The 72,089-nt window shown below is 48.3% G+C and overlaps 2 protein-coding genes and 1 pseudogene across 2 annotated transcripts; all 3 read left to right on the top strand.

Annotated features, from left to right (window-relative positions):
• Positions 1-50,796: 50,796 nt before the first annotated feature.
• On the top strand, positions 50,797-52,857 carry LOC136472882 (UDP-glucuronate 4-epimerase 6-like). Its single transcript, XM_066470589.1, has one exon. The coding sequence runs from the start codon at positions 50,892-50,894 to the stop codon at positions 52,338-52,340; it is 1,449 nt and encodes a 482-aa protein (XP_066326686.1). The 5' UTR covers positions 50,797-50,891; the 3' UTR covers positions 52,341-52,857.
• A 3,029-nt stretch (positions 52,858-55,886) lies between these two features.
• LOC136472881 (uncharacterized) lies at positions 55,887-60,018 on the top strand. The gene is made up of 3 exons (XM_066470588.1): positions 55,887-56,836; positions 58,206-59,283; positions 59,467-60,018. The coding sequence occupies exons 1-3, from the start codon at positions 56,753-56,755 to the stop codon at positions 59,922-59,924; spliced, it is 1,620 nt and encodes a 539-aa protein (XP_066326685.1). The 5' UTR covers positions 55,887-56,752; the 3' UTR covers positions 59,925-60,018.
• A 187-nt stretch (positions 60,019-60,205) lies between these two features.
• Positions 60,206-61,214, top strand: LOC136469548 (protein Barley B recombinant-like; annotated as a pseudogene).
• Positions 61,215-72,089: the final 10,875 nt, after the last annotated feature.

Below are 72,089 nucleotides of genomic sequence, written 5' to 3'. Positions count from 1 at the left end.
TGAACAGCGAGCCAGTTACAAGAAAGATCATCAGGCTATTTTAAGATGCTTATAATGCCCAAAATACATGTGGAGAGTATTTGGGGGTTGATTTCCCCGAATATCAAGAAGATGCAAATATTGTCAATTCTGCTCCAAAACAACAAAGACAAGGATGGCAGCAACAACAACGGTCTAATTACCAAGGTAAGTACCCAGGCAATTACTACAATCCTAAACAACCATCCTTGAGAGATTTGATTTTAGAACAGGCTAAGATTAATGAGAATATTGCTAAGAAGCTTGCTTCTAATGATTAGGTTTTAGAAAATATAAATATTAAGATGGAAAGTTTTTCTTCTGCTATAATAGACCAACTTAGCTATAATAAAAAGATAGAATCATAATTAGCCCAGTTGGTTGCAGCTCTGCCTTTTGCCACTAACCTTTAAAAGGTCAATGCCTTAACCAAAAGAGGTGGAAAGTCTACTCGTAATCCACCATATCCAACAAGGATAGGTAAGACACCGGTAGCAGTACAAGAAGAGAAGAAGAATGATGAAGTTGAAGAAGTTGAGCCACAAGAACAGGAAATGCAACAAGATTTTTAAGACACCACCCTCCTACCGTTTCCACACAGAAATTGAAAGACCAAAATGGATGAGTAGTTTGGTAAGTTTGTAGAGGTAATTCAAAAGTTATATATCAATATCCCTCTGCTAGATGCCATACATGTACCTACCTATGCGAAGTACCTCAGAGACATTCTGAACAACAAGAGACCACCGCCCACCACTGAGGTAATCAAGTTAATAGAGGAGTGTAGTGTGGCCATCCTAAACACATCACTAGTAAAGAAGAAGGATCTAGGATGCCCCACTATTGATTGTTCGATCGGAAACCAGAATTTTGAAAATGCAATATGCGATCTTGGGGCAAGCGTTAGTGTCATGCCCAAGAAGATTTTTGACAAGCTCAATTATTCAACACTCACGCCAACATCAATATGCCTACAACTAGCGGACCAATTAGTTCGCTGTCCTGCAGGAATCACCGAGAATATTCTAGTAAAATAAAAAACTTTATTGTTCTAGTGGATTTTGTAGTACTTGATATGCAAGAAGACATGAAGACACCTCTTATTCTTGGGAGATCCTTCCTGAGCACTGAAACGACCCCGATTTCCGTGAAGGGAAATCCACAGCGTCGAAGTGTAATAAGACTGTTGTAGATCATATTACCCAAATTCTAGTCGAATATCACATCCATACAACGATAATATCAGAGTACAAATAGTGCAGAATTACATAAATTATTACATCGCCGCATTGGCGGAATCAAAAGTAGCATTCATTCAGAACAGCTTGAAGATAAGATCGCCAAACTCAAGCATAGGCACGAATCCCTCAACTGTCAAACTCCTTGGAGCTATACTCCTTAGCAGAACCTGTGTGCCAAAATTTATCAGTATGATTTATACTGACCACTCCCAACCCTATGAGCATTGCTTTGTGGAAATTAGATGCAAATTGGATATAGTCAAAAGGAACCTATAAGGCTGGGGTTTCCTATGCATTTAGCATATCAAGTATATATATATATAAGTATAGTCAAGTTTTAACACCATTCCCACACACATTCCACCCCATTCCCTTTTCCAAGCCAGGTTTCGATCCTGGGATCGATATACCACCATCACCACACCGTCACCATACCATAACCATACCATCGCTCAGTCGATAGGCCAACTCCCTCTCGGCACTGTCTCAAGGCCCGTAGCCCCTAGCTACGACCGACACTCTCTCACAGGGGAAGAAGAGAAGGACTCATCTCTCTATCTAGTTTAAGCGAAACCTAGGAAAGGTCCATAGCTGACAAGTCGGCACATGTATCGATCGATCAACCATACACTCTGCAGAGGTTTTACATAACCACAAGATCCGCCTTCCTCGCTGACCGTCGTCAACTAGGCTGATTCCGGCCGCTTGCTAGCCTAGGATAATGCCACTCTACCATTCAGCCCTGGTTCACCCCAAGTCTAGTTTGGGGTGGCTGAAACTGTGAGTCATGAGTCGGGTCCACAAGGTCTCCATGAAGTCTCGGAAGGGTGTGGGGGATCCTCCGCGCCCCGTACCTCCTTACACTATCCGCTATCAACCTAGCAGTAGTGGCAATATCCTACCAAGTAGTCCAGCCGTCCCGCACCATATAGGGTGAATGGTACGTAGGGCTTCCCAATGAATCTGAGTACTAGTAAGTCCTTAGGGATGACCAAGCTAGAATGTCTTCATCAGGGTTTCCATTTACCGTGCCACCACAGCACCTCCACCCCGGGCTCCTCCCATCACAGGTTCACACCTAGGTCCACCTCATATACCATTTACCCACCACAGGTATCCTTTTTTAGGGGTGCCCAGGCAGCACCCCATGGCAAGACTTGCCCTAGGCTCGTCGTATACTCCAACTTGGTCGACACAACCCTCACCCTCCACACACCTGAGTCACACACGTAGCACTCTCCCCGTAGTCCAGATAACACCAGTTTCCACCACGCATTAATGTAGTATAAGCATAGTAGAAGTATAAGCATTGAAATATAGCAATAAGCGTGTGTCTAGCCTAATAGCAGGGTATGCAAGGGTAAGGTTGCGTCAAGGTAAAGGCCATCAAGTAAGCATACTACCATGCAAGTCCTAACATGGTATGATTATAACAGTAAAGTAAAGCAATAGTAGTTCTATATTTGCCATGCGTACTAGGTGCTACGAGATTTGGGTGGGATGTGGCACCTTCAGTGTAGTCGTCTCCGTTCTCCTCACGGTACTCACGGTCCTCGTCCGTCAGGTTCTCCTCCGAGTCTACAACGTTTGCATTATAGTCGCGTTAGCGACGTCTATAGAATAGCATAAAGAAGCAATGAAAATTCAAAAGAGCCAAATACACTCAAACATGGGTTCATTGCGTAAAGCTCAATTTTAGATGAATTTTGGTCCTAGTTTTGTATTTTCCGAGGTCGTATGAATTAGTTATGAATTTTCGAAGTTTAATTCATCTCTGAAAATGGAAAAAGGTTGAATTACTCCTGGGCTGACATGTGTCATGCTATGACTGGTCCACGTGGCATGCTGACGTTAGCATGACATCATAAGAGCTAAAACTGCGGCTGACAGGTGGTTCCCGCTGACGTCATCGCGACATCAGCATGATGTCATCAACGTCATCAATTCCGACAGGTGGGGCTAGGGCTCCTAGGTCGCTGACATGTGGGTTTGATCAAAGCCAACATTGACCGGTCATTGGTCAATACAGTCCAGGCCCATACTAGGCTGGTTGGGCCTGGATACGGGCTAGGCTTTGGCCCGCCACGTGGCGCGCGCTGGTGCGGCCATGTCGTATTTCTAGGCCACTAACGGGCCGTGGTCCACGGGTGCAGGTGAGGCGCGGTTCATGGTGAACCCGCCTACGTTGGTCCATAGACCGCAGGGCCGGTCTATGAAGGACTTGGTCCACTAACTCCTTCCCAAGGTTTGTGCACAACGTGGTCGTGGTCAGCGCTGCTCGGCGGAGCCGCTCGGGACGTGGTCGGCGAGGTCGTGGTCGGAGCTGCTTGGCGAAGCTGCTCGGGACATGGTCGACGAGGTTGTGGTCAGAGCTACTCGGCGAAGCTGCTCGGGACATGGTCGACGCGATCATGGTCGGCGCGATCATGGTCGGCACGGTTGTGGTCGGCGCGGTCGTGGTCGGCACGATCATCGAGGGGAAATTCCCCTGCTCTTCCCCAACGGGGCTCCCACTGGCGGTGAGGTCACTGGCGAGCCTTTCGGGCGGTACTAGTGTGCGATTAAGGTAGGCAAAGGCGTCGCCAAGCCTTGGCGAGTGCGGTGGTTGGGTCAAGGCGACGGCTAGGGCTTCCTAGGGCTCTGGCCACAGTGATCGACGGCGTGGGTTTGTCGACGTGCATGGACAGGGCTATAGTGGTAGCGAGAACCTAGTTAGAGGAGCGTGTGAGCTCCACAGTGCTTCTACGGCCATGGTGGGCGTGTTGGAGGAGCTCCTGGTGCTCCTAGTGGTACCGACCACGGTGGTGGGGGCAAAACAGAGGCGGTGACGCTCCGACGAGGTGCGGTGCGGCAACGCAGGGCTCTGGTGGGCTCCTTCCTCGGCTAAGGTGAGCGCAGTGTGTCTCTCGCCATGGCGGAACCAATCGAGGTGTCAACATTGCCTTTACCACGACATAGAAGACGCGGTGGTCTTGCCATGGTTGTGCTCTTGGCCATGGTGAGCGTGTCCGTGCATGTGCGCTCCTGCTCCAATGTATAACATCATGGCTAGGGTCCTCCTTTTGGCTGATGGCAGCGCGCATGGCGCGTCCTGGGTCTTGGCAAGCGTGGCCATGGTGGTCTCCCTAGCTAACCAGTTGGGCTAGGCCGGAGCTCAAAGCTTCAGCAAGGTTTCGATCATGGCGATGCATGTTCCATTTGGCTAGGGAGGTGGTCTCAGCAAGATGGCTCACCGCAGGGTTCATGGTGGTAGGATGGTGGTGTAGTGGCAAGGCGAGGCCGTGATGAGGCGATGCAGTGCCGTGCCGAGCAGCTATGTCGCTATAGCTGATCGGGGCGGTGCTCCTGGCTCCAGCGAGGTCCTCCCCACAGCGGCTTCCTTCTCCTCCTTGCTTCTCCCTTCTCCCTCTCTCTCGGTTTGACATTGTGTGGTGATGTGCCACCAACGGCGGCGGTGAACGGGCTGAGGGTTAGGGCTCATGGATGTTGGCTTTTATAGCCGAGCTCCAAGGGCTCTAATGGCGGACGGCGATCGGGCGGGGTGATACGTGCAACGCATCTGATGGCCCTCGTGCGGTAGCGTAGGCGTGGCGCAAGGGGAACAAGGTCATGCGATTTGCGTGACCCTGGGCCCGTGCCTGCCACACTGGTCGGCTTCCAGTCGCGCGGGGAGAATGCGTGGGCGAGGGGAAGAAGATGCTACTGTGCTGACAAGTGGGGTCGGGTCGTCAGGCGCTTGGTGTGATGTGGCTGCGCGCGGCACGTGATGGCTGACGAGCAGGGTCGGCTTGTCAGCGGTTGTGCGCGTGGAAGGGCAGGCGAGGCTCGGCTGGGCTGGCTAGCTTGGGCCGAGCTACTAGCTACGAGGCCCTCTCTCTTCATCTCTCTTTTTCCTTTTCTTTTGTTCTCTGTTTGTTGGCTCAAGGCATTTGCTCATCAAAGGATTAATTAGCAAGCTTAATAGTTGTTTGGTGATTTTTAATTGGCATAACATAAGGCAAAAGAGGAATCCAACTCACAAGTGGTATTAATATGCATGCAAGGTTCATTTATTTAGGGAACTTATTCACATGTTTATGCCAAGAGTTATGCCATGCTTATGTGTTGACTTAGGTTGGGGTTAGACCTAATGCATCTCTTAGGTTGGATTTCTATACTTGACACTCATCAACATTGCATGGGGTTACAACAAAAATTTTGTAGTTGTGATTTTTAGTGTGTGGATTTTTGGGTTGTTACAGTCCTACCCCCTTAAAAGAATCTCGTCCCCGAGATTAAAGTGTAATGTACTCTTCAAAGAGGTAAGGGTATTGTAGCCGGAGGTCAGACTCTTTCTCCCATGTTGCCTCTCTCTCTGTGTGGTTGCTCCATTGGATCTTGCATATAGGAATAGTCTTGCTTCGGGTCTCTTTGGTATCTCTGCCCAGAATACTGATAGGATGTTCTTTATACTCAAGTGTATCTTGAATGTCAAGTGTACCAGTCGGGATTACTTCATAGGGCACTCTCAAACACTTGCGTAGTTGTGAGACATGGAATACGGGATGTACACCCATCAATTCCTTGGGTAGCTCAAGTTTGTAGGTGAGCTTTCCAATCCTTTTGCAAATCTTGTATGGGCCAACAAATCTAGGGGCAAGCTTTCCTTTCACATGGAATCTGACAGTTCCATGTAGCAGGGATACCTTGAGATAGATGAAGTCTCCCACATTGAACTCAAGTTCTCTTCTTCTTTTGTCAGCATAGCTCTTGTATCGACTCTGGGCAATTCTCAAATTCTCCTTCACTTGAGCAACTCCTTCTTCAACATCTTGAATCTTAGCGGAGTCAAAGAACGATCTTTCTCCTGGTTGGGACCACATCAAAGGTGTCTTACAAAGTCTGCCATATAGAGCTTCAAATGGTGACATCTTGATACTGGCTTGGTAGCTGTTGTTGTAAGAGAACTCAGCATAGGGTAGGCATTTCTCCCAATCAGAGCCATAACTCAGTACACTGGCGTGAAGCATATCTTCTAAGATCTGATTTACTTGTTCTGTCTGTCCATCTATCTGTGGGTGATAAGCGGCACTAAAATCAAGTTTGGTTCTAATGGACTTGTGTAGAGCTTCCCAGAATCGGGACACAAACTGAGGACCACGATCAGATACAATACTAGAGGGAGCTCCATGCAGTCTGAGAATATGCTCAACATATAGATCTGCTAATCTTTCGGCATTGGTCTTGGTCTTAACTGGTACAAAGTGAGCAATCTTGGTCAAGCGATCAACAATCACCCAGATGGAATCGTTGCCTTTCTGTGAACAGGGCAATCCAACTATGAAATCCATGGATATGCTCTCCCATTTCCACTCGGGAATGTCAAGAGGCTTTAGCAATCCTGCAGGCCTTTGATGTTCAACCTTGACTCTATTGCAGGTGTCACAACGTGCCACATGTCCTGCAATGTCTGTCTTCATGCCCTTCCACCAGAAGTGTTTCTTCAAGTCTTGGTACATCTTTGAACCTCCAGGGTGAATACAGTACTTGGAATCGTGAGCTTCTGACAGAATTTCCTCTTGTAGTGCTGGGTTGGATGGAACACAGATTATATTCTTCAACTAGATGGTTCCTTGTTCATCTTCTTGGTGGTTGGTCTTGTAGCCTAGTTTCATCAGACCACGGAGATATTTGATCTCTTCACAACTTTTCTGAGCTTGACAGATACGATCTGTGGGATCATACTGTATGCGGAGCTCATTCAACAAGCCATGCGGTAGTATCTCAAGTTGGAAATCGGCAATCTCTTCCTTGAGCTCAGGTGGTACAGATTCAGTGATCAAAGTGTGACAGTAACTCTTGCGACTGAGAGCATATGCGACTACGTTAGCTTTTCCTAGATGATAGTGAATTTCTAGGTCATAATCTTTGATCAACTCTAGCCATCGGCGTTGCCTCATATTTAAATCTTCTTAAGTGAAAAAGTACTTCAAGCTCTTGTGATCGGTGTAGATATCACACTTGTTGCCTATCAAGTAGTGTCTCTAGATCTTCAAGGCATGCACAACTACTGCTAACTCAAGATCATGAGTTGGGTAACGGTTCTCGTGTTCTTTCAACTATCGAGAAGCATATGCTATCACTCTTCCACCTTGCATCAGTACACAACCAAGTCCTTGACGGGATGCATCACAATAGACTACGAAATCTTTACTGATATCAGGCAATGCTAGCACAGGAGTTGTGGTAAGCTTCTGTTTCAATTCCTGGAAGCCTTGTTCGCACTTGGGCATCCATTCAAACTCCTTAGTCTTCTTCAGAAGGTTGGTCATTGGATGGGCTATCTTGGAGAAGTTTTCGATGAATCAGCGATAATACCCAGCCAATCCCAAGAAACTTTTGATTTCTATCACATTACGGGGTTGATCCCACTCTTTCACAACTTCAATCTTGGCCGGGTCAACTATGACACCTTCAGCTGATAATACATGGCCCAAGAAGGCAACTTCCTGTAGCCAAAATTCACATTTGCTAAACTTTGCGTAGAGCTGATGTTGGGCTAGTTTCTCAAGCACCATTCTTAGATGATGTTCATGTTCTTCAGCGGTGGATGAATAGACAAGGATGTCATCAATGAATACCACCACTAACTTATCTAGTTCATCCATGAAAACCTTATTCATCATGTTCATGAAGTATGCGGGAGCATTCGTGAGTCCAAAGGATACCACCATGAACTCAAACTGCCCATACCTAGTCACGAAAGCTGTCTTCGGGATGTCACTCTCTCGAATCTTCATCTGATGATAGCTAGATCTGAGATCAATCTTGGAGAAATACTTGGCACCTCGAAGCTGATCAAGCAGATCATTGATTCTCGGCAGAGGGTACTTGTTCTTGATGGTAACTGCGTTCAAGTTCCGGTAATCAATGCACATTCTCATTGAGCCATCCTTCTTCTTTACAAATAGAACCGAGGATCCCTAGGGTGAGGCACTGGGTCTGATATATCCCTTCGAGATGAGCTCATCAAGCTATTTCTTGAGCTCGGCCAGTTCATCAACTGACATGCGATAGGGTCTCTTGGCAATGGGTCCTATTCTCGGCAACAGATCAATGATGAACTCTACATCACGGTCTGGTGGCATACCCGATAATTCTTCAAGGAATACATCGGGATAGTCTCTGACCACAGGCACATCATGAACTGTCTTCTCCTCTTTCTGTGATTCTGAACTGGCTTTAAGGGCACATAGGATAGAGGTGGACTTTCCAGACTGGGGTTCACATCTAATGACTTGGCCTGATGGGCGGGTCACTTGGACATATCTAGGTGAATATGATATGATACCTCGGTGAAGGGTTAACCAATCCATACCTAAGATGACATCTAGGTTGGTGGAAGGTAACAGGGTTAGGTTGGCTTTAAAGATAAGACCCTTAATGGTAAGACTCACTCCCTTACAGATGTGGGTGCACTTTAGGTCTCCTAAAGGTGAGCTAGTGATGATAGGCTTTTCACGTGGGGTTATAGGCAGGTCATGTTCTCGTGCAAATTTGGATGATATGTAAGAACAAGTTGCTCTAGAGTCAAATAGAACTGATGCAGTATTGCCATTAACTAAAAGCATACCGTACACCATGTTAGGGGTAGTCTATGCTTCCTCGGCGTCCAGGTGGTTGAGACGTCCACGGGTAGCAGATCCCTTGAACTGAGACTTCTAAGCAGCTGAGTTCTAAGGGCATTCAGCGGCTTTGTGACCTGGTTGGCCACAAGCAAAGCAGGTGAAAGGCGTACCGCCTATAGGGGTTGGCGCGGGTGCCTTCCAGCTTCCAGTGCTTGGTGCGGAGCGGTTCTGTGCTGGGCGTTCATTCGCTGAGCGGGGACGGTTGAAATGGTCCTGAGCATAATGGTCCTGGGTGTAACGATCCTAAGCAGGGCGGGAGTATTTGGCGGTGTAGCCTCCACTACCCCTACTCAATCTAGGGTTGTCATCCCTGTTGTGGCGAGAGCGTTCCCTAGAGGGTGCATCTCTGCGGAACCTCTTGCGACCACGGCCACGGAGAGACTCCTTAGGCTTACGCTTCCTCTCCCTATACTCTTCTCTAGCTTTAGCATGATCCTTCTCAATCTAGATGCAGCGATCCACCAGAGCACGCAATGTGTTACTCTCAATACCGCCAAACTTCAGCTTGATGTGCGGGTTAAGTCCCTTGTGGTAATAGTATAGCTTCTCCTTCTTAGAGTTCACAACATAGGAAGGTGCATAGCACAGAAGATTGGTGAAACGAGTAGTGTACTCAGTCACCCTATCCTTTCCCATCTTGATGTTGCAGAACTCCTCAGCTTTGGCCTCCATGATACCCTTGGGAATGTGATACTCAGTGAATGCTTCGGCGAACTCATCCCACGAGATGTTGGTAGGGTCCTCATGGGAATCACTAAAACTATCCCACCAGGCGCGTGCTGCACCTGTGAGCTGGTGTGCGGCTGCTCCAACACACTCATCGTTGGTGAAAGTAGTGAGGTCAAGCTTCTTCTCCATCTCCTTGAGCCAGTCATCGGCTACAAGCGGGTCAGGGTCGGTGCCATCATAGGTAGGTGGCCTTAGCTTCAAGAATCCTTCCAGCTTCCTTTGGAAGTCGTTCTACTGACCTCCCTGGCGACGGTTTGCTCCTTCAACAAGGGCTACAAGAAGCTGGGTCTGTTGTGCCATCACTTCTGCCAGGTTTGGTGGTGGTGGTGGAGGAAGGTTATCCTTAGGCGGTGGGGTATTCTCCAGGTCGAAGGGTATCCCTCCACGTCCATGGCCATGGCCACAGCCACGGTTGTTGCCACCACATCCCCCATTTGGTTCGACTAGTTCGGGGGTGGGCGCACGTCCACGGTTCATTAGGCGATTAGATTGGCGGTTCAGCATCTGCAACACGGATCATAGAGAATTTAGTGTGTGTGCCATAAGTGCTTATAATTCAATATGATTACATGATTTTGACGATTTAAAGAAAAACATTTATACTATCCAACACTCATTACAAAGAAGCAATAAGATTCATAAGATGCAATAAGATCCAAAACATTCATTACATGGGTTTTATTACATAGCATCATCTCCAGTAGCTACACTTAAAGACGTGCGAGAATCATACTACGCATAATGTCTCATAATACATCTCATAAGGGGTACGTCATGGGGTACAACTTACAGAATGTACTGACATGACTCATGACCACGCAGGGTCATCTACTCTAACTCATACACCGCAGCTAGGATATGACTGTTCTCAATCTCGATCTCCTCATCAGACTTGTGAAGTCGGGACACGTACTTCAAGGCCTCGGCGAGCTCCTCAGTAGGCTTGGCTCCAGGTAGAGTAGGGCAGGCGTCTAGGTTAAGGTGAGTCGGGGCTAACTTGAACTCCTCTACCCTAGGCTTCATCCTGTTATGAATCTCCTTGGACAGTTGATCCCACATACCCTTCAACTCCCTGAGGCGCTTCCTGTCAGACTTCTGCCAAGCCTGCCATGTCCTCTTACACTTTTCCTATAGGTAGTCGGTCTGCCTGAGTGCCTCGATCAGGTGACCCTGGTTGCGAACGGCCTTCTTCCTGAACTCCTCTAGCTCCTGGGTCATGGTCTTGTTCCGAGATTGGATCTTTAGCATATCAATCCCCTTGGATCTCTCTCTATCTCCTCTGCGGTTGAACTCGGCCTTCTTGTCGTCCAAATCTCTCTGCAACTCCAAGACCTTGTTGTCGAGGTAGCAGTTCTTGTTGCCTAGGTCGGCTGCTTTGTCCTGTAAGTCAGCGACCTTGGCTCTGTGGACTTCTTCATGACTGTTGAGCTCATCCTGTAGCTTGGCAACTGTCTCCAGTAGACTAGCTCGCTCCTGTGCTCCCTATGAGTCTCGCTCCTGGTACTCCCACTGAAGGGCCTAGTCCTGACGTCTCCTCTGCTCCAGCTAGGTCACGTACCTGTCCTGCTCTAGTAGGTGGATAGCTAAGACACGAAGGCATCTATCCTCCTCGGCAAGGATAACCCTACCGGCTGTGAAACTCTGCTCACTGGGGGTAAGGCTAAGGTCGAGGGCCTGGGGATGTAGATGGAACTCTGTTGTCTTCAGGTGCTCGTAGTGGTCCCTCATCACTCTGCGAAGTGCCTTGTGTGAGATAACTCGCAGTCCCTCCTCGACTGTGTCCTCTATAGTCAACTCGGTGAAAGCTGGGACATAAGGTATGGTAGTGCTAGCTGGGAACTCAACTGAGGCGACAATTGGTCCTTCGATTCCTCCTTCCTGAGCTGGCTTCCCGGTGTAGGTGACCTTGACAAGCTCGTCAGGGACACCTAACATGATGAGAACTCGGCAGAGGGTCTGTGCAAAACCCCCAAGCTCACGTAGGTTGAAGGTAAGCTTGGCGTGGTCTAGGGGTAGCGGTCCTAGAGGCGGCCAGTCAACGTTCGTTGCCATCTGCATGTTTTTAAGGAACGGGTGTTAGTAGGTCAATAATAGGTAAGCCTTGCATAAAAGTAAATGCAGGGTTGGTATATAACCGAAAGAAGGGTTGTTCATGTCCTATTCTATCGTCCATTTCTAAGGGTTTCGTCCTAAGGTCAAGTATGGCTCTGATACCAACTGAAACGACCCCGATTTCCGCGAAGGGAAATCCACAACGTCGAAGTGTAATAAGACCGTTGTAGATCATATTACCCAAATTCTAGTCGAATATCACATCCATACAACGATAATATCAGAGTACAAATAGTGCGGAATTACATAAATTATTACATCGCCGCATTGGCGGAATCAAAAGTAGCATTCATTCAGAACAGCTTGAAGATAAGATCGCCAAACTCGAGCATAGGCACGAATCCCTCAACCGTCAAACTCCTCGGAGCTATACTCCTCAACAGAACATGTGTGCCAAAATTTATCAGTACGATTTGTACTGGCCACTCCCAACCCTATGAGCATTGCTTTGTGGAAATTGGATGCAAATTGGATATAGTCAAAAGGAACCTATAAGGCTAGGGTTTCCTATGCATTTAGCATATCAAGTATATATATATATAAGTATAGTCAAGTTTTAACACCATTCCCACACACATTCCACCCCATTCCCTTTTCCGAGCCAGGTTTCGATCTTGGGATCGATATACCACCATCACCACACCGTCACCATACCATCGCTCAGTCGACAGGCCAACTCCCTCTCGGCACTGTCTCAAGGCCCGTAGCCCCTGGCTACGACCGACACTCTCTCACAGGGGAAGAAGAGAAGGACTCATCTCTCTATCTAGTTTAAGCGAAACCCAGGAAAGGTCCATAGCCAACAAGTCGGCACATGTATCGATCGATCAACCATACACTCTGCAGAGGTTTTACATAACCACAAGATCCGCCTTCCTCACTGACCATCGTCAACTAGGCTGATTCTGGCCGCTTGCTAGCCTAGGATAATGCCACTCTACCATTTAGCCCTGGTTCACCCCAAGTCTAGTCTGGGGTGGCTGAAACTGTGAGTCATGAGACAGGTCCACAAGGTCTCCATGAAGTCTCAGAAGGGTGTGGGGTATCCTCCGCGCCCCGTACCTCCTTACACTGTCCGCTATCAACCTAGCAGTAGTGGCAATATCCTACCAAGTAGTCTAGCCGTCCCGCACCATATAGGGCGAGTGGTACGTAGGGCTTCCCGGTGAATCTGAGTACTAGTAAGTCCTTAGGGATGACCAAGCTAGAATGTCTTCATCAGGGTTTCCATTTACCGTGCAACCACAGCACCTCCACCCCGGGCTCCTCCCATCATAGGTTCACACCCAGGTCCACCTCATATACCATTTACCCACCACAGGTATCCTTTTTTAGGGGTGCCCAGGTAGCACCCCATGGCAAGACTTGCCCCAGGCTTGTCGTATACTCCAACTTGGTCGACACAACCCTCACCCTCCACACACCCGAGTCACACACGCAGCACTCTCCCTGTAGTCCAGATAACACCAGTTTCCACCACGCATTAATGTAGTATAAGCATAGTAGAAGTATAAGGATTGAAATATAGCAGTAAGCGTGTGTCTAGCCTAATATTAGGGTATGCAGGGGTAAGGTTGCGTCAAGGTAAAGGCCTTCAAGTAAGCATACTACCATGCAAGTCCTAACATGGTATGATTATAACAGTAAAGTAAAGCAATAGCAGTTCTATATTTGCCATGCGTACTAGGTGCTATGAGATTTGGGTGGGATGTGGCACCTTTAGTGTAGTTGTCTCCGTTCTCCTCACGGTACTCATGGTCCTTGTCCGTTAGGTTCTCCTCCGAGTCTGCAACGTTTGCATTATAGTCGCGTTAGCGACGTCTATAGAATAGCACAAAGAAGCAATGAAAATTCAAAAGAGCCAAATACACTCAAACATGGGTTCATTGCGTAAAGCTCGATTTTAGATGAATTTTGGTCCTGGTTTTGCATTTTTCCGAGGTCGTATGAATTTCTAAAGTTTAATTCATCTCTGAAAATGGAAAAAGGCTGAATTACTCCTGGGCTGACACGTGTCATGCTGTGACTGGTCCATGTGGCATGCTGACGTCAGCATGATGTCATCAGAGCTAAAATTGCGACTGACAGGTGGTTCCTGCTGATGTCATCGCGACATCAGCATGACGTCATCAACGTCATCAATTCCGATAGGTGGGGCCAGGGCTCTTGGGTCGCTGACATGTGGGTTCGATCAAATCCAACGTTGACCGGTCATTGGTCAATATAGTCCAGGCCCATACTAGGCCAGTTGGGCCTAGATATGGGCTGGGCTTTGGCCCACCACGTGGCGCGCGCTGGTGCGGCCACGTCGTCTTTCTGGGCCACTAACATGCCATGGTCCTTGGGTGCAGGTGAGGCGCGGTTCATGGTGAACCCACCTGCATTGGTCCATAGACCACAAGGCCGGTCTATGAAGGACTTGGTCCACTAACTCCTTCCTAGGGTTTGTGCACGACGTGGTCGTGGTCGGCGCTACTCGGCGGAGCCGCTCGGGACGTGGTCGGCGAGGTTGTGGTCGGAGCTGCTCGGCGGAGCTACTCGGGACATGGTCGATGAGGTCGTGGTCGGAGCTGCTCGGCGGAGCTGCTCGGGACGTGGTCAACGCGATCGTGGTCGGCGTGGTCGTGGTCGGCGCGGTCGTAGTCGGCACGGTCCTAGTCAGCGCGATCGTGGTCGGCGCGATCGTCGAGGGGAAATTCCCCTGCTCTTCCCCGACAGGGCTCCCGCCGGCGGTGAGGTCACCGGCAAGCCTTTCGGGCGGTACTGGTGCGCGATTAAGGTAGGCAAAGGCATCACCAAGCCTTGGCGAGTGCGGTGGTGGGGTCAAGGTGACGGCTAGGGCTTCCTAGGGCTCTGGCCATGGTGATCGACGGTGTGGGTTCGTCGGCGTGCATGGATAGGGCTGTAGTGGTAGCGAGAACCTAGTTGGAGGAGCGTGTGAGCTCCACGGTGCTTCTACGGCCATGGTGGGTGTGTTGGAGGAGCTCCTAGTGCTCCCAGTGGTTCCGACAACGGTGGTGGGGGCAAAACAGAGGCGGTGACGCTCCGACGAGGAGCGGTGTGGCAACACAAGGCTCCGGTGGGCTCCTTCCTCAGCTAAGGTGAGCACAGTGTGTCTCTCGCCATGGCAGAACCAATTGAGGTGTCAATGTCGCCTTTACCGCAACGTAGAAGACGCGGTGGTCTCGCCATGGTTGTGCTCTTGGCCATGGTGAGCGTGTCCGTGCATGTGCGCTCCTGCTTCGATGTACAACGTCATGGCTGGTGTCCTCCTTTTGGCTGATGGCAGCGCGCATGATGTGTCCTGGGTCTCGGCAAGCATGGCCATGGCGGTCTCCCTAGCTAACTAGTTGGGCTAGGCCGGAGCTCGAAGCTTTAGCAAGGTTTCGATCAAGGCGGTGCATGTTCCATTTGGCTAGGGAGGTGGTCTCAGCAAGACGGCTCACCGCAGGGTTCGTGGTGGTAGGATGGCAGTGCAGTGGTGAGGCGAGGCCGTGATAAGGCGATGCAGTGCCGTGCCGAGCAGCTACGTCGCTGTAGCTGATCAGGGCGGTGCTCCTGGCTCCAGCGAGGTCCTCCCCGCAGCGGCTTCCTTCTCCTCCTTGCTTCTCCCTTCTCCCTCTCTCTCGACTTGATGCTGTGTGGTGCTGTGCCACCAACAGCGACGGCGAACGGGCTGAGGGTTAGGGCTCACGGACGTTGGCTTTTATAGCTGAGCTCCAAGGGCTCCAATGGCGGACGGCGATCGGGCGGTGGTGATACGTGCAACGCATCCGATGGCCTGCGTGCGGTAGCATAGGTGCGGCACAAGGGGAACAAGGTCATGCGATTTGCGTGACTCTGGGCCCGCGCCTGCCACACTGGTCGGCTTACGGTCGCGCGGGGAGAATGCGTGGGCGAGGGGAAGAAGATGCTACTGTGCTGACAAGTGGGGTCGGGTCGTCAGGCACTTGGCGCGATGTGGCTGCGCACAGCACGTGATGGCTGACGAGTGGGGTCGGCTTGTCAGCGGCTGCGCGCGTGGAAGGGCAGGCGAGGCTCGGCTGGGCTGGCTAGCTTGGGCCGAGCTGCTGGCTGCGAGGCCCTCTCTCTTCATCTCTCTTTTTCCTTTTCTTTTGTTCTCTATTTGTTTGCTCAAGGCATTTGCTCATCAAAGGATTAATTAGCAAGCTTAATAGTTGTTTGGTGATTTTTAATTGGCATAACATAAGGCAAAAGAGGAATCCAACTCACAAGTGGTATTAATATGCATGCAAGGTTCATTTATTTAGGGAACTTATTCACATGTTTATGCCAAGAGTTATGCCATGCTTATGTGTTGACTTAGGTTGGGGTTAGACCTAATGCATCTCTTAGGTTGGGTTTCTATACATGACACTCATCAACATTGCATGGGGTTACAACAAAAATTTTGTAGTTGTGATTTTTGGTGTGTGGATTTTTGGGTTGTTACAAGCACTACAAATGCACACATTGATGTCGAGGCCGGAGAAATCCGATTCCACATCAATGGGAAGGAAGAATGATTCGCCTTCAAGCCAAGACCAGAACAATACTCTAAATTGGAATGGCAAGACAAGCAGGTGCAACCATCAAGGTCGCCATCTCCGAGACCAATTGATGCACCCGATGAATAAACATGATCGGAGAAGTCCGGTTCAGTGGACTTAAAATTTTGAACCCTCGCCGGGAGGTAAATCAATAGTTATCCATGTTTACATTTTACATTACATTCTTACTTTGGCATATTTATTTTTCAATAATTGCATTAGAAAATAAAAATAAAATTTTCATCATTGCATCGTAAATTTTTTTCAAGCCCCTTGGTAAATGATTTTTACGATGTGTAAAAACCCGCAAGGATATTTACCATGGAGGCATAAAAATTTAAAATTACCATTCATTCATCTACTTATATTTCATAGTATCATAAAATATTTTTTTGCATTGCATATATATATACATGTGTATACAGTAGAGATACAGGAAACCAGGACCCACAGGAGACACCTGGGACCCACTCAACCACCACCAAGCACCATGCACCGTTCAGGTCGTTTCTCCACAAAGAGCACTAGCGGCCACCAAATTTTGCTTAACCACGAAGCAAAGGAGCATCTGGTAGAGGATGAGGCCAAGTGGGCCACATGTGGGGTCGGCCAGCCCCACCACTAGGCTGACCAGCCTGCTGCTACGCCTCCTATAAATGGCCATCCTTCCTGGCTGCTCTCGGCCTTAACCATAGCTGCAAACAAGCCTCTGAGTCCAAAAATTCAATTCCCAAGTTCGTAGTTTAAAAATCCACTTAGTAGAAGTGTTGCTGAGATTAGGAAGAGTAAGAAAGATTAAGAATAGAAGTGCTGCCAAAATTAGAAAAAACTAAAGAGATTGAGGGTAGAAGTTCGGTCAAAATTCTGATTAGAAAATTCATTAAGCAATCAAGAATGACTAACCCTTGGACGACTGACTTCTGGATAGCTAACCACTAACATTTTATTTCATAATCCGTTCCATGAGTTTTGTTGTCTATCTGACTTTGTGCAGGATGTTGAACAAGGTCAAGGACAAGCTCATGCGCTTGGGATCGGGCCCTTCTACGAGAAGCTCTTCTTCCAGAGCGAGCATCGACATGCAAATCGACGTACCACCCCCTGCAGTCAGAGCGCCGCCTTAGTCGTCAACAGCTAAAAGGAACATCCTATTGGAGGAGGAGCACCTCAAGTTGTGGAACAAGCATGAGAAGGATGCCTTCAAGGAGTTGAAGACCAGAAGGTTCATACATACATCCGCATATGATCTCGCTCTTCTCCAGGCAACAAGTATGGACATTGAATTTGATTTCATTTTTAGAACTGTTGGTTGGGAAAGTGTTTGGAATATTAATGAGCAAGGGTCTAAACTTTTAACATCAGAATTTCTATGCACTCTGTAACTCACTGATACTGAAGTTAAATTTAGACACTTTGGGAAAGAATTTTCTATCCCCTAGAAGGAGTTTAGTTTGCTTCTAGGATTTAATTCACAATGCATAGTTGATGTAGACTCTGCTCTGCAAGATTTTGATAAGATGAAATTCTAGAGAGAAATTTTTGGAAAACCTCAGATGTACCGTCCTCATACTAATGATATCCATCACCCTACACTGCGGTTGATGCATAAGTGAATAGGATTTTCTCTGTTTCCTAGACCTAACTTTCGCACCGTGAGGGTTGATGATCTTAAGTTACTTTATGCTATGGTGAAGAGAAGGAAAGTTTCACCCATTAAATTCATGATGAACCAATGGAAGGATGTTTTTTATCTCACGGGTGATGTTGAGTGCACCTCTTTGGTCACTCGCATTGCCAAAAATTTGGGTCTGTTAAGTAATGCTTCAATTTCTTACATTGATACGAACCGCTAGTACCTTGATTATGATTACTTTTGCCATGCCCATATGCTAAAAAAGAGGAAAATGGGCAGCTCTTCATAATGTATCTCGGGTATACAAATGAGATTTTGTTACCTAACCAGGATCTTGGTTTGTATGCTATGAATTCTTTCAACTTTGATCTACAGGTTAAGGAGGTAGCACCCCACAGAAGTGCTTCTACAAGGTTGACTCATAATTTGTAGCCTCGATATCGTGGCGATGACCTTATTCCAGAAGGACCAGTGTACACCGGCTATGCAGGCTGGGATCAACTAGGATTTTCTCGTATGTACTAGCCTGAGCAAGCTAGTTGGCATCAACCATCTCCGCATCACTTTGAAGGCTCCTGGCAACAAGGATCAAGTGAGCAATGGCACCACGGAAACTTCGATAATTACCAGCAACAACACTATGAAGAAGTTTCAAGTAGCCACCAGGGAGGACGTATGTCTTTCTCTACCCGTGGCTACCATGATCAGTAGATGGATCATTCCCGCCTCGACACCAGGCTGACCACCATTGAAGAGACGCAACAAGACATACGCAACACCTTGGATCAGTATGCTTAATGGCAGGCAGAAATGGGAGGTGCCATTACCAACATTCAACAAAACCAGTAGCAACAGAACAAGAACTCGAACTACTTGTTCCAGAATCTCAACATCTGCCCGCCGTACTGAACGTTTGCAGCAACACCCAGCTTGGGGAGGAGGATCCCCCATTTATCTAAGGTAAGTTTTCTTTTTCTAGTACTTCATTTCTTTTCTTTATTTTCAAGTTTGTTTTATATTTGCTATATATAATTAAAAAAAAGATGCATAACTAAAAACAAAATAAAAAGTTATCTTTTATATATAAATATGAGTAATGTGTGATCTAAAAAATAAAAACAAAATAAAAAGTGTGTATAAAGTTTGCTTTAAGTTTCTATTTTTAAGAGTTGAATAAATAAAAAGAACTTTGAAGATGATCTCTCATAATGGAAATGATGAATAGTTGCTCTATTGTAATTCCTTTCAATAACCTAGTTTTTTGCCATGAATTCTCCCGGATTTTGGATAAGAATGTTTTGACATGAGAATTTACTCTAAACTTGAAACTCATGGGTAGCATATGTTTGATCTAAGTCTAGGTAATTGACGGATATGATATGAGAAGGTCTGAGCTGCTATTTATCTTGTTCCAAGTGACACTAGAATTCTAGAGATTTCTTTTGAAAAACATAAAAATGCTACATGATGAGTTCCTGTATGACAAAGCTTGAATTCCTACAAGAGCTAAACATAATATTTAGGCTAGGAAAACTTCCACTCATATATGCTACTTGTTTTGCATTGAGTTTAGTCAAGCTTTGTTGACCCTTATGAGAGATTTGTCATGCTCTTAAAATCAAGATCACGTACATACCACCACATATGCAATACTCCTACACTGGAGGTAGGCGCAAAAACATGACTTCCATTTAGATCCACCCAAAAATGTTTTACTCCTACACTGAGAGAAAACACAAAAATATGTTTGATGGTTTTTTCTTCCACCAAATAAATGCTCCAAGTTCTTGTTACTATCTCTCAAAAGTTTTATTGCAGAAAAAAGGTATGGGCTATGCAAAAGTTATTATTAAAAAAGAGAAAAAAAATAGACAAGTGTTCGAGTTATTTAAAACAATAGGTACTTAGATGCCCTCTGGGAAAAAAGATGAATAAGATAGCTAATGTTCTCTTGCAAGTATTTCCAAGTTTCAAAAGAGAGATACATTTTCAAGGAGCATAGTAGAATTATGTTAGCCACCATATATGTATCCACCATCCATATCCACACACATGCACATCTTGATTTGATTGTATGCCCAGGGTGCCCACAGGGCAGCCCCTCCTCGCTACGTCGGTTCCCCACCGCCTTAGGGTTTGCATCTCCACTGTTCTTTCAAGTCGGTTTGATCCAATGGTCCAAAATTGGCGCTACCCCCTATATATATCAGCCCCTACCACCCCTAGCATAACCTTGATCATTAAGTCAAGAGGGATTTGAAATTAGGGTTTCTAGAGAGAATAGAATAGATCTCCAATTCTTCAAGTTCTAGTATAGGCTAGCTAGCAAGATTCAAGTAGAGTTGGGCTATTGCTCAGGATTCTGGATTCGCCGTCTGGAGGCTGATAAAGCCATTGTATCTCTCTATTTTGACTTTGTGCTATTTCAATACTATGTTTCTATTTATTATGCTCCTAGTTTGCTCTAGTAGTATGCTTGATATAGTCATGATTGATAATGAATTTATGGATAAGATCGCAAAGCGCTTAGCTCAATACTCGAGTGAGTTATGTGGTCGACATTATGTAAGTGTGGTGCTTAAATATTATTTACCTGCGGATGCACTCTATACTTCAGGCCATGTGGTAGATCACGAGTGTGACACTTGTGTTGAGTCCTTTGTAGTCCACTCCCCATTTGTAGAACAAGTAGAACCCGGTTGCGAAGGGAGTCAAGCTCTGTTCTTGGTCTTCCTTAGTAATGTTCCTTATGCATAGATACAAAGTTAGTTATGCTATAGATAAAAGTATATCTACTAGAGTGTACAAAATACTTAGTAATTAAGAAATGACTTAGGAATCTTTTCTCTTAATTAATCTCCTACCTAGCCATACTATATTTATGAGTATCTATTTTCATCTCTGGATTATTATCAATGTCTTACACTTATCATTTATTTATCATTTGGCTTACCCCTATTATAGCATGAGAGTTGAGTTAATGGTTTTATCATAAGTATACATATTTGTCAATATCTCTATCCACCCCATCGCTCCTCCCTGTGGAAAAATATAAAAACGATACCTGGTATACTCCCGGGTGAAATGCTATAATGGTATATTATCTGTGCGCTGGCGGATTACTTCAACATATATAATCTTTCCTAAATATACAAGTGTCATTAATAATTACCAATAATGCATTTCTGGTATCGTTGCTCGGGATGACAACCTAGTAAAGAGTGATGCTAAGAAATGCCAACACTCAATGTTTGGATCAGGTTTGGGTTCTATCCTTAGGATTTTGGCCTTGTCCATATATTCTTTACTAGCTATGGCATATGATTTCTCCTCCAGCCATTGTTGCTACTCTTCTTGGTCTTCCTTGTGGTCTTCATGACTCCTATGCTTTGGTTGTCTTAGTGGATTTTTAGGATCATCATGAGACTCAGGAAAAAGAGCATAAAAGGAATCATTGGGGTCATGGATGGGTTTAGAGATGGGTTCAGATGAGACAACTAATGTGGGCATAGAAGGGGAGAGGTAAGGAATGGCTTCTAGATGACTTGGCTCTCCTTCTATGGCATCTCTTGACATGCCATCCTTGAATTCATCCTAATGTCCTACATGGGAATAAAGACGCTTTCCAAGAGATCCCTTCTTGAGAGGATTTGAATTATATTCTCTCGAAGGCCTCTTATGTAGCAGAAAGTTTAAGCTTTTCCTAAAATCAGCATAAAAAAGATCATCCTTAATTTCATCAGGGCTTTCCAAAGGTTGAATTTCTTCTTCCTTTCGAGGATTTTGGGGTATTGATGGTTTGGAATTAATAGCTAAATTTTGGGATTGGAGTAGTTGTGATTTGGCTATCAAAGCTTTCTCTTCTTGATCAGGAGATGATTTCTTCTCTTCCTCGGGAAGTTCATCATAAATGCTAGTGTAGGGAATCTTTCCAATAATTTTATCAAGGATAGTCCTTGCCTTACTAGCAGACAAATGAAGAAAAGCTCCTCTAGAGGCTGCATCAAGGGATTTCATAGAATCCTTGCTAAGACCCATATAAAAATATTGAAGAAGTAAAGGGTCTTGAATGGCAAGGTCAGGGCCAGTGGTGATGAGGTCATTAAAATGAGCCCATGACGTGCCAAGAGATTCTCATTCTTTTTGTATAAAAGATAGACCCTCAAATCAAAGGTTGACAACTCCAGAGATGGGAAAGAAAGGTAGGCAAAATTTAGAGCATAATATTTCTCAATCTCCTTTCATACTTCCTATGGTTCGACTATACCATCGTTTAGCTTTTCCCGTCAAAGAGAACGAAAACAACTTTCACCTTAAGGTCTCGTTAGACATGCCAGCGATATGCAAGCATGCACAGGTCTATTCAAACTCCTATAGGTGTGAGTATGGGTTTTCATCGCCTTCTCCCAAGAAGGATTGTTCCCGAATTAATTTTATGAAACCTGGGCGCAGCTTATAGACAGATGTTAAGATAGGCTTTGAAGATTTTAGTGGCTCTAGGCGTGCACTCATAGGTGCAGCGTATTGATGTTTAGGAGTAGAATCCATAGTGAAAAAGAATAAAAGAAAAAAAGATAAAAGATACAAGGTTAAGCTAGGTTTGGAGTTAACTCTGTAACCATTTCCCCGGCAATAACACCAGAAAGCTTATTGGTATTTATTAACGCACACAGATAAATCCATATGTGCATGGATACTACTATAGCTTTCACCCAGAAGTATTCCAAGTATCATATCCATAGGGAAACATGTGAGATTAACTACGTCTAACTTAACCCAGAGTAGCAACAAGACTTAAGATAACAGGAGTATAAAGGAGATCACTAAGGTCTTCTAGTTCTAACTTCAGTAAGCTATGCCTTCTATTGTTTAATTCTGGGGATATTACTAATGAAAACACAGACAAAGTATGTTTTCCTATAGTAACTAGATCTTGCTCGGCCTACAAACGGGAGGTGGACTACACAGGATTCAACAAGTCTATAAGAGTCACCCTCGTGAGTTATCACCGATCCGGAATGTAAGGTACATCTATGAGTAACTGTTGGTATAAATTAATGCACACAGAATAATCCACAAGCGTACAGATATTATACCGTTGTAGCAATTCACCAAGAGTAACACAGTTTTATATCGAACCCAAAGGAACGAAGATGAGAGTAACTAATTCAAACTTAACTAAACTTCACAATCAAGGCTAGATAATAGGAGCGTAGAGGAGACTGCTAAGGTCTTCTAGTTCTAACTTCAGTAAGCTTTGTCTTCTATTATTCAATTCTAGGGATATTACTAGAGGAAACACAGGCATAGTATGTTTTTTATAGTAACAAAGTCCTGCTAGGCCTACTAACGGGAGGTGGACTACAGAGGATTCAACGAGGCTATAAGAGTCATCCTCGCGAGCTACCACCGATCCAAAAAATATGGTACATCCACGAGTAACTGAGTCTAAGCACCATGCTTACACTATGAATACTACTTTAACCCAGGAGCTACAAAGATTAAAGTACTCAAAAGAGAGTGACAAACCTGAAGAATAATATGAACAAGATACTTACTTGAATTAGAAGTCGATTACCAGAGAAATCTTAGAAGCAAGCCCTAGAAGGACTTAATTCTGCTAGGGTACAAGCCGTAGAGAGAGCACTGACAGGCCGAGACTCCTCCAAAACTCTTCCCTCTCACTCTATCTTACTATCTCTAATACAAAACTAGATCCTATCGAGAACTAATCTTCTCTTGATTGCTAGCCCTGATCCTAGTGGACATATGAATTAGGGTTTTTGGCTTCTCAGCTCTCAGGATCAAATGAGGCATGCATTAAGGGGGTTGTAGGCAGGTATATATAGCCCGGAGCATCAATCCTTAGTCCTTGGATCAAACTAACTTGAAATAATGGCTGAGATGCATCCTAGAAGGCGGTGGAGAACCGACATAATAAAGAGGATGACAGGTGGGGCCCATAGGGGCCGGGTGGCCTGGCAGTGGGGCCGAGCGGCCCCATATGTCAGTGGGTCGAGCCCAGCTTTGGTGGAGAGCCTCATGTAGTTTTCTGGAACCTTCCCACGTTGATCCCATGGAGGAATTCTATGATTTCCTTTGACGAATAGGTCCCCCTTGATAGTTTTCTGATTAAATCCTGCTGAAAACACAGATTCACCAAAACTCATGTAATTTGTTAGTTTAAACCCCTAAGTCTATGTTGGTGATCCATTTTAGCCATTTATGCAAGTTACATTGATGGTTTGTGATGAGTGTTGACTACCGTCAACAGTAACCGAGTCTAAGCACCACACTTACATTATGAATACTAATTTAATCTAGGAATGACAAGGATTAAAGTACTCAAAAAGAGTCGCAAACCTGAAGAACAATATAAACACGTTACTTAGTTGAATTAGAAGTTGATTACCAGAGAAATCTCAGAAGCAAGCTCATGAAGAACTTGATTTTGTCAGGGTACAAGCCATAGAGAGAGCACCGACAGGCCGGTACTTCCTCCAAACTCTTCCCTCACACTCTATCTCTTTATTTCTAATACAAGACTAGATCATATGGAGAACTAATCTTCTCTTGATAGCTGGATCTGATCCTGATGAGGAGGATATGAATTAGGGTTTTAGGATGGCTCTGTTGGAGGGGTACATCGCTGTATATATAGGGGGTAGCATCAATTCTGGACCCTCAAATCAAACTGACTTAAAAGGATGGTGTAGATGCAATCCTTAAGGTGGTGGAGAACTATGGGGGTATGGTCCCCGGATACCCACGGCAGACCACATGGGCTGCGCCCTCAGGGACGGCCCAGCCCACAAGATCAAGGCATGCGCAGCGTTGCTCAGCGTGCACCGCAAGATATTGTATAGTACCAAATAGGATACTTACCTTGTAACCCTGCTCCTCCAGACTATATAAGGAGAGGCAGGGGTACCCTAGCGGACAAGATACATAAAGATACATAGATCTATCTACTACATCTCAATACAATACACCAAAGACACAGGACGTAGGGTATTACGTCGATTAGACGGCCCAAACCTGTCTAAATCGTTGTCTCTGAGCCTTATATCACCATCCGGTTCCTGATTATGCGCACCCCCACCGACAAATCAACCATCGTGGGATACCCCTCCGTGGACTGCCGACGATATTCTATCAACAGTTGGCGTGCCAGGTAGGGGTGTGCGCTTGATCCATGGCGAGCCAGATGGACATCAAATCAATAGCGCGTTCTCATCATCAATCTTATGGAGATCCATGCTGGTCCACGACGATGATTCATCGCTGGCTACATTAGCCCCCGTGACAGCAGATCCGATCTTGGAACCACCTCCGAGGTCGTCTTCACCAACAACTCACCACCCGTCAGGTGCTTGCCGTCAATGCCAACCAGATAGCGCCATACGCCGCCGACCAGGCATTCTGTCTAAAGCTAAGTCACGTTTTAATATTCTTCTAAATATTATCCAATCTCCATATATCGCCATAATGTTTCTCCGAGTTGTTTTCTCCATGTTTGCTCTCCAAACGATTTTCCGAACCCCCAAACAGTCCTATTGATGCTCGGACGCCTTCAGACACGGCCCTGTCTCCGGCTCCTCCCTACACGTGCACGAGCGTCTACCCTATGCGTTATGGGTGGTCGGCAGCGGCTCCTTAGTGATGCATGTTCCTCCTACATGTGCACGGGCTCCGCGCTCGATGTTATGGACTATGGGCTAGCTAGGGCTGGAGACTCAGCTACACACTAACTGTTTGGGCAGTTTATATTAAACATAAATATATTTTTGCTCCAACTGATTGCCAAGCTACATACACTATTTTTTCTCTGGAGTTCATATATTTTTACATCATGTACTACCCATTCTATATGTTTGTATTGTAGGATCATCATCCAGGTGATCGGTTCACCTGGTGCTCGGGCTTCTCCACCGATCAACTAGTCTGACCGCTTGGTTCATGGACTTCGTCACCGACCAGTTGATCGGACTGTTCGTCGGTCGCTTCTACTCAATGCTCACTTCGTCGCCAACCAGTTGACCAGACTGTTCGTTGCTCGTGCTTCATCGTCAGCTACGCCGGGGACTCCTCATCGCTCAGTTTCTTTGTGCTCGAGGAGTAAGTGGGCACACTTCACCGCACGGACATTGCCAGCTATGTCGGGGACTCCTCGGTGCTCGAACATCGCCACCTACGCCGGGGACTCCTCGGTGCTCGGACCTCGCCAGCTTCGCTTGGGACTCCTCGGTGCTCGAACATCGCCTCCTACGCTGGGGACTCCTCGGTGCTCGGACATCACCAGCGACACCGAGGATACCTCGCTCCTCGGTGCTCGGACATCGCCAGCGACGCTAGGGACTCCTCGCTCCTCGATGCTCGGTCATGGCCAGCGATGTCGAGGACTCCTCGCTCCTCGGTGCTCGGACATCGCCAGTGACGCCGGGGACTCCTCGCTCCTCGGTGCTCAGACATCGCTAGTGACACCGGGGACTCCTCGCTCCTCGGTGCTCGAACATCGCCAGCGACGTCAGGGACTCCTCGCTCCTCGGTGCTCGATCATCGCCAGCGATGTCAGGGACTCCTTGCTCCTTAGTGCTCGGTCATCGCCAGCGAGGCCGGGGACTCCTCGCTCCTCGATGCTCGGTCATCACCAGCTACGCCGGGGACTCCACGCTCCTCGGTGCTCGGTCATCGCCAGCAACACTGAGGACTCCTCGCTCCTCGGTGCTCGGTCATCGCCGATTATGTCGGGGACTCCTCGGTGCTCGGATCTTGTTACATCTCATCGGTGTGCTATCAAGCTGCTCCATGCTGTTCGGATTAGGGTGCTGATCTTGGGCAACACGTCTAGGGTCTTGATACGCGCATGTCAGATGATGTCAGCAAGCTTTTCGACTTCTTTTTCTTTGACCCTGCTACAAGATTCATTCTTCATCTTCCAGCAGGCTCGGGGACTAAGTGGGCACACTTCACCTTGCGGTGAATGTGCGCTTTTCATCTCGAGGCTACGCCTGGGGACTGGCTGCCTGCTTGGCTGGTCTTCTACTTTCTGACCCTGGCACCACGTGACTACGTCACCTACTATCAGGTTCGGGGACTAGCTATGGGGGTATGGCCCCCGGATACCCATGGCAAACCACATGGGCTACGCCCTCAGGGATGGCCTAGCCCACGAGATCAAGGCATGCGTGGCGCTGCTCGGCGTGCACCGCAAGACATTGTATAGTACCAAATAGGATACTTACCTTATAACCCTGCTCCTCCAGACTATATAAGGAGAGGCAGGGGCCCCCTAGCGGACAAGATACATAAAGATACATAGATCTATCTACTACATCTCAATACAATACACCAAAGACACAGGATGTAGGGTATTACGTCGATCAGATGGCCCGAACCTATCTAAATCGCTGTCTCTGCGCCTTGTGTCACCATCCAGATCCTGATTACGTGCACCCCGACCAACAAATCTACCATCACGGGATACCCCTCGGTGGATTGCCGATGATATTCTATCAATAAGAACCGACATCACGAGAAGCGACTGCCTTGTGGGCCCCTTGGGTCGACCAGCCTACAGGTGGCCCCACCTAGCGGTGCCTCACCCTCTACCATTGTGTGGTGTCTTCGAGAGTCTTTTGGTGCAGGTTTCATCATGGATAAGTATGATTAGTTCTGACGTTTAGGTCCCCCTTGATAGTTTTCTAAATATACCCTGCTAAAAATATAGATTCACCAAAACTTGTGGAATTTGTCAGTTTAAACCCCTAGACCTATGTTTGGTGATGGAATTAAATATATATGCAGGTTATATTGATGGTTTATAATTGATGTTAATGACCATCAACATTCATCAAATCCACAAGCCACGTGCATGGTCATATACGTAGATAAAAATTTGTGACCCCTGTGCAACGTACGGGCATCTATCTAGTTACAATAAAGAAGTGTCACACCTACCTAAACAAGTATTTGACACACACCAATAAGGCTAAGAGAATCTTGTCAGATCTTTTTGAGACATTGACATGTGAGTATAGCTAATACTCTCTAATTCCAAATTGTAAGGTCTTTTGACTTTTCTAGATATATTTCTATAATATGTATCTAGACCTAGGACATGTTTGCATACCATGGGCTAATTGTTAACTAGCTAATTTTATCTCAAATTAGCTCTACTATATTCAAATAAGAGGGCTAAAGGTGGGCCAATTATTTAGCCAAGTCTCCAACTAGTTGTTAGCCAACTAGTTTGAAAAATAGGCCGCACGTTGTACTACGATATAATGTGCACCGGATTTGGGCCATCGGAGCAGCCCATTGCGCTATGCTACCAGAGAGGTTGCAAAGTATGCGAGTTGGGCTTAAAGCCCACTAGACATGTCCAGTGTTAGGGCTGATGTCCACACCGTACATGGTCAGTGTTTGTGTGTTGTGAGCACCAGGTGGTCAGACCATTGGGGTTCCAAGTGGGAGCGCTAGGTCACGTCACTGAACAGTGGGGCCGGTTTTATGTCAGGAGTTGTTGGTGTTGTTTTGACCGTTGACCCAGCTGGGTAGTGGGACCGCCAGGTCACGTAGATGAGCAGGGAGGGGGGAAACGGCGAGTTTTCACTCCCTCCTCTATATATACTTGGGTGGCTAGTTTGGGGAGGCCTCTTGGCACTTTGTTGAACCTCCTTCATCCTCCTAGAGCTGAGCAAGCCTTCCCACTCTCTCTTGATCATTGCAAACACATTTGAGAGAGATTGGTCCACCACTAGTGCTTTGCATTTGTTGATTTCATCATGGTGGTACTAGTGATTGTTGAAGCTTAGGCGTTCTTGTTACTCTTGGTGGTTGTCGCCACCTAGATGGTTGGAGCTTTAGTGATTGGTGAGAGGAATTGGTGATTGTTTCCACCCCCAATCAAGATTCATTGTGAAAGGTTCTTGATCCTAGCTTGCGTGGTGCAAAGGGATACTCTAGTAAATTGCTTGTGGCTAGGAGTGCTTGTGGGTTTGATTCTTGTGACACCCACAATGGGGACTAAGTTGCTGGGAAGCAACCAAACCTCGAGAGAAAAATTGATTGTGTTCATCCCTTTTGCCTGGTTCGGTATATTCACTACACTTGTATTTATATTTTTACCTTTGCTAGTGTTGGGTACCGTAGAACCGGGTACCCCAAGCAAATATCAAAAGGGTCACTTGAATCCCATCAAAAAAGCAAGCTAGAAGCTAAGCCGTAGGCTCCTCACCGGCTACGTCCGAGCCTACCAGGCTCTCTGCCCCGCCTCGAGCCTCGCACAGGAGGTCTCGGCGTCCTAACGCAATCTTCGCCCCGCGTGAGGCCTTTCACGGAAGGCCTCGGCAGGGAACGCAATCTCCGCCTCGTGCGAGGCCTCTCGCGGAAGGCCTCAGCAAAGAGTCCGATCTCCGTCTCACGCGAGGCCTCATTCTCTGTATCGCTCGAGGCCAGTACGTCCACAGCCCGTTGCCTCCTGCCTCGACCGACCCTCCCGACAGCACGTCGTGTCCCATTAATACGCCAACCACTCCCGCAATCTCAGCCAGACGATGGCTCGACACCGCAGAATGGCCGACGGGACCTAAGGTCACATCAGCGCCATACCAGCTGGGACAAGGCATGGCGGGGATTACCGGCCACTGTGTTCTGATGCTGTGCCCACGATCAGCGCCCACACTATACTGTGCCCCGTGATCCCCGCCTCGAAAACAACATTGCGCGGACAACTTGGCCTGAGTCATCACCGCCTCCAAGCCAGTGCGCCGGATCAGCCGCCCTCTCGGGGCCTCGGCACTGTGCACCAAGGTCTCGGCTATCTCGGGATTCATGTCTGCCAAGGCCCCCCTCTACGGTGTAGCCACGGCACCGACCGAGCCTCGGCCTCGCCCACAGTCGATCCACGGCGATCCGCACCCCGGCCGCCACACCTGCTCCGAGGCAATCTAGGAGCTCCCATGACGCACAGGGACGGATGTGACCTACACATCGCCCTAGCGCTCAAGGATGGACCGCTCCAACGACCGTGCCGCCACAGGAACAGGCTATAGGGCCCGGACACGCCACCCCTGTTCACACGACACCGTATAGTTAGCACATGTACCGTCCTTGTCCTCCCTTCAGGCTATAAAAGGAGAGGACTTGGGCCATTTTAAGGGGGCACATGGGGAAGAACACCTTGTAACACACACACACATACACAACCCAGCCGCCTGAGAGCAACGTCTCAAGCAGCCCACATGACACCTCACCGAGACTTGGGATTAGCTCCCTCTTTCACTGTGCTTGTAACCCCCTACTACTAGCACTTCGGTGCAAGGAATACAAGATCGATCTCTCAGACTGGACGTAGGGCATCGATTGCCTGAACCAGTATAAACCTTGTGTCTCTTTGCATCACCATCCGGGACTGGGAGCACGTAGTCCAAATTCACTAGTCGGTTGAGGACCCCCCCCCCGGTCCGAAACACCGACAGTTGGTGCGCCAGGTAGGGGCCTCTGCATGTTAGTTTCGTCATCCCAGCAATTTCCAGATGGCAGACCCCGTACGACCATTGTGTCTTGGCACGATGGTTTGGTTTGGGAGCCTAGAGTTCATGTCTCTAGGGCATGAGTATGACATGGTACTCCTCACTCCTCGAGCCCCACCAACCGACGATGAAGTCACGCACCGGTAGCCCAGGCACAGGCGGCGCTCGGGCGGCCGCTCTCATCACGCTCGCCAGGCACGGTATGAGCGGGACCACCCCGGCACCACACAAGCTCAGGGCAATGCACCGCACTCCGCTGGTATCCCATGCCCAGCTGTTGGCACAAGGTCCCTGGTCGGGGGCCTGTCTAGCCTGAGCCTGGGCAAGGGAAAGATGCTGGTGGCACGCAGCGACGCCTCATCATCAAGCTCTACCCCACCACCTCCTGAGGAGCCGACTTCTTTCATCACCCCATTCGACACGTACTGCTATGTGACTATGCCATTCAGCCTCAGAAACATAGGGGCCACGTACCAGCGGTGCACCACCTAGGTCTTTGGCGAGCACATCGGGCGAACCATCGATGCCGGTGTGGACAACATCGAGGACAAGTCCAGGAAGGCCAGTGACCTCGTCGACGACTTGGAAGTTGGTGGCCCGCCCAAGTACTAAAGCCCGGGACCTACAAGCTAGCCTACGAGAAGGGCGAAATCCTCACCAACACTTGGAACGTAGAACAGATACGTTGCTTCTACCCTTAAATTTCCAAGCATTGTATATATTGTTTCTCGGAATACAATTAAAAATCGTTCTTTAGTTGGTCTAACTTTTTGAGAAACCCCTCCGAGCCCATCATGGGTCTCGGCAATACAATAACACGGCAAGGGAGACTCGGCTCTGCCTCGGCAGAACCAAGCCTCCCTCGAGGGCTAGATGGGGGACTCCCCCTAAGTCCCACGCACTATTCTTCAGTCGTTTTTCGCAAAAATTCCTACGCCAAGACTCTAGCATGCTCTGACGAATCGGTTGTAAAAACCCCTCGGGCCAAAGTCTGTTTCCTAAGCAAGAGGCTGGTAGAGTCGCGAGATAGCCTATGCCTCTGGACTACGGCACTCCCTCACTACCTCTCGCCCAAGGGACGGCTTAGGCCCCAAGGAGGTTTTTTGCAAATGAAATCCGATCAGGAGCAACAGAGGGTAGAGGCTCGGAAACATGAGAAAACTACTAAGGAACACGAATACTTCAAAAAGAAAGGCCTTGATGACCACAAGCGTTACGGTACAAAGATAATTCCTATTCTATTTTTACATGGCCCCTCGGGCCTAGGTCAAGGCTCAGGGCCTCCAGCATCGGCAGATGGTAGGGGAGGAACCACCTCCTCTTCGAAGAGCATCGCCAGCGCCGTGCCAGGGCCTTCCGCCGCCTCCATCAGCTTCGTGACCGCCGCATTGGCCTCCTCCTCATCATCAGGCAGGACATACCCATCACTGATGGCCGGGAGGTCGACGCCGACGTAATGAGAAGAGATGACGGCCAGCGTGCGCTTGACACCCGTGTGCAGCGCTCCTCGGAGCCGCTCGCGCATCTGGCTGCTCAGCGCGATCAAACGGCTCCCTAGGGAGCTGCCTGACTGAACCCCGTCAACCTCCAAGGCCTTGCAGGCGGAAAGGGCGGCACGTTTCAGCGCCTTGTGCTCCCCGATCTCGGTCTCGAGCACCGTCTACACCGCGCTGGAAGCCTCGGCTGCCCGAGTAACCTCTGCCTCCGACTCTGCACCACGGAAAACGAAATGAGGTCGAGCGAGGGAGAAAACAACCTATGTTAGGGGTGGAAGCCCACGGAACTCACCCTTGGCTTTCTGCTCCCAGCGTCCGGTCTCGACCTGACAGGCCTCGGCTTTCTCCTTCCAGCACAGGGCCTCAGCCTGGGAGGCCTCGACCTTCTCCTTCAACCGCTGGGCCTTGACCCGAGAAGCTTTGGCCGCCCTGGAAGCTTCACTCCCCAGCTCTGCGTCACACAAGGAAGTTAGGGAGCAAACATAAGGAAAAGAAAACAAAACAAGGGGACTGAAACTCACACTCGACCGTCCCCCTCCAAACCACAGCCTCGATTTGCGAGGCCTCAACCGTCACAAGGGCCTTGTCCAGAGCGCCTTTCATCAGCTGGTGCGCACTCTCCTCCGCCCCCAGCTGCCCAGCGAGGGCCTTGCCTGAGGCCATCGCTTCTTCGGCCCAGGACCTGAAGGCATCTCGATCACCGGTGATGCGGGTAAGCTCCTCCTCCAACTCCTTGACCCACACCGTCAAAGGGGCGACCTGCCCCTAGGCCATGACCACCTCGACCCTCACATCAGCACAACAAAGCCGAAGGTCCTCCACCTCCATGCTCTGCTCCGCCAGCAGCTCGTTGGCTCCCGTAAGCAGGCCCCTTTGCCGCTGGAGCTGGTCCCAGATGTCCCTCTCCCGCCGGAGAAAGACTGACTTCCCAAGGGACTGGGTCTCGAGCTCCTGGAAAAGCAGAACAGGGGTCATTGATTGCAACAAAACCCAAAAAAAGACAACGTCGCGTGAGAAAGGAAAACGCGAACCTAGGCGACTCCGGGCAGTTCGTCGGCCACCACGGACAGCGCCGTCCATAGCGACCACTCCGCCAGCTAGCGGTATTGCTCGAAGGTGCCCCAGCACCCGCCCTCGGCTGCGTCCTCGAGGGCGAACAGAGGCTCCCCCTCAGGGTCATCCTGGCTCCGCCACAGTACCCGCGGGTGATCCCACCCACGAGGCTCGGGTCGCACCCGCACGAGGGCTGAGTTTCCCTCGTCCAAGATCGGCGCTGGCTGCTCCACGGCACCGGTCTCCTCAGTGTCGACCACCTCCCACGCCTGGGAAGTATCATCGGAGGAGATCGGATAGACCTCTGCCTCCCGGGCGCTCTCTCGCAACAACGGCGGGCCCTAAACCAAGGGCACCACCGAGGCCTCCGCCGCCTTTATCTCCGCCTCCTGGACAGACGGCCTCGCCGCCATCACGACGGCCTTGGTGATCTCAAGGGCTCCGGCCTCTGCAATTACGGCCTCGGCGGTCTCGGGGGCTCTGGCCTCCGCCATCATGGCCTCGGTGGACGCAGAAACACCGACCGTGGCCACTGCGGTCTTGGCGGTCTTGGGCGTCCTAGCCCCCATCGCCTCAGCCTCAGAGACCCTGGGGGCCTCGGCAACCAAGGGCACGCCGGCCCCATCTGACTCGTGAGCCTCGCCCTCACGAGGTGGAAGCACTCCCTCCCTCGTCTGTGTAGGGGTCGCCCTGGCGGCCCCTCCTTGGGCGGCTGGCTCCTTCGGGTCGGCCCTCGCCGACGCCGTGCCGCGTTGAATAGCGGCTTGTGCCTCCACCACCCAGTGGGCGGAGGAGCCGGGGCTCGCCTTGAGCGCCTTAAGGGGCGCCAAGGGAAGGTCGTCCGCAGGCCACTTTCGACTAAGGAAAAATAACCTACAGGGTCAACGCGAGGCCAAAAGGCGAACGGAAGGCACTATGACCCTACCAAAAATACACCTACCTTGAATGGGGCAGCAACCGCTTTGCCATGGCAAACCTTGTCCGCAAAGGCGGAGGTGGCTATAGAGGCATCGCCTCCGTGTCCATCGGCGCCGGTCGGTCTTCAAAGGACCCCGGCGCCCCGTCGGTCCTCTGCAGGGGCGGTAGCATCGCCTCCGCCGCCACTTGTTCCACCATCGCCGTCGAGCCCATCGGGCTGACGGCGCGTTTGCCCAACACCCATGCCTCGGGCGTGTCGGCCCCAGAGCGGGCAATCGCCAGCGCCCCAGGCACCACCTCCACTATGTTAGGAAGGTGGTCCAGGGGACCTCCCCCCCCCCTCGCCCTCGTCATCCCCGTCCGAGGCCTCCATCGACAGCGACGGCGATGGGGATTCCTCCAACGGGAGACCATCCTTCCTTTATTGACGGCGGCGCTTATCTAGCTCTTCGCGCGTAAGGATTTGCTTCGTGTGCTTCGCCGCCTTGGCGTCTTTCCGTTTCTTCTGCGCGTCGGCGTGCGCCCGGTTGATCGCCCACCGCCTTGCGTCCTCAGGAACGGGCGGCGGAGAGGAGCGCACGTCCCTCATCTCCTGTAGGAATGACAAACGCGCATAAGGGAACAAGGGGTAAGGGGAGACTGAGGAGGCTCGGAGGCTACAGCGGCACACGACTTACCAGCGAGAGGAACCCCCGCGACGGTCGCATCGCGAAGGGGGTCAAGTTGCCGCCCCTCAGCTTCGCCTCTACCGTCTCCCCCACCCGACGAAGAATTTCCTCGTCGGAAAGGGCAGATGAGGACATCCGGATGCCCTCAATGGGCTCACCCGGCTTCATCTTGAACAGCCGCCGCTGCCGTGCCATCAGCGGCAGCACCCTCCGGTGGTGGAAGGCGGCCACGACCATAGCCACGGTGAGACCATGGCCCCGTAGCCTCGCCAGCCCCTCCAGAAGTGGCTCTAGCCTGGGCTGGTCGTCCTTCGGGACGTCGTACTTCCATCTCTCTGGGCAGCTCCCCACTATCCACCCAGTGTAAGGGGGAAGTCCTCCGTCATCATTACGAAGGTAGAACCAGCTCGTGTACCACCGACAGTTGGAGGACATGAGCTGGGCTGGGATGTAGAGGTGCTAGCGGTCCTGGCGCACTTGGAGAGTGCAGCCACCGGCCCTCGTCGCCTTCCTCGTACCCGACATGCCCGTCGGCTTAGTGGTGTGCCCCGCCCAGAATAGGTGGAGCCACAACTCCCAATGGGGAGCAATCCCCAAATACCCCTCGCAGACGGCAACAAAGATAGCCGCCTGAGCGATGGAGTTGGGATTGAAGTTGTGGAGCTCCACGCCGTAGTAGTGCGGGAGCGCCCGCATGAACCGATCCGTCGGGACGCCGAGGCTGCGCTCGTGAAAGGAGACGAAGCTCATGACATAGCCGTCGTAAGGCCTCGGCTCTGGCTCGCTGTACGGAGCAATCCACTCCGGCCTGGTGGGGTCCGTCACCGGGCAAAGGAGCCCATCGTCGACAAGCGACTGAAGCATCTCCTCGGTAACGTCCGACAGATCCCAGGGGTCCGCCTTGACAACGACGATGTTGCCGGCCATGAGTGCGATGGAAGGATCAGATGTGGCTGTGAGTTTTCCTCTCTCCCACGCTCTCGCTTTTTCTCGCTCACTCCCTGGCTCGCTCTTCTCCCTTCTTCTTCCCATCACCTGCTGCTCTAGCGATGGCTCGACGGAGGCAGGGCTAACGTAGGTAAGGGAAGGTGAGGAGGGGCGAGACTCTTTGAGTATTTATGTAGGGGGAAGGCGAAACGAACGGGCGATGAAATCGAGGAAGTTTCCCCCCGATCTGGCGTGGTTAACCACGAGCCGATTCTGCCGCCCACGCGACCACTTCTTTCTCATTAATTGCGGGAACAGTTACGTCCCATCCACCACGTCACGCTCGGCCACTATGGCAGCAGGCGTCGTTTCGCCTCTCCAGGAAACCGCCTCAAAAGGCACGCCACCCGTTGCCGAGCCAATAGGGAAGTTATTCCCCCGACCTATTCCTTTCAGATGAAGGAACCAGGCTCTGAGCCTATTACGGTCCAGGGGTTCGAAGGCTGGGCCCCAAGGGGTTTCGACAGCCACCCCAGGACAACAGAGTCAGGGACGACTGTGAGCGAGCCTATACGGGGCTGAGGCCCAAGCAAGCGAAACGCTTGGGACACCCTAAGTCGTGTCCGAGACTGGCAGGGGGTCTCTGAATGGGATCCCACCGTAGGGAGGCACCGAGCCACCGAGGCCCAGCGAACGGCCTCGGCACCCACTAGAGAAACCCTCTGGTACTCTTGGAGTGCGTCTCCGGACCTCTAGCTGACCCTTAGCAAATGGGGTTCGGGCCTCCACTCGGACTACCCGATAACAGCTCACCAGAAGTGCCACCACTCGTGCCCACCGAGGGTAGAGAGGCACATTCCACCCCTCCTTCCGAGCGAAAAGGAAACATGAGGGTCGTACGAAAAGTTAGGGGAACCCCCGACGGCCTTCTCACTCTATGCAGAGGCTAAGGGGCTCTTCCTGCAACCTTGCCGAGACCCAGCGACCCCAGCTCGCACTCGAAGGGGCTCGCCAAAACAAACCCTCCTTCCGAGCGAAAAGGAAGCATGAGGGTCATACAAAAAGACAGGGGAGCTCCTGACAGCCCTCTCGCCCTGTGCAGAGGCTAGGGGACTCTTCCTGCAGATATGCCGAGACCCCCATGACCCGGGTTCGCGCCCAAAGGGGTCTCGGCAAACAAACCCTCACGCGCAAGGGGCGTATAAAAAGTCAGGGGAACTCCCGACGGCCCTCTTGCTCCGCGCAGAGGCTAGGGGCTCTCCCTGCAACCTTACTGAGACCAGCGGCTCCGGCTCGCACCAGAATGGGCTCGGCAAACAAACCCTCCGTCCGAACAAAAAGGACACGTGAGGGTCGGATGAAAAAGCCAGGGGACCCCTGACCGCCCTCTTTCTCCAAGCAGAGGCTCGGGGGCTCCTCCTGCACCCAAGACAAAGACAAACGGTCTAAGTCCATGCTAGAAGTTTCGTACAAATATGATAAAGGGCACCGAGCCCGTTACGGTCCAGGGGTTCGAAGGCTGGGCCTCCAGAGGTTTCGACAGCCACCCTAGGGCAACAGAGTCAGGGATGACCTTGGGGCAAGCATACGAATGGCCGAGGCCCGAGCGAACAATCGCTCGGAGCGCCCTAAGTCGTGTCCGAGACTGGCAGGGAAGTCTCCGAATGGGATCCCACCGTAGGGAGGCACCGAGCCACCGAGGCCCAGCGAATAGCCTCGGCACCCACTAGAGAAACCCTCTGGTACTCTTGGAGTGTGTCTCTGGACCGCTAGTCGTCCCCTAGCGAACGGGGTACGGGCCTCCACTCAGACTCACCCGATAACAGCTCACCGAAAGTGCCCACGCTCGTGCCCATCGAGGGTAGCCAGGCACATTCCACCCCTCCTTCCAAGCAAAAAGGAAGCGTGAGGGTCGTACCCAAAGTCAGGGGGACCCCTGACGGACCTCTCGCTCCGTGTGGAGGCTAGAGGGCTTTTCCTGCAGCCTCGCTGAGACCCCCACGACCCAAACTCGCACTTATGGGCTCGGCAAATGTGATAAAAACTCCTTGCTCAAACGCGAAAACAAAAAAAAGCCCCTGGAGGAGTAACTCCACTCCTCCAGGGCCTCGGGGGCTACACCCGGCGGGTGCGCTCGCGCGCACCCACCGAAACCTCAAGAAACAAAAACCCAATTCCTATGGGAGCGGCTATAAACCAAGCCTCGGCAAACCCCCAGGGGAGTGCACGCACTCCTCCGGGGGCTCGAGGGCTACTGTCGGGTACCGTAGAACCGGGTACCCAGAGCAAATATCAAAAGGGTCACTTGAATCCCATCAAAAAAGCAAGCTAGAAGCTAAGCCGTAGGCTCCTCACCGGCTATGTCCGAGCCTACCAGGCTCTCCGCCCTGCCTCGAGCCTCGCACAGGAGGTCTCGGCGTCCTAACGCAATCTCTGCCTCGCGCGAGGCCTTTCACAGAAGGCCTCGGCAGGGAGCGCAATCTCTGCCTCGCGCGAGGCCTCTCGCGGAAGGCCTCGGCAAGGAGTCCGATCTCCGTCTCGCGCGAGGCCTCATTCTCCGTATTGCTCGAGGCCGGTTCGTCCATAGCCCGTCGCCTCCCGCCTCGACCGACCCTCCCGACAGCACGTCGTGTCCCATTAATACGCCAACCACTCCCGCAATCTCAGCCGGACGATGGCTCGACACCGCAGAATGGCCGACGAGACCTAAGGTCGCATCAGCGCCATACCAGCTGGGACAAGGCACAGCGGGGATTACCGGCCACTGTGTTCTAACGCTGTGCCCACGATCAGCGCCCACACTACACTGTGCCCTGCGATCCCCACCTCGAAAACAACATTGCGCGGACAACTTGGCTCGGGTCATCACCGCCTCCAAGCCAGCGCGCCGGATCAGCCACCCTCTCGGGGCCTCGGCACTGTGCACCAAGGTCTCGGCTATCTCAGGATTCGTGTCTACCGAGGCCCCCCTCTACGGTGTAGCCTCAGCACCGACCGAGCCTCGGCCTCGCCCACAGTCGATCCACGGCGATCCGCACCCCGGCCGCCGCACCTGCTCCGAGGCAATCCAGGAGCTCCCATGACGCACAGGGATGGATGTGACCAGAACATCGCCCCAGCGCTCAAGGACGTACCGCTCCGACGACCGCGCCGCCACAGGAACAGGCTACAGGGCCCGGACACGCCGCCCCTGTTCACACGACACCATATAGTTAGCACATGTACCGTCCTTGTCCTCCCTTCAGGCTATAAAAGGAGAGGACTTGGGCCATTTTAAGGGGGCACACGAGGAAGAACACCTTGTAACACACACACACATACACAACCCAGTCGCCTGAGAGCAACGTCTCAAGCAGCCCACACGACACCTCGCCGAGACCTGGGATTAGCTCCCTCTTTCACTGTGCTTGTAACCCCCTACTACTAGCACTTCGGTATAAGGAATACAAGATCGATCTCTCAGACTGGACGTAGGGCATCGATTGCCTGAACCAGTATAAACCTTGTGTCTCTTTGCATCACCATCCGAGACTGGGAGCACGCAGTCCAAATTCACTAGTCGGTTGAGGACCCCCCGGTCCAAAACACCGACAGCTAGTTTAGTGCTTGTTGCTTGTGTAGACTAGTAGTGGTAGCTCTCTTGTAATTAAGAGCTCTAGAGTAGCTAGTTATTCTTGGAAGTAGTAACAGTTGTTAGTTGCTCTCTAGCCTAGCTCTCTAGTGTAGTTGTGCAGCTTGTAGCCTTGTGTGGTGGAGTAATTAGGATAAACTCAAATTGCTACTAGACTTGTATAAGAAGCTTGCTTGAGTGAACTAGAGCTAGTGCTTGTAGTGGCTATTAGGATCACTTATCGTACTAACCACTTTTCTCTAGTGATTTGTGAATTGTAGAAGGATTTTTTATAGGCTATTCACCGCCCCCTCTAGCCATCTAGATCCTTACAATCTTTGAATTCACCTTCGCCATGAATTTGGAGCGATGGGGTCGCCATTGGCATGTTCGACTTTGCCTTCACCATCAATTAGAGCAGGAGGATCTCCATCTATGAGATCTATGATATCAACCGCACCTATGTCGTTTAATTCAAGCACACAAAAAAATTTCTCACAAGCGTCGGCTAAGAGGGACTGGCAAGGAGCACATTGGACAATCAAACCACCTAAGGATGAAAGCCTCACCTGGCACCCGTGAGTGAAAGATTGAAGACGTGTTGTGTTCACCTATAACTACGCCATCTATGTCGACTACTTTGTCTACTTTGACTACATCAATGTCTTCGATGAAGGCTCTATTATGAAAAAAGGGTATTGAGGTCTCAAGGCCATACGAAGAGCAAGCTGCCAAAGACAGGGTGGCAGATGTTTGAGCGAAGGTTGCCACCGAAGACTAGTCGAAGAGTAGCCAAAGATAAAATCATCTCGAGAGTATCTCTGTATAGACAAGAGCCGTGTGCCTGGTCTGAGTTGTAATTGGGCCACACTTACTTGTATTCAGTTATTAGGTCTTGTGCTTCCGAGCAAAACTAAATAGCCGAGTGGTTGTTGAGCGGCTACTGTTGGGGTGTATAATATGTTTGGGACCGCTATTAATGTGTTTGGGGCTCAATTACATAGCATAGGGGCTTGTGAGATAATGCTTAGGGCTCATTTGTAGCTCTTAGAGACCCTTTTATAAATGCAAGACCCACTAGGGGCAATGGTGAAAACTTCTCCTCCCACCTCCCTTATAAAAGGGTGGGAGAGGGAAGGTTGAGGGGGACTTTTTGTCTCTCATTTATTTGACTCTCTCTCTCTCTTGTTCTCTCCACTCCCACTACTCTCATGTTCGGGTTTATCACCACCCTCGAATTTTTTGTAGCATTAAGTCAAACTGAACAAAAGAAAACAAGTACCAATGAGCAAATGAATTGGAGGGAGGGAGGGAGGCCAAATTAGGTTTAATCCACCAGAGCCAATGTCTAATATAGTTGCTTCATCTGCACAAGTATCAGTACTGAGGACATCACCAGCAAATTTGTGATCAATCCCAAGAGAAATTAATAAACCAATAGTTAATGTGATGTTGTAGGAAATTAAATCATTAGAGCATTAGCATTGCACAAATGTTAAGATGCAGAAAGGCAGACAAATAGATAGCCTAAATATCAATACCACATGGGATGATGTACCTTGCTTCGTAGAGGGTCTAGTGGCCAGCGATCTTGCTGAGCCTAATGAGTAATAAAGTTTTGCTCTTCAAAAAAAATACCATGGGATATGATAGCCAGTTCACGGTTGAGGATGTAATCCCGAATATCTCTAGATTGTTCTTGGGTAAGCATTATCTCCAATTTCGGCTTCCTTTTTACCATACATGCTAGTTGTGGCCTTCTAGCATTCACAGCACGCAGACATGCTCCCTCTCTCACGCGTCCCTCTCACTCTTCTACACGCTCATCCGCTCTGCCACTACACATGGACCCTCGCCTGGCCACGGACAACGAGGACCCACTTTGCATCGTGTGGAGGCCACGACTCACTGCTTCACTCACCTGCACCGCAACCCTAGCCACTCGGCCTTTTATAGGACCCGCGACCACTCCCTTCGCTCCAGCCACCATCGCACTGGGCCCTACCGGTTCACCCACTTGCCCCGCCAAAGCCACGCCCCGTTGTCGCGAGGAGCACGGTAGCCGCAGTGCCACACCCACACCGTCGATGTTGCCTTCGCCTACCTTCGCCGTGCACTAGGTTGAGATAGGGAGGCAGGGAGGAGCCTACCGTCGCTAATATCCTAAAGCCGTGAAGGAGTCCTGGTCGTTGGCGTCACCCTCAAGCTCTCGTCCGGCGTCATCCTGAAGCTCCCGAAGTCCACTACTTCTGCGAGCAGAAGCCTACTTCCACGAGCAGAGGTTGAAGGAGCTAGAGCCAACGACTACTTCCACAAGCAGAACCAGAAGGAGCCGTATTCGACCCTGTGGAGCGTCACGAGCTGTACACCCCAACCAGAAGAGCCAGATTCGACCCTATGGAGTGTCGTGAGCTGTACACCCCTTTTCTTTAGCCCCGCCAGCGCTGACGAGCTTAGCCAGAAGGGGTCCACTGCCGAAAAGGAGTAGACCGATAGGGATCCACGAGGGAGACGATCCACAAAAGGAAAAAACACCATAGAAGGAGGTGTTGCCTATAAACTCACCTGAACGGAGCTAGACAGCCAGAAGGGGGGCACGGGCGAAAAGGACTAGAGCGACAGGGATCCGCGAGGGAGAAGATCCACAAAAGGCAAAAAATGGAGAGGGTTAGCGTCCTGCTGTGAGGGAAGGTAACAGATCGACGGTGAGCCGGCGCTGATTCGACCGCCAGATTTGCGAACACGCACGCCGACGATCGACATCCGCACGCCATAAGAATCCACCGATGGTGGAGGGGTTGTGCGCCCAAAAATCGACAGGAATCCGCACGAGAGGAGGCATCGCGTGACTCACCGAGACGGAGCGAGGGTCACCGGTGGGTGGTGAGCGGGGACAACGGGAGAGAGTGGCTGCCGGCCACGGCGCGGACCAAAGCACAAGAGCCGCTCTCGTGAGCGACGTTGATCGCGACTCCGCAAGGCGGCGCCGCGGCAGGGGGAGGCGCTCGGTAGTCGTCACCAGGTGGAGACGACTTGACCCTAATGCATGGGCCACAGGACTTTGCACCTCGCGATTTGCATCCGTCAGGGCCTGGCTTAAGGCCATTTTGGAAGCATGGTTTTTAGGCCAAAACCACTATAAATTACAGGTCCAGCAATTTTTACAAGTTTATTACAACCCATACTCAAAACTGTTATTTGGATGGAGGATGAGACCACTAAATTTTCACAATAGAGAATGACATCAGTCTGGTCTAGCGTGTAAAAGTTAGAAGGCACATGCATGTCAATATGCCATGGTACTAACACCCTTAATTATAAAATCTAAAATCTGTACACCCATTCATATTTCTAATTTTTTCTCTTGGGAATTGGGGAATGAATAAGACATTTGACTAATTATATTATTACTAAAATTCTAGAGGCTTATATGCATGCCAATCTATATGCTTATTCATATTTCGAATCCAAATTATATTTTACTGGTTGATTCTCTAAGACCGAGCATCAAACATGTGACTAATTATATTTTTTCATGTAGTTGGTCGCGCATAATAAGTGTTGGACTGCAAATCGTCTTGCTTGATGGGGTCTTCAGCATCACCAGCAATGTTTGATGTGTGATTAAGAACAGAAAACCACCTGCTAGTTTATTTTGTCTTCTCTAGTCAATCCTGGTTTGAGCTCTTACATAAATTTGGACCGCAGATCCTCGCTCCCCAACCAGCTGAGTCGTCCTTTGAAGTTTGGTGGTGCCGATCCAATGAGATTGTCGCCGATCAGGATAGGCCGGGTCTCCATTCTTTAGTTATTCTTGGAGCCTGGTCGCTTTGGACCCATCGGAACCTATGTGTCTTGACCTACTCTGCAGGGTATCCTAGCTTCAGTCCACGAAGAAGCAAAGTTATGGGGTCAAGCGGGTGCCAAGGGCATAGCCATGTTCACTAAACGGATACTTTGTGTTGCCTAATTGCTTAGCTCGTTGGTCGTTCACCCCTTGTTTGTGAGCAGGTGTGTGTTTGTGTTTTGGAATTTTTTGTTTGTTACTTTATGTGGGCTAGTTGTGGCCGTGTGGCCATGTGTCTGGGGTGTGTTGAGGCGTTTCTTTGTAGTTTTTTTTTGGGGTTGGGGTTGGGGGGTGTTGGGTTCATACCTTTTTTTTCTTCTTAATATAAAAGATGCGTAATTCTCCCTTGTGTTCGAGAAAAAAATGACTAATTGTGTTTTACTAAACAAATGTCAATAGTGGACTCCTGCGAGAACGAGCTGGAGTTGACAAGCTTGGTACTCTAAGTTGCTCATTTTCAAATTCACATACTATAAGCCTCCTGGCAGCATAATTTGTTTGATATACTCTCTCCCATTTAACGTCTCTGCTGAAGAGACGACGAATTGACAGAGAAAAAAGTGTTGGATCCGTTGACTGTCTCCCTGTCTGGGCCTTGAGTCCACCCAAGGGCCCAACTGGGAGCTGCCCAGGGCGGGCAGGCAGGCAGGGAGACTGTTAACGGAGTTGGACTCCAAGTCTTGAGGAGGGAAGAGGCCCGTTGTCGCCCGGCGTGATCGGCAGCGGCTTGCCGTTCACCGTCGTCGGTGAAGCTCAATCCCATCCTTCCCTGCTTTAGACTCCGTTCGGTTATCTAGGATTGATTCCCAGCCGGACCATTTCCTACACAAATTTGTACTACCGAGGAATAGTTCCAGGGCCAGAATGGTCCGTTCCGCAACGGGGCCTTCTTACCCAGCTCACTCAAATCTTTTACTTCTCGGCAAAAGTAGTCGGGTGTCATCTCTTTTATCCAGCTTCGGCAAGCATCAACCCCTGCTGGTAACTCAAGACTTTCTCCCCTCTTTTTTTTTTTGGTCTTTTCTAAGTCTCATCCCATCGCGCTCGGGCACATGCAAATATGCTTCTTCCTCTCTTTTTTTAGTTCTTTCCCTCCGGAAAGGGGCTATCAATATGTCGACTTCACTCAGAAAAGCTCAGGACCGGTGTGTGTGTGTCGGTGTATTTATGTTGCGATGTATCCGGATACGGGTCGATAGCGACGAGATCATGAGCGAATGGAATCATGCATGCGTCGTCGTGTACTCGTTCACCACCTCGCTCATCATGTAAAACCATGGGAGTACATGAAGCTTCCATATAAAACCATGGGAGTACATGAGATGAGATGAGAGTGGGCCCGCTCAGACCATGTATGAGCCTCTGGCTCCAGGGTCCCCAAGGCATGCATGCTGAGTCTGCTAAGTAGCACGTGCAGGTACAGTACATGGAAGAGTTCGATCCAACTGATTGTTGGTACTGTCATTTATATGAAACTTTTTGCACATGCATCACGCATGGCATGGCGTGGCTGGCATAGCTGAAAGTTCACTTGGATTGGGATGCGGAGAATGAAGAACCCACCGACACCGTGTGCACCCGCCCGCGCGTCTGTCAGTCTCTCTGTGTGTGGTGTGCCCTCTGTGCTATCGTGCTGGTGCGTCATCACGTACTCCTAGGTCAGTTTAGTTTGCAAAAAATTTTGTAAAATTTTTCATAATCCCCGTCACATCGAATCTTTGGACGCATGCATGAAGCATTAAATATAAATAAAAAATAAAACTAATTACACAGTTTAGACGAAATCCGCGAGACGAATCTTTTAAGCCTAATTAGACTATGATGGGACACTAATTATCAAATAACAACAAAATGCTACAGTACTCATTTTGCAAAAAATTTTGCATCTCAACAAGGCCCTAGAAACTAGGAAAGGGAATCCAGTTCAAATGTACGAACCACTTTCTTTTTTCCCTATACACTGCAGTACTGTGCAGCAATAACGTGCGAACCACTGGGCGCGATGTTCGCTATTTAACCCTTGGCGCACGTTCCAAGTCGTGGAGACGCTCCCGTTTTCTGCTGGTCGTTTCTGCGACCTCAAGTTCGTTCTGGACGCTGACGGTCGCAGATGGCAAATGCAATAGGAGCATAGGAGAGCATTTGCCCGCGCTGATGATAGAGTGGAGCACTGAGTCGCTGACTAACCGAACTAAAATTCAGGCAACCAAGATCCGTTGCCGGGTCTCTCAGGCTCTGCGCTGTAAGCCCACCGAGAATCCAGGCCTGCAAAGTTCCAGTAGTTGACGAACGTACCTACGCGGCATATCCCACGGTGTCACCTGGTTACGGATACCTAGGCAATCTCCCCGCAGCATTAGTTGATTTAGTTAACTAGTGGTACTACAGGATCAGGATTAGTATACTAGTTTAGGCCGGTTGATCTCACTGGGCAGCAGCGACAAACATCCCGTGCAGTTTCACTTTCTGCCTGATAAAGCGCGTCACCTCTGATTCTCTGCTGACCATCTGTCGCTAGATACCTTTACCCCTCCTCCAATAAAATTAGGGTAACCCATAAAATTATCGGGTGCTCGCTGGAGTAAATCTTTCCACTGAACCAGCTACATTGCTGCGCATCATCAAAGCAACAAGCTGTTTTTGGGAAGGGTAAAAAGGAACCGGCGCAAAAATAAGGATCTCTTTATATGGATCAAGTAGTCCGTATACATAGGATCCACGTAACCAGTCCATAGCTATTGTTATCTTCACACGATATATATGAACTAAGTAGTCTATAAAAATGGGTCCCAAAGAGGATAAAAAAGTATCTATCTTCAATCCATCAGCCACTACAAGAAGAGAGAGGGGGAGTAAGAAAATAATGTTTTTTATTCTCTATGGTAGTCCATAAATTTATGGGTACTTTTTACTGTGGACTAGACGGGTATCACGGTATTTCAGCCGGCTAATAGAGATTATTTTAATGTCTATATGGACTACTTTCGAGCAACAAGGTGGTTGCCGAATAGCTTTATCTCTTATTGCTACGTGTCAAGTGAAGCCGAAACCGGTAAAAAGAAAGAACTGGTGTAGGCGAAGCCGAAACTGCTTAATCCCACTTCAGTTGCTATTCATAGCTCTGTCCAAGGGGCCCTAAAAGGGGGTTTGCTAGATTTCCCATCAGAGACTAGCTGGACGCAGAACGCGCTTTTGCCTGCGGCTGACAGACACCCGCCGCCGCATTGGAGCGGAGCGGAGCGGAGTCATGCCCCGCGTGCACAGTGCACCGCCGATCGATGGAGAGCACAGAGCATGCATGTGAGGCTCTTTAATCCGATGCACGCGCTGCCGATTGGTGACCTCTGCCTGTGCACTGTGGCTACTGTGGGCGTGTGAGCGTGACTGAGAGCATTCATCGGGCACCGACCCACGCCCGTCGATCCAATCCCAATCCACCGGCAGGGCGGCAGGGTGCTCGCTCGCTCGCTGCGGCCAGGGCCAGCCATCGCCGCCGGTCGAACTCGAGCTGGCCTAGCCGGGTGAGCTGAGCCATGTCGTCCGCCGTCTGTTCACCTTGCACTCGAACTCGATCGCGTGGTGACTGTGCATCCATCGTCCATCGTGTATTCTCAAAAGGAAGAAGTACTCGGGTATACATTACAGCTCCCAGTTTCCTCTGTCAGCCAGCCATTGCCTTTGAATGAGCAGGTTTCATTTTCGACCTGAAACCAACGCCAGCCGTCAGCGCATGCAGTTTTACAGCTCCTCCGACTTCAAGGGGGGCCCGGTTTGTATATTGTATACTCCGTATGACTGTATCTGTATGTATGCATGCATACGCAGCCGTACAGCCTGAGATGGTAGCCGTTGCAGCGGCACGCAGTCCAAGGAGGCGCCGTCCTCTGTTTTGGCGCTAACCCCGAGGCGGCGCCTCCGCCGCGTGGACCCACGCGTCATTGCGTTGGGCGTGCGATCCGGGGGCCCTGCCCTGCTCGGCCAGGCCTGAGGCCTCGCTCGCGCGCACGTGCCGCCCGGCGTCGCGCGTCGCGTCTGCGCTAATATGCGTCGCCGCGTAGGTCGCCGTGTGCTGACCTTTGCCGTCAGACTGTGAGGGAGCACGCACCTAGGACTAGGATCCGATTACCTTGGCAGATGAACGTTCATTCTCAGAATCTCAGGGCAAACACAATTGTCATTGCTTGCTTTACGCACACCCAAGTATTATTCTTTAGACATCTTAACACAATTCCTACGATAGTTATCTCTTTTTACCATCTTGGCCATGAACTTTGATAAATTTACAAATTACCATATAACTGTTTGCGTCCTTTGCATTGCACCTCTATGGTTTTTACTATACGTTTAGTTAAAATCTTAGATTAAGTTATATCAATTCTTCTTGTATCATTTTTGTGACATCACGAGTTTAGGTTTTGGCTTTCAACTTTTATGCCACTAGTTTTGTAACACGATTTCTACCTATAAAATCGTAGGAAAGTGCTTGAAATTAATTTTTTTATAATATTTCGGTCAATATATATAATTTTCTAAAGTAATGACTTACAAAATATGTTGTCATAGAGTATTAATATATTAAATGTGAATTGTAAGTGCCATTTGTATATGGTTTACTAAGGGAGTAATTTTTAATGATTGAGTAAACTAGAAAAAATAAGTATCTACCTTGATGCATGCATGTTTACTACATATATAGTGTCACATAGCATCTGTGACTACTTCTAATTTTAAATTGGTAGAAACATGTAATTTGGAAAAAAATAATATGTTGTGCTATATGGATACTGCATTATTCCCGTAATAATTTATTTTAGCCCTAGATTTGAGGGATATTCCAATTTAATTTTAAAACAACAAACATAAATAATGTAGATACAAAGTAAATGCATTACTTTATATTATCTTTCATAATAGTAGATGTGAGTAAGTTAAAAATAAAATTTAGGAGTTATTTGTATTATCTTTCATAAAGATAGAGATGTGCACCTTAGATGCAAATTTAGGGGTACTCTAAATTATCTTTCGTAATAGCTAAAATAGGTATTTTAGATGCAAAAGTTAGGAGTTACTTTATGTATTTTCTATGATGGAGAGATGGGTAATTTTTTTTCTAGAAATCTAAATCAATTAAATAACTATTATTTGGGACGATGATTAGAGTCTATCAAATTAAAGTCTAAATGTTGTGGGTTTCCACAACAACTTTTAGAATTCTTTTTGTAGCGTGTCTTGTGAGGACTGCCATGGAGCCTTCATTTGTGGCCTCCAAGTGCAACCAGTAGTATTAAGATTTTTTCTTTAATTCATAATTTGTGCATAGAACAAAGGAACATTGTGAGTTGTATAACTAGAACAACTCATATAATGCAACGGTGCAAGAACATTCTTAAATAGTAGCTTATGGGTACAATGATCTTTACCTTCTCTTTCCTCCACGTCATCAAAATTACGTACTACACAGCACTACATAAGACGATTTGTTGGCCGTCTAAAAAAAATGCTGAACTAATGCGACAACACACTTCTCCTCTATCTTTGTTGGCAAAGTACGGGGACTCTGTTATACTACTTTCCTCAAAGGGTGACCGAGAAAAGCACAGGGGATCCATCACTGGAAAACCTCCTAGTGGTGTGTATCAAAGTCTCCGCAGCTGCTGTACGTACTAGGATCAGCTCGCTCCGTGCCTCCGTTCCCACAGCTTTACAAGCTGTCGCCCAGCTCGGTACTCAACAGCACACCAGTAGAGCGCCCATGTTAGGCCCCGTTTACATCCAAAATTTTTTGGATTTTGACTACTATAGCACTTTCGTTTGTATTTGATAATTAGTGTCTAATTATAGACTAATTAGTTTTAAAAGTTTCGTCTCGTGATTTCTCGCTCAACTGTGCAATTAGTTTTTTTCGTCTATATTTAGTACTCCATGTATGTGCCGCAAGATTCGATGTGACGGACACTGCGTAAATTTTTTTGGAATCTAAATAGGCCCTTAGTAAAGAGGAGGCCTTTGAAATTGAATCCATGGTCGCTTATCAATGCCACCCCCCTCCCCCCCCCCCACCCCCCCACCCCCCTTGCAAGTTACACTAGGATGTTTAGTACCGACAGTGATGAGACAACACGATGATCGAAGATTATTATAGTATTTGATGACTTTCTTTTAGTGGAAACAGGAGTGCAACATCGATCTAGCTAAGGGCCTACGCTCTGTTTGTTTAGACTTGTTTGGCTGATAAGTCATGGTTGACAGTACGGTTATCTGATTTGGTACGAGAGACAAATACTATTCATTAGCTAAAAAAGTATGACTTATAAGTCAAACAAGCCCAAACGAACAGGACGCTAATTATAGATCAATAGTAGATTGTAGAAGCAAAGAACCCTTAGAGCTCTTTTTGCAATGGTTGGAAAAGTATCTTAGTACCTCCTAGTTCTTTCATTTTTTTTCTATTTCCTAACTAATTAATCGAGAAAAACTATTTATAAAACAGATTTTTTATAATGCCTACGGCTACGGCTGGCGGGGGCGCCAGCAACCAGGAGGAGGAGGCCCCATATTTTGGTACCGACCCACCTAACTGGTCCTCATATTTTGGTCCTGACCCACCTAATTTGGTACCGTTTCGATCAATTCGGTACTTCTAGGTACTTTCATATATGTACTTCTTATTTTTACACCGCTCGATCTAGCCCCGTGGATGGTTCATATATTTTTCAATTATTATAAAATTTCTCGGAAACTTTTCCTCACAAAATACTGCCTCTGTTCCAGTTTAATTGTCGTTTCTGGTTTTCGTGCCATAAGTTTGACTTGATTTTTAGAAAATACTAGCAACATTTGTATCTCCAAATAAATTTATTAAAAAAATAGATTCAAAGATCTTTCCGATGATACTAATTATGTACCATAAATAATAATATTTTTTAATATATATTTTTGTTAAAGTTGTTTCTCGGGAAGCGAGAACGACAGATATTCTGGGACGGAGGGAGTACACTGCAAAGATATAATTTTTAGGCTCCACTAGCTATTGTGCGCTGTAGTGTTAGCACAGTGTTGAAAGCGAAGCCGACATGAACGAGGGTCAAGCGCAAAAGCACGGTAAAAGTAAATGGAATGAGCACTCGATTTTTCACAGCTTCAAAGGAGCAGCAAAAACTGACCAGCGCCGACTTCTCCCGTAGTGGCGCCGCCAAATGGGGCCCGGAGGCAGCCTGCTACTAGCCTACTCCTACTCACTGTAGAGAGCCTCGAACGATTCAACGAAATGTTTGCTCTTCACTGTTTTTATTTTTTTTTAATAAATATAGAAAAATGAGTACTCCCTCCGAGTCCATGCGTTTTTTTTTCTAGACTGATGGAGTACTCCGTACTAGTACTCCTGAGGTGATTGGCCGGCAGATACCTGGCGAAAGCGGACAAGAGCTCACTCATTCCCGTGCACACCCTCGAGCCTTCACGCGGTGAATCCTGACACACGGACAGTGAGGCAGTCAGGCTGCTGCTCCTGCGTTGCTGACGCATGCACCATTGCACCACTGCACCACTGCACCCGCGAGCGTGAGCGTGAGCGCGACATTGCATCCGGCCATCCGGCTCCGTCCGCCGTCCGGCATCCCCAACCCGACACGGTGATCCTGATCCACTCGAGCTAAAAAGCACACCCGTTTACTGTTTCGGGAGCTAAACCACCGTAGCCGCAGCAGGCAACCGAATCCCGCGGCCCCGCGCGCCGGCCACCTCGGTTTATATCTCACGCCCTCCCTCGCTGTCATCACGCTATCAGTCTCACACTCTCGCTCGCTCCCCACTTCACATCGCCGAAGCACCACCACCTCACCCCCACTCCACCGCAGCGCGCAGCAGCAGCAGCAGAGGAGGAGCGGATGCCGGCCGGCGTGGTGGACGCGGCCGCCAAGGGCGTCAAGCTGGAGCGGCACGCGTTGCTGCTGCGGCGCGCGGCGGGCGCCAAGCAGCTCGTGTCGGCATCGTCGCACCTGCTCTTCCGCGCCACCGTGCTCACCACGCTCGCGCTCGTCGTCCTCTTCGCCGTGCACTACCCGTCCCTGCTCTCTCGCTCCTTCAGCCTCTCCGCGTTGCCCGCGTCCGGCTCCGGCTCCTCCTCCTCTTCCTCCTCGCTGCGGTCTCGGCACTCGCACCGGAGCCTGCTAGGCTCGTCGTCGTACGGGTGGGGCGCGGCGTGGGAGCGGGAGGTGCGGCGCAGCGCGAAGCCGCAGCGGGACGGGGCGCTGTCCGTGCTCGTCACGGGCGCCGCGGGCTTCGTGGGCGCGCACTGCTCGCTGGCGCTCCGCGCTCGCGGCGACGGCGTGCTCGGCCTCGACAACTTCAACGCCTACTACGACCCGTCGCTGAAGCGCGCACGCCAGCGTCTGCTGGCGTCCCGCGGCGTGGTGGTGCTGGACGCCGACATCAATGACGCCGCGCTGCTGGAGCGGCTCCTGTCCACGGTGCCGATCACGCACGTGCTGCACCTCGCGGCCCAGGCGGGCGTGCGCCACGCGATGCGGGCGCCGCAGGCGTACGTGGCCTCCAACGTCGCGGGCCTCGTCGCGCTTTTCGAGGCCGCGGCAAGGCACGCCAACCCACAGCCAGCGGTCGTGTGGGCGTCGTCGTCGTCGGTGTACGGGCTCAACACCGAGGCGCCTTTCTCCGAGGACCACCGCACGGACCGCCCCGCGTCGCTGTACGCGGCCACCAAGAAGGCCGGCGAGGCCATCGCGCACTCGTACAACCACATCTACGGGCTCTCCATCACCGGCCTGCGATTCTTCACCGTCTACGGGCCGTGGGGACGCCCCGACATGGCCTACTTCTCATTCGCCCGCAGCATCGTCGCCGGCGAGCCCATCACGCTGTTCCGCACCGCCGACGGCGCCGACGCGCGCCGCGACTTCACCTACATTGATGACGTCGTCAGGGGCTGCCTCAGCGCGCTCGACACGGCCGGCAAGAGCACGGGCTCCAAGTCTGGCAAGAAGCGCGGGCCCGCGCCGCTCCGCGTGTACAACCTCGGCAACACCTCGCCGGTGCCCGTCACCCGCATGGTCGCCATCCTTGAGAAGCTCCTCGGCAAGAAGGCGCACAAGCGCATCGTCACGATGCCGACCAACGGCGACGTGCCGTTCACGCATGCCAATGTCAGCCACGCCGCGCGCGACTTCGGCTACCGCCCCGCCACCTCGCTCGAGGTTGGCCTCCGCCATTTCGTTGACTGGTTCGTGCAGTACTACAAGGTCGACGTCAGGGGCGGCGGCAATGTCCTCGCCGGCAAGACCGCCAAGAGGAAATCCATGCCCATGTCCGCAGCATCGTGAGGAGCCACGCTGCCGCCGCGGCGTGTTCCCCGGCCCGGCCGTCCACCACCAAGTGTGCATTCGATTGTCTTTGGAGGGCTAGCTAGCTACCAGTGTCCTGTAACTTTGCAAGGTGCTTATTGTTTAAGCCTTGCTGCTTTTGCTTCTTCATGATGCTACCATAGTAATGCTTAGTGCCATGGAAAAGGATCCCTAGATAAACTAAGCTTAACTGCTTAAGGAAAAAAAAGTTAGAAAAAAATGTGGGTATCAGGGTGTGGTATAGATAGACAACAGAGCAAAGTAAAGTTAAGGGAGCCATGTCTGAACAAAGGTCACTGGTATCCTCATGGTTCAGATAATTCTACTCAAATTATTACTATTTTTTTGATGAGATACTATAGTATCTCATTCTTGTTCACTGTGAGTCCGTGACCTATATACGACTCATGCCTGGAACTCAAAGTTGCTGTGCTTGATGTGGTTTCGGCGGTGGACTTGATGCATGCAGCTTCTGCATCTTCCCCACACATATATTTATATATAAACCTGTGCAAATTTGGTCGCTGCATTTGCCTCTTTGTTGCGGTTCTCTGCACCAGGGTATCTTACTGCATGTGGAGCGATTGCGCAATCGGTTCTGAATTTTGTTGCAATGCTGCGTGGCTGGTGATAGCGAACAGGAAATGAATTTTGTTTGGGCATTGGTACAAGTTCCTTTTAGAATGATGCACTCGATGGGGGGAAAAAGGACGACGGTTTGTACCGTGGTACAGTCCTTGGTGGCTTGGTTCCTTGGCCTCTTGCAGCTGTTTCCCAAGATATTTCATCGAGTGTGATCATCCATCCCAGCAGCAAATTCAGCAATTGGCCAATCCTTGCAATTGCAAGAAAGACCAGTAGAATGGCAGTGTGTGGACCGAGTGTCACGAGAGGCCACTGCTACTGGTAATGCAGCATTTGCAGCGCGCAGTTGGTGCTGCGTGGTTCCTACACTGACTGAACTGTTTTATCTGCATGAATCGCTGCGGTACAGCACATTTTAGTACAATCTACCGCGTGTGTGCCTTGGATTCCGACGGCGCTCAATGCATTCCCATGGCCATGGTCACCATTGTCCATGTGCCCCTCAGATCCAACCATTCATTTCATGCCGTGACGACTGGCGACAATTCCTCTCTGCTCAGCTCCTGCCTTCACACGATGCATGCCACTCATCTCTCTGATCCAGATAACCCCAGCTTCCTCATGCCATCCTGCAAGTCAATCGAGTGTGAACAGCAATGCATTGAACATGGTCTCTACTCTACGTACTCTCTAGGACCACTGAGCTGAGCATGCCTGCATTCTGCATACATACAAATACTGTACATACATGGGATGAGGCCTCTGAAACTCTGAATACTTTTTAGCACTGACAGTCTGAATTATGGCCATCTTTTTCAGCACAAGGAAGACATTTTGAATCCGATGCTGGACTGGGCATCTTCAGGGATTGATGCTGGCAACTGGCACTGGACTCCACTTCAGCCCTACCCTGCCCTTTATTAGTTGAAGCAAGCAACCGAAGTTGTTCACTCCTGCTTGATGTCAAGATCGAAAGGTCAAGCGATTAATGCAGCATTACTACAACGGGCTACAGTGCAACTTTCCAACTAATCAGTCCTTGTAGGTAAATGACTACAGTCTACTCGTACCACTTGAGCTACGATATAACCACACGAAGTCACAAAAGTCTGCAGTGCCCATTGGCATGGCCCGGTACTGTACAACTAGGCCTGGCTGGTTTTTGTTGTCGCTACTGCTGCATCAGAACAGAAGCCTGGTCCCCGTCACCCCGTGGAAACGGTGAGCTGGAGGACTAAGCAGTGTTTGACCTGTATCAGCATCAGGTTAAGCAGGTGTTGACCTCATCTAACTTACTCTGGTCCCCTTGTTTTTTGATGGAACCTCTGGTCCCCTTGTGCCTCACCACTTGTAGTAGTTACCGCAAATTCTGAGCTGAGAATGAGATGCCTGCCTTTTTCACTTTTCGCCGACAGAAACGCCATGGATGATGGGTGCAACTGTATGTATCTGAATTTCCTGAGAATGCTAGTTTCGCAGCTTGTCTTGTCCTGTTAATTGCATCCGGGGTGGCTGCTAATTGCTCAACCCATGTGTGCTTGTTTCTGCTAACCTTTATGTGATTGATATTGTGAACAGTGAACAGTGCCACTAGCCTGGAACCAACCCTGACCCATAAACCAAAGAATTGGTTAGTGAATTCAATTTGGATGGTACTGGGATACTGTTGCTTATAACTTCTGATGGACATTGAAAGCTGTGTTTTTTCCAGGACAAACGACTTCGCCATATGGTTCCTGCACATCCAGGACTGATATACTAATAGCTGAGTAACTGAACATGTTGTACATACATTCGTCACTTTTTCTTTCCTCAATCCATGGGGAATTGAAAACCTAGTCTGTCAAGACTCAAGACATGCCACCAACTCCAGAACCAGAACTCCAAGGCCAAACCAACATCTGGATTTGCCTCGGTGGTTACTAGCAAAAAGGCTAGATTTAAGCAATTTGGAGCTGATCTGTTTGTGGTATTGCAGTACTACACATATACCTGCGACAATGCCTCATTTTATCAGTCTCGTCCCTTGCGGTTGAAGCCATGCATGGATCGCTGGACGAACGAGCTGAAACTTTCGCTTTCCATCAGCTGCAGATCTTGGATCACTGATCAGACAACACGATCTTGCGACAACTTTTTCCTGACCCCAGCAGTCACCGAGGATATCTAAAGCTCCTAGTCCTAGATGCGACCATGTGCGTGTGTCATCACCGAGGTTTCTTCATTGCGCTGCTTGCACTAGTGCTCCCCTCTGTTTGCTCACTCCTTTTTCTTTGCGCTGCGCGGCACAGCTGCGCCTGCGCAGTAGCGTTTCTGATCTGGGCACCTGGCCGAACGACCTGCTGCTTCCACTGAAGCTCGTCAGGGCAATCGAGGGCCTCTCTTTGTGCCCTTCTCTGCGTCCATGCTCGATTGGCCCTGCCTGCCTCCTGACTCCTGAGATGGGAAATCGAGAACCAATTGCGCCGTAGGGAAGGTCAACTTGTTGGTGGAAAGCATGGGACACTCCACTCTGCTTCAGCTGCCCTGGACATATGGACATGCGCGTCGCTCGTACGAGGAAGAGCTGACCGGAAAAAACTGCGACCGATATATATAGCGTCAACGCGGTGTATGTGGGCGGTGGGCCCCTGTTGCGGCTTCGTGAAGGAACCGGACGGCCCAAGGAGAAAATGCAACGAGTCATATCGGACAACACAAAACGGGCCTCAGTTAGGCCCATGTTTCAGTTGAGGCCCATCTGATATTCTAGTCCAGGAGGAAAAGGTCCGCAGCCGGATAAAATAAAACAAGTCAACAGACGGAATTGCCCAACCAACCAACCCAGCCGAACGGGGGTGGGCGCAGTCGCAGCCCGACACCTGTCACCGGAATGGACCAATGTTTCGCATGCGCACGCCGCCACGCCGCCTTTGGGGGGTGGACGCGTTGCGGCGCGGGGAAAGCAGTCACGGTACCGCCAGAGCATCCGAGTACGAGCGAGAGATCAGAGAGCATCATCAGCAAAGCCAGCCAGCCAGCCAGCCCTCCTCCTCACGAACCACAAGCCTCCCCGCGACCGGCGGGCTGAGCCTGAGCGCCGCGCCGCCGTTGGGATCATCGCGCCGTTGGCCGATCTGCTCGCGCGGAAACCTGTTGCTGTTGCCGTTGGCCCCGGACTTTGGTGTTCCGCTCCTCACCGAATCGGAGCGGGTAGGCGTCAGTTTGGTCCGAGATCGGGAGGGGAAGCCGCCGCGGAAGGCCCCCTGCTAGCTCTACAGTTCTTCTGCTCACTTTCTGGAAGCCTCAGCGGACTGCGGTGCGCGACAGCGAGCGGCTGGGTCTGGGTCTGTGCCGGGCTCCGCGTGGATGCGCTGCGTCTCCGGAGCCGGAGCCGGAGGAGCATACGACGACGCTGCTGCTTCCGGTTGGGGCGCGGGGCCCGGGCTGTCGTTCCACCTGCTGTGGCTCTGGGTGGGGATCGGCGGCGGGGAGTGAGCGATCGGATGGAAGAGGACTGCACTAACTGCTCCTGACTCTTATTCAGCGCCTGGGTTTCAGACCAGCTAGTTGGAGCCGATTGGGCAGTTGGATCGTTTTGAACTTTTGATTACCCGTTGCAGTGGCACAAATCAGAAGCTGATTTCAGTGTTTGGGCACTGTGGTAGCTGCAACAGTGCTGGTGGTGGTGCGCTCTGCACTGGCTTCGGCCAAGGCGCTACCAATTGGGATATGGTGGACGGGAGGGATCCGGGGTGCCTGTCTGGACTGGTTGAACTGCCGTGCTGCGGATTCAGTCTCGTTGTACATCTACTAGGTGTGTCACGATGTCGAGGTGCTTCCCGTTCCCGCCGCCAGGGTTTGAATCAAGGCCCAGGAGTGAGGAGCGCCACAAGGATTTGCTGAGAAAGGTTCATACTCTGTGCCCCTTAGATGGTTTGCCAAAATAGACTTTAGTTTGATGGTTCATGATAGATCGGATCTCTCTGGATTGTTCAGAAGCTGTTGCACTTACCATATTGATGTCATGCTTTGTTCTTTAAGTTACATACAAGAGTGGTGCATGGTAGTACATAGTTAAGCAACACAGTTAGCATGAATATGAGCATGGTGATCCTATCTAACCACTGAAATGTACTTACTCTACCAAATGCTATTTGGCAAATCAAATATCTGAGAGGAAAATCATGGCAAACATAAGAAAGGCATATCTAGGGGAAACACACAATGACATGATATGCTTTGAGTTTTATCACAATAAGAGCAATACTATAAGAGTAAGAGTATTAATATAATACTAGTTTTGAAAGTGTTACATGTCACAAAGCAACAGAGAATTGCTAATGTGTTTTGGAGGAAAAAGAGCAGCTGGGAAGGACCCTGCTTCTTTGCCCCTTATCCTAATATATACATTTCTTAATCAGCTTCTAGTTTTTTTTTTTTTTTTGGGGGGGGGGGGGGGGGGGGGGGGCAATTTACACATATAGCTTTATTTCGAAATTCATATTTCTTTCACATTTTTGTATAGATAAATTGTGCATCATATGCTATGATAAAGAACATTCTTTTGCATAAGATACTTATATACCTCAGGCCTCAGCTATGCGGGATGATTAAGAAATATTGATTAATAGTCTGTACATCCTCATCAACCACATGATGACATCCCTACATGTTAATTTTTTTGTTAGTACTTGGTTGTGTACCCTGTGTTCATTTTTTGTTAGTACTTGGTTATGAAAACTGCCATTTCACAGTAGGACTTGACCTGAACTTCTGCAGTATTTTTCACATTAATTTTGTTGCGTACTATATCGTTACCTGAGTGGGCCTTACCTCTTACCGTTGCCTTTTAAATTTCTGAATACTTCATAGGCTACGACTTGTTCCTGCATTCTATTATTATTACTGCACCTTGCTACTGTGGTTGAGTTAAACTGGAAGTACAAGAGCATGATGTGTAATATTTTTGTCGTGAACCAAGTGACATGAAATAAGTTTTCGATTTGATATGCCTGAACATATTTCGCTTTGGATCTTAAATCCTGATTAAAATTATTTCAGCATGCCTCAACCATGAAGCCTGAAGTAACATATATGTCCTTGATGAGAACCCGTAACTGCAATATTGTGATGATCATGTCTAAAAATGCAATGAGGTGCTAGTTGTATTTTCTTAGCATGTACCGAGGGGCTACGAAGAAGGTCACTGTTGAATGTGTGAATTATTAATTCTGTATAGTGAATTAACTGGTATTGAATATGTGCCGCTTATTTCAGGAAAAGCACAAGGATAAGAAGCACAGAAAGGCAAAGGACAGGGGAAAAGGAGAAACAAAAGAAAAGGGTAGAGATCATAGGAAAGATAAGAACAACAGGAAACACAAAAGAGTGAACTGCGGAGAGAGGAAAAAGAACAAGGACATATGTAAAGACAGAAACCAAACTTTGAGACATAGAAAACCTGAAGAAAATGGATGGCATGAATCAGTCAAAGATATTATACCAGCTGATGAGTTGGTTAACCGAATTTTTGGTCAAGGAGGTCATACAGACCACAAACATAACAATACTGAGTTGCTTCCTTGGAGCACTGATAACATTGGTAGGACAGGTTCTAAAGAGAAGGAAAGGAATTTGCTTGGTAGAATGGTTAAGAAATCTGCACAAGCAACAGAAGACAATTACGGGATGGTGCAAAAGAGTGATAGTATTGCTCATGCAACTAAAAAAGGAATGGGTAGGGGTATCGATTCTAAAACTGAAATAAAGAATGGGAAGAGCCTTCAAGATAGATCAGCTGAAATGCATTCCAGAAGAAGGTACAATTGTCATGGAGTCGGTGTATACCATGATAGTTCTGATACACAAAGAAGCTTTGAAGGTGTACATACTGCAACTGGCCGAGTCACACCTAACCCAAATACTTTTCAGAGAACGGAAGAAACAGGACAAGATCCTGATATTTCTGTCCATTCTGCAAACGTGAAAAATGGCAGAAGTAGCACAAAAGGTATGGGGGAGGAAAATCAAAGTGCTAACAATTTCTGGCGCAAGATGGATCGGCAATTTGCACGAAATAAAGATGGAGCAGTTGAAGGGAAGGCAAAAGGTAACTATCGTAAAGGTCTTGAAGGCAAAGATAGAGATAGTGTTGTAAAGAAAAGAAAGACTGAATGCGAAAATAAAGAGAAAGAAGTGGAGAAAAATGGCACTTTCAATGAGCAGAAACAGGAAGATCTTGGTGCAAGCAAGGACAAGGTCGATAATCTGGTGCATTTGGGCTGTCTTAATGAGCAAAAGTTCGCTTCTGATATCAGGAAAATGAAAGACTTTGACCCTAATAGCTCTCCACATGGTAAGTTCCTTTTCTCTCCTTTCTATTTTCTGGTGAATTCCTTTTATATAAAGTAGCCAATGACCTTTTCTCCCTCCTTTTCTGTGAGCATTTAGTTCATAACAGCACAGGCATGCTAAATACATTGAAGCAGCAGTATTTAAATTTTACTTATTTTGAGTCTCATTTGGAATATGTTGACAGAACACAGTATGAGAACAAGTAAGCTGCCAATGATATCTCTTTCCAATCTTACTTGTGTGGGCGAGAAAATTTCACAGCATCCTCAGTGGATCACACGTCATTCTTCTACAGAACTAGCTGGGGTGAATACTTGTGATATAGGTCAGCATGAGTGCCAACATAGCTATAACAATGGCATCACTGGCTCTCGTTATTTAGAGGAGCAAATGCCTTCAGTTACTTCATCTGGTTATGAGAGTAAACCTCACCCTGATACCAAGTATCTGAGCCAAGTGCACTGCATACCTTCAACACATGACTTCTCAGAGTACATTGATCAGGACTGGTTGTTTTCCGTGGATCATGTTAGGCAGAAAACAGTGACATTTGAGGCTGTAGAACCACGCCAAGTTTGGACTGATGCACAGCTAATTGATACTGCTGATGTAATTGCTATGCCTTACGTTGTTCCTTTCTGATGGCACTCACAGTGATATACACGGTGAGTTCGCTACTGCAACTTGAGTTATGATATGAAGGTCCAGGAGATCGCCTGACTAGTTTACAACATAACCTACTGTGATGCATATCAGACTGTTTCACTCACTCAATCAATCTCTTTGTTGGTGGGATTTCTACGCACATTGTTTGTTGAACTGAGAGCAAAGATTAGCTGTGTCCAAACTCAGCACTTTTGGTGTTTGGTTGGCGGTTTTCTTGTCTCTGCTGTATCCAATCATTCTAATAACCAATGCTCAAAATGCTGTACCATTCTTTCTCTAGGAAAAGGGGAAAAGCTGAGAGGTCCTGCACAGTTGAATTCTGCTGCAATCCAGGCAACCTTTGCCAAGAGATTTTGATGTGTAGTATGCGCATTGCTCTCGTACATAATGTGTTCAGGTGAAACGGCGTGAAACAAGGAAATCACATATAGACTTTACTTTACGTTGTAGTTTAGATCCATACGTGTTGCTAATGACTATACATTACTGTACATAATATGCGCATTACAGAAGGCCCTTCATTCTCACCCTATCGTACCAGCTGGGCATGTTGGGCATCCAGGCCATGGTGGCCATCCTGCGCATGGTGGATATATTGTGCATCACCATCATATCTATCAGATGCAACTCTCCAGATGATGCAACCACAGCTTGAGTCACAGCTTCAGGAACCTCCTCCATGCAAGGAAGACGAAGTCCCACCTCCATTGATTCAGGATCACTCTGTGGTTAGTACCGGGCCATCTGTGAAAAGTCGGCAGCCGGGCCAGCAGCAGAGTCGGCAGCCTAAGAAGGATGCTGGCACTTGATGGGCATGCGCCCCGAAGGAGGGGACCTAAGAAGACTGGGGGGATGGTGATTAACGGTATTGAGTTGTACCTTGCCAACATACAAACACCAGTGTGCTCGTGCACTGGAGCTCCCCAGCAATGCTACCGTTGGGGTGCAGGTGGCTGGCAGTCTGCGTGCTGCACGACTTCTATTTCAACGTATCCACTGCCAAAGAGCACAAAGCGCCGGGGCGCACCTATTGCCGGAAGGAAGATGAGCCAAGGTGCATTCAAAAAGGTGTTCGAGAAGCTTGCTGGTGAAGGGTACAACCTTGTTAACCCAATTGACTTGAAGACTGTAAGAGCCCTACTGGGAAGGGGGCCTTGGTGGTGGCGGCTGGGTTTTAGGGGGATGTGGGCAGCGGCACAGGGAGAGGGCGGCAGCGCTGAGGAGAGGGAGAGAGGGAGCCGGCGCAGGGAGAAGAAGGAGAGGTAGGTGAGGGGATAATTGTTCTTTTATTGCTTAATTAGATTGATTACATCCTCCATGTATATATAGTCCCTATTGGGCTTGTATCCCAAACAACTACGGAAGATCCTTATAGATTGGATTTTCCCTTCCATAACATGCTCTAATAAGGTAAACCTCCTAACCTAATCCCTCCCGGGACATGACGGCGGCGTGGGCGACGGCGCCACCTCCTCCTGGCCCGCGCGGCCCTTCTAGGGCGCGCTGGGCTGGCACCCCTCCTCGGGCCTCCCTAGGCCCGTTAGCTCTAGGTTGGGGGCCTCTCATTAGACGTATGACATCACTCCCCCTTCTCCGATCAGCGCGTCCTCGTGCTGAATCGTCGTCCAGTCGTTGACGCCTTCAGGTGGTAGCCTGGCACCTTAGGGAATATCTGCGAGCTGAACTGTGAAGTGGCCCAAAGTGTCGTTGAAGTCATTGGTGTTGATGTTGTGGTCGGAGAACTGGAAGTAGTAGCTGCAGGAGCCGAAGTAGTCGTTGATGTAGTAGCTGTTGGTTCCTGATTCGTCCACTAGTTCATGGGCATAGCGTGCTGCATAGATGGCGGCGCCTGGAAGTGTTCCCTGAAAGTGGAGCATTTGCATGGCCCTTGGGGGGAGTGTACCTGGCCTGCCTCAACTTGCCCTCTTATGCGCCTACACAATGATGTCGCCATGATGGATGGTGGAGCTGTGGTGAAGTGTTGTAGCTGGCCGAAGAGGAGGTCGCCTGTGTTGTAGTTGGCTAGAGAGATTAGCGGATGTTCGTCTGCATGCTGCCTGCTGATGTAGACATCGTCGATAGAAAGGAACTGTTGGCCATTGTCGTCGAAGAAGACGATTGTTGCTGGCGGTAGTATGCGTTGGGGCCATTCTCCGAGTAATAGAATGCTCGAGGGGAATGCCTGTGTCGTTGGTGAAGACATCGTTGTATGGAGACCGACGGCTATGAGGTGTGGTGATGTAGTACCAAGTGATTTGAGCAGGTCTTGTAGCAGAGGTGATGTCGCCGAGATGTAGTATCCTTCGTTGTAGCAGACGATGCCATGTTGGAGGGACCAAGTTGGTGCTGCTGCCTAGACTTCAATGGTGGCAGATATGATCTTGAGTTCGTGCTCTTCCGTGGCTACCACGCGGAGTTGAGCAAGAATCTCTTGGTCTGGTTCGATGTGGCTTGTATCTCTATTGTTGTTGTCAGCTGATGGAGGAAGTGGTATCACTGGTGTGTTTGGAGATGTCGGAGGCGAGTCGGTTGACGGTGGCTGTGGTTGTACTACCGTGTTTGTTACTTGTGACGAGGTGCGTTCCCTCTGGCGGGCGAGCATTGCGGTTGCTGAGTTGTAGCCGGATCATGGCATGAGTGCCCCTGCTGATCATGTTCTGGTCATCGATGACACTGTCGGAGAGAGGAAGGCAGGTTCCCCTTCCATTGGACTGGCTGGGGTATGCGTGTTCTGCTCCTCGGCGGCGTCGGGCTTGATGCGGGTTGGCGTAGCGACAGGTGGAGCGTCTGCTAGGTCCTCTAGGGCGAGGGCGAGGAAGATGATCGTGTCTATATCTTGCGGTTGGTGCTGAGTGACCGCTTCCCGAAGTACGTTTGGAAGACCATCAGTGAAGAGGTGGACTTGTTGTAGACTGCTAGGGATGCCAATAGCTGCTACGTACGCGGTAAATGCGTCGATGTAGTCGTTCAGGTTGTCGACGAGCCAGGGGGTGTAGGGTCGAGATGGCGGACTAGAAGGGGGGTGAATAGTCTTTTCTAAAACTTAATCGTACCAAGTAACCGAAATAAATGTGGAATTAAAACTATCGGTCTAGCCAAGACTACACCCCTCTATCTAAGTTCACAAGCACCTTACAAAGATCTTAAACAAGCAACTAAGGTGCCGGGCTAGCTAGAGCTCACCTAACCAATTCTAAGAGTAAGGTCACACAAACATATGCCACTAGTACTTCAAGCACGGGGGAGCTCCTACACAACTAGTAAGCAAAAGCACAAAGCTCCTAAGCTCACTAGCAATGCTCAATAACAAGGCTACACAAGCCAAATTAGAGAGCGCAAATTACTTAGCTACACAAACTAAGCAATGTGACTAACAAAGTTACTAAAACCAAATTAGCCATGTAAGGGAGCTACTTCTATGCTACACAAGCAAGAAGGCAACTAGCAAGCTACTAAAGCTAAACTAGTCACAAGAGCAATTACACAAGCACAATGTATGAAATGTAAATACAAGCTTGTGTTGCGCGGAATGCAAACCACCGAGAAGATGATGAAGACAATGTTGACACGGTGATTTTCTCCTGAGGTTCACTTGGTTGCCACCAAGCTACGTCCCCGTTGTGTCGACCGCTCACTTGGCGGTTCGGCGGCTAATTGGCATCACCCACCAAGCCCGCACGTCAGGCATCGTAAGAACCTACCCTGAAAGTGAGGGTAGCTCAATGACACGTCGTCGATGGGAGTTTACATATCTCTACATTGCTCTTTAGCTTCCGTATTTACATTAATTGTATTACTCCTTTTGCGGTAGAGATAGCAACACACTAGCAAAACTATAGTTACACATTTAGATAGTTTATCTTTTGCATATGTTTTGCTAGGGTTAGAAAAAGAGGCAATAGTTTAGAAGTATAATTTTAAGTTGCCTAATTCACCCCCCCCTCTTAGGTGTCACGATCCCCTACAAGTGGTATCGGAGCCAGATTGGTTCAATTTGGACCTTTGGCTTAACCACCGTTGAGCCAACGCTATTTAGAGTGGTTGGGATAGATACCTCTAGGCATCCGTACTTTGATGGCACTAACTTCCCTTACTATAAAGCTAGAATGGCTTGTCACCTTAAGGTGGTTGATTTGGGTGTTTGGAGAGTCACTCGTGACAGGATGAAACCCATTAAGAATCCTGATAAACCCACCAAGAGTGAAGAAAAGGAAATTCATTTCAATGCTAGAGCTAAAAATTGCTTGTTTGAATCATTTAGTATGGATGCGTTTAACCAAGTGTTCATTTTAAATACGGCACATGAAATTTGGTTAAAACTTCAAGAGCTCCATGACGGCACATCTAATGTCCGTGAGCAAAAACATTGTCTAGCTAAACAAAATTATGATTCCTTCATAATGAATGATGATGAGCTTGTTCGTGATATGTATTCTCGTTTGAATCTAATTATCAATTAGCTCCATTCAATAGGATTAATAAAGCTAGATGATACGGACATTGTGAGGAAGATCATCTCCGTGCTACCATAAAAGAAATATGCAAGCATCATCACCATCCTTCACAACATGGAGAACTTGAGCACCATGACCCCGGGCATAGTCATTGGTAAGATAGTGACATTTGAAATGTCATGTAAGATAGGTCAAGATGAAGCCTCTTCATCAAGCAAAGGCAAAGCTCTCGCATGTAGCGAGAAAAAGAAGACGAAGGGCAAGCAAGTTGAGACAAGCTCAAGCTCAAGCTCATCAAGTGAAGATGAAGAAGAAGATGAGGACGATGATGATGAAGAAGAAGATTCAAGTGAAGATGATCAATCTTCCTCCTCCACCTCCGACCTTGATGAAGAATCAATCAAACTAATAAAAAGGTGGAGAAGATGATCCAAATGCTCAATGCCAAGGGTGTGCCCATCCAAATCCAAGATCTCATTTTCACCAATCAAAGAAATGAGCAAAGAAAGAGAGGATGCTATGGATGCGGCGAGTTGGGGTACTTTATGGAAGTTTGTCCAAACAAGCCCACACCCAAGATAAAGAAAAAGGCATGCAAGAACCAAGCCCTTACATGGTCATGAGATGATTCTTCAAGTGAAGAAGAACACCATCACAAGAGGCGAGGGCGCAAGCACTCATCATCAAGCTCTTCTCGTATGTGCCTTATGGCACGAGGTAACGAAAGCTCATCCTTTAGTGAGTGATAGTGATGATGAAATGCCTTCTTATGATAAAATTGTGCAATAAAATCTTAATTATGCTAAATTTTGCACTAGTCAACAAAAGAAGCTCGAAAAACTAAAAGAAAAGCTAGATAGTTCAAAAGAAGCATAGAAAACTTTGCTTGAACAATATGAGAACTTTGCTAATATCAATGTTGAACTATCTACTAAAATTGAGTAACTTGAGGCTAGTGCAACAATAAATGCATGCACAATCAAGGATGAGCAACTTGTAAAGAAAAATGAAAAATTAAAAGAAAAGTTAGCTAGCTCACAAATGCTTATAAAAGTTTGCTTGCTAAAATGGAAATCATGTGCAAACATTGTGATGAGCTAACTAATAAAGTTGCTAATCTTGAAGCCGCTAGTACAACCTCCATCAAGGCATCTAAAAAGAAAAGTTATATCTTTAACATGTATAAAAAGAATGCCTCTACTTCTTGTAATGATTTATATTTAGACTCATCTTTGTGCAACTAAGTTTGTGTTGAGAAAGTTGTTGTAGATACATGCACACAAGAGGTTGCAAAGGAGAATGAGCAACTCAAGCAAGAAGTAGCTCACCTCACCAAGGACTTGACTCAAGTGAAAGGCAAGGTGAAGCAAGCCCAACTTCATCAAAATAACACCGTCAAGGGAGTGAAGAAGCTTGATGAAGGACAAACCGTGGTTTGCTACGTGTGCCACAAGGAAGGTCACAAGTCCTATGAGTGCAAGGTGATGAATGGTGGAGGAGCAAAGAATAAAGAGAAGAAGCAAACAAGCAAGCTCTCCAACACCTACACCAATAAGGTGGACAAGAAGGCCTCCACACCTTATCTCTTGAAGAAGAAGAAAAATGACAAGGTGGTGGCCATCAAGGTGAACAAGCAAGCCAACAATGGGGTCAAACGCTTTTGGGTGCCAAACGAGATCATTACCAATATGAAGAGCACCAAGAAGGTTTGGATCCCGAAAGGGAAGTGAGAAGTCCGATAGACTTCGGGGAATTTGGAGACTTGGCAAAGTATGGGTGCATTTCATGGGGTGCATCATGATGGACAAGATCATTGCCAAGTGGGTTAGTGAATACTATGGACCCATATATCCCCTTCCCATGTTAGGTAACTAGATTTAATTTCCTACAAGTGATATCTTTAAGCATCTAGTTACATTTCATTCCTAGGTTTTGAAAGGTCCTAATGGCTAGAGGGGGGTGAATAGCCTAATAAAAATTTCTACAACAACACTTAACAAAAGGTTAGATAATTATGAGGCGAAGCAAGTGTTGCGCTAGCCTACTCAAAATGCAAGCCACCTACCACAATTCTAGTTTAGATAGTGTCTATTCACACAATAGCTGTGACACTATCCTATGTTAGTGTGCTCTCAAAGGCTAGCTAAAGAGCCACACCAAGCAAGCAAGCTCTCACAACTAGCTACACTAAAGAGCTTGTCAACTAGTTTGTGGTAAAGTAAAGAGAGTGATCAAGAAGGTTATACCACCGTGTAGATGAAAGAACCAATCAATCACAAGGATGAATAACAATGAAGACCAATCACCTCGGAATCAATGATGAACACAATGATTTTTACCGAGGTTCACTTGCTTGCCGGCAAGCTAGTCCTCGTTGTGGTGATTCACTCACTTGGAGGTTCACGCGCTAATTGGCTTCACACGCCAAACCCTCAATAGGGTGCCGCACAACCAACACAAGATGAGGATCACACAAGCCACGAGCAATCCACTAGAGTACCTTTTGGCTCTCCGCCAGGGAAAGGTTAAGAACCCCTCACAATCACCACGATCGGAGCCAGAGACAATCACCACCCTCCGCTCAACGATCCTCGCTGCTCCAAGCCGTCTAGGTGGCGGCAACCACCAAGAATAACAAGCGAAATCCGCAGCGAAACACGAACACCAAGTGCCTCTAGATGCAAACACTCAAGCAATGCACTTGGATTCACTCCCAATCTCACTATGATAATGAATCAATGATGGAGATGAGTGGAAGGACTTTGGCTAAGCTCACAAGGTTGCTATGTCAATGAAAATGGCCAAAGATGTGAGACATAGCCGACCATGGGGCTTAAATAGAAGCCCCTCGAAATAGAGCCGTTATACCCTTTCACTAGGCAAAACACGGGCTGACCGGACGCTGCAGTCCAACTGACCGGACGTAGCACCAGACGCTCCGGTCATGAATACCGGACGCGTCCGGTCGGCATACCGGATGTGTCCGGTAGCCCCTAGACTGCCACGTGTCCTGTTCAAACGAACTTAGCCGTTGCTGCCCCTTCTGCTGATGACCGGACGCTTACACCAGACGCAGAGTCACAAATGACCGGACGCTGAACCGTAGCGTCCGGTGGAGTACAGTAAGCACCCTAGCTCAACTGGACACGTTCGGTGGTACCAGACTGGACGCTGCCAGTGTCCGATCGGTTGCTCTGCCGTATGTTGACTTTTTTGATTCACACCGGACGCGTCCGGTCGCTGAGTCTGTCTCCAAGATACCAGACGTGTCTGGTCACATACCGGACGCGTCCGGTCACTCTGTAACCAGCGCGACTAACCCTTCTTCGACTCTATCTTCCTCACTCTTGCTCAAATGTGCCAACCACCAAGTGTATCACCTTGTGCACATGTGTTAGCATATTTTCACAAACATTTTCAAGGGTGTTAGTACTCCACTAGATCCTAAATGCATATGCAATGAGTTAGAGCATCTAGTGGCACTTTGATAACCGCATTATGATACAAGTTTCACCCTCTTAATAGTACAGCTATCAAACCTAAATGATCACACACTTTCTAAGTGTCTTGATCACCAAAACAAAATAGCTCCTATGGTTTATACCTTTGCCTTGAGCTTTTTGTTTTTCTCTTTCTTCTTTCCAAGTCCAAGCACTTGATCATCATCATGGTGTCATCATCATCATGCTATGATCTTTGTTTGCTTCGCAACTTGGAGTGTGCTACCTATCTCATGATCACTTGATAAACTAGGTTAGCACTTAGGGCTTCATCAATTCACCAAAACCAAACGAGAGCTTTCAATCTCTCCCTTTTTGGTAATTGATGACAACCCTTTCACAAAGATATGAATTGAATTTCAATTGAATCCATGTTGCTTGCCCAAGCATATTTACCATGTGTAAAAGGATATGGACAAGTTTCATGAACCCCAAATGGTAGCAATTGCTCCCCCTACATATGTGCTAAGAGTTTAGATTGTAGCTTGCACATATGCTTAGATAGGAAATATAGGAGTCAATGTCTACCACATGATGCTAAGGTATAAGAGATGGACCTTTGAAGCGTGATACCAATCGGAGTGCACCAATATACCATCCTTAGCACCATGGTTAGCTCAATACCACTTGGAAACAATACTTGGAAAAGAAAGTTATCTAGTGATTTCAATTCATCATTCAATCTTACAACTAACATACATCACACAAGCATGGATGTTTAAATTTAATACTTGTGCCATACAAGCAAACATATGAAATGCACATTCAAATGCACCATACAAGTTCATGAGCTTGCTCCCCCTACTTGTGTGCTCAAAATTTTAGTTGATCCCTTTCCTTTGTCATATCTCTCCCCTTATGTCATATATCAAGATATCATATGTTTCTTTCCCTTTATGATATTTCTTCCCCTTTTTCACTATCTTTGCTACTATCTTTGTTTCTCTCCCCCTTTGTCATCAATGACCACAAAGGTTCTAAATATAGATAGTATTACTTGTAGAGTCGAGATTATCAATGTCAATCAATGGGGTGAGGATCATTTTCCCAAATTTGGTCCAATCTAGATTATTTGCCAAAGATATTTAACTCGGTTTGATCCAAGGACAAGCTTCTTCACACCTCCAAATAAGGGTTATCTTGTACCATGTTGAGTTAAACACTTACAATTCATTTTCTAGATTAAACACTAGGTTTACAAGCCCATAAACATGTCATATGCCATCACTAGATCAAGTCAAGCATAGAAGCAATAGTGATACCATATGGACATCAAAATCATTTGATTTTCATGAATGAGCCTTATAAAATAGAACCACTTGAAAGGTCCTAATAAGATTGAAAATATGACTAGATGCACTAAACATGTCCTTAGCAAGGATTTATGCCATGCCAATCAACTTTTACCTTGGATTGCTCGAAGGAGAGGCATGTCATATGAGTGGGGGTGCATCAACACATATTTGAGAAGTCCAATATGTTCAACTCATTCCTTAGCTTGCAAAACCTTTTCTCATCCAATGGCTTGGTAAATATATCTACAAGTTGATCTTCGGTGCCTACACTCTCAATGCAAATGTCCCCTTTTTGTTGATGATCTCTTATGAAATGGCGGCGGACATCAATGTGCTTTGTTCTTGCATGTTGAACCGGATTGTTTGTCAATTTGATTGCACTCTCATTGTCACATAGCAATGGCACTTTCTTGAACTTGATTTCAAAGTCACTCAACATGGCCTTCATCCAAAGTACTTGTGCACAACAACTACCGGCGGATATGTATTCGGCTTCGGCGGTTGATAATGCAACACTATTTTGCTTCTTTGATGACCATGAAACAAGTGATCTTCCCAACAATTGGCATGTGCCCGAGGTGCTCTTCCTTTTAACCTTGCATCCCGCATAATCCGAGTCGGAGTAACCAACTAGCTCAAACTTTGCTCCTTTAGGATACCACAAACCAATATTTGGTGTATGCTTCAAGTACCTCAATATTCTCTTTGTAGCCTTCAAATGACTTTCCCTTGGTGAGGCTTGAAATCTTGCACACATGCATACACTAAACATGACATCCGGCCTTGATGCGGTCACATAGAGTAGGCTTCCAATCATAGACCGATACAATTTTTGATCTACCATGTTTCCACTTGCATCACTATCCAAGTTGCCATTGGTTCCCATTGGTGTGCTAATGACTTTGCTATCAATCATGCCAAACTTCTTGATCATGTCCTTGATGTACTTGCCTTGACTCACAAATATATCATTCTTTAATTGCTTGATTTGAAGACTAAGAAAGTAACTCAACTCTCTAGTCATGGACATTTCAAACTCATTAGCCATCATCTTTCCAAACTCATCATAAAATTCTTGATTTGTTGATCCAAATATGATGTCATCTACATAGATTTGCAAAACAAATAGATCTTTTCCAATCTTCTTGATGAATAGAGTGGTGTCAACCTTGCCCATTGTGAACCCTTTAGAGAGGAGAAAGTCCCTCAATCTCTCATACCATGCTCTAGGTGCTTGCTTCAAGCCATACAATGCCTTCTTCAACTTGTACACATGGTTGGGCTTCTTATCATCTTCAAAACCAGGAGGTTGCTCAACATATACTTCTTCATTGATATAACCATTGAGAAATACACTCTTGACATCCATTTGATAGAGCTTGATGTTGTGAGCGCAAGCATAGGCTAGCAAGATTCTTATTGCTTCTAATCTAGCAACCGGGGCATATGTTTCTCCAAAGTCAAGACCTTCAACTTGTGTATTGCCTTATGCTACCAATCTTGCTTTGTTCCTTACTACTATCCCATCTTGATCTTGCTTGTTTCTAAAGACCCATTTGGTTCCAATCACATTGTGTCCCTTTGGTCTTTCTACCAACTCCCATACTTGATTTCTTGTGAAGTTATTCAATTCTTCATGCATAGCATTCACCCAATCAACATCCTTCAAAGCTTCATCTATCTTCTTTGGTTCAATGGATGACACAAATGAGAAGTGTTCACAAAATGATGCCAATATTGATCTTGTTTGTACACCTCTTGAAATATCTCCAATTATAGTGTCTAAAGGATGATCTCTTGCAACAATGGTTGGTTGGAGGATTGGAACTTGATTGCTTGCACTTGCTTGATCATTGGGTTGAGATGATGTACTAGCCACTTGATCTTGTTCATTGTCATGAGAGCCACTTGCACTAACTTTATTTGTATCATCTTGCACATTTGAGTTAGAGAGCACTTGCACTTGATCATCTTCATCATCATTTACTTGCCTAGGCCTCAATTCACCAATATCCATATTTTTCATGGCATTTGAAAGTTGAATGCCTCTAACATCTTCCAAGTTCTCATTCTCTACTTGTGAACCCTTGGTTTCATCAAATTCAACATCATGAACTTCCTCAAGAGTACCACTATCCAAATTCCAAACTCTATATGCTTTGCTTGTGGTGGAATAGCCAAGTAGGAATCCTTCATCACATTTCTTGTCAAACTTGCCCAATCTAGTGCATTTCTTCAAGATATAGCATTTAAAACCAAAGACCCGAAAATATGCAATGTTGGGCTTTCTACCATTCAAGAGCTCATATGGTGTCTTCTCTTTCAATCGGTGACAATAGAGGCGGTTGCTACAATAGCAAGCCGTGTTGATAGCTTCGGCCCAAAAAGATTGACTCACATTGTACTCACTAAGCATAGACCTTGCCATATCAATGAGTGTTCTATTCTTCCTCTCAACAAGGCCATTTGATTGGGGTGTGTACTTGGCCGAGAATTGATGTCTAATTCCAAATTCATCACATAACTCATCAATTCTAGTGTTCTTGAACTCACTACCATTGTCACTTCTAACTCTCTTGATGGTTGTTTCAAACTCATTGTGAATGCCTTTGACAAATGATTTGAATGTTGCAAATACATCACCTTTGTCCACTAGAAAGAATACCCATGTGTATCTAGTGTAGTCATCCACTATCACAAATTCATATTTGTTACCACCGATACTAGTGTATTGTGTTGGCCCAAACAAATCCATGTGCAATAACTCAAATGCTTTACTAGTGCTCATCATGCTTTTCTTAGGATGGGTGTTTCCAACTTGTTTGCCGGCTTGACAAGAGCTACAAAGCTTATCCTTTTCAAACACAACATCTTTCAAGCCTTTAACTAAGT

The sequence above is a fragment of the Miscanthus floridulus genome, chromosome 8 (genome assembly GCF_019320115.1).
Source record: "Miscanthus floridulus cultivar M001 chromosome 8, ASM1932011v1, whole genome shotgun sequence".
NCBI lineage: Eukaryota > Viridiplantae > Streptophyta > Magnoliopsida > Poales > Poaceae > Miscanthus > Miscanthus floridulus.
This window is presented reverse-complemented; position numbering and strand designations above follow the sequence as displayed.

Excerpts from the sequence above, each read along its gene's own strand:
- LOC136472882 (XM_066470589.1), top strand. The coding sequence starts at position 50,892 with ATGCCGGCCGGCGTGGTGGACGCGGCCGCCAAGGGCGTCAAGCTGGAG.
- LOC136472881 (XM_066470588.1), top strand. The coding sequence starts at position 56,753 with ATGTCGAGGTGCTTCCCGTTCCCGCCGCCAGGGTTTGAATCAAGGCCC. Across the intron at positions 56,837-58,205 it reads ACAAGGATTTGCTGAGAAAG|GAAAAGCACAAGGATAAGAA; the intron begins GTTCATACTCTG and ends CGCTTATTTCAG. Across the intron at positions 59,284-59,466 it reads CCCTAATAGCTCTCCACATG|AACACAGTATGAGAACAAGT; the intron begins GTAAGTTCCTTT and ends ATATGTTGACAG.